Genomic DNA, 72,089 nt, shown 5'->3' on the forward strand with positions numbered 1-72,089 from the left:
GGCATAAAATGTGTCTCTAATATGGAAGATCAATTGCTTGTATGTGACAGACAACGGGTTCATGAAGCTGAAAGATTCACTCTTCAAGTTACCAAAGAAGCAGGAAGTACTAAAAGGAATGCCAAGAGGAAGCTTCAAGATGAAGAAATGCTGCAGGATGAAGACTAAGCTTCAGGAATGTCCTGAGGCACAGTTTAATTGGACTCATATCTTCATTCGCAATTTCCAACAAGCTGTATTTTTCAGAATTCAGGTACAAATAATTCCTAAAGTTTATAAAGCATTGCTCTAATTTTTTCTGTAACTTGCAATAGTCAATAATTATGTAGTAGATGTAAGCTTTATTACAAGATTAACTAAATTATAGAAAAATTAACGTTTTTATTAGGAAGAAATTTATAAAAATTAAAATCTAAGATGAGATATTTTTGTATCCTTGTAATAAACATAATAGGTGGAATTAAATAGGTCTAGTACCCCAGCCATCATGTCATGCATATCTGGTAAAAATTTGGTCTCCTTTGAATGTATAACATTGGATTAACAGGTACTTCAGTTTGAGGAAGCATTTTAGAAAAAAAGAAAAATTACATCAATTTCTTTGTAAATTTTTTTAATAACCCTAAGCAGGTTCAGAAATATTCAAAATACTTCTACTTGTTTAGAAAGTGTGCTGCATTACCTGTTATCAACAAAAAATCTGTAAAACATATACATTATAAACAGTTCCTGAAAGAGATAGGTGTTGATTTTTACGTAACATTGAGCCGGAAAAGTACCCTGTATCCTTAAAAATGACAATTGATATATGAACCCACAGTATATGGAATACCCCCATGTGAAATAAAAACTTACTTTTTTAACCAACTATTCCTCTGTAACTAATAATAATCTCAGCCACATTACATGAAATGTTTCATTCGAATTAATCTATACTGCCACCTTGTAAGGTAATACTTATTCCTCCTGTACCATCCTGTATTTGAATTGGTCTGTCCTAGCTGCCTTATCGTGTGCTCACTACTGCGGACCAACACAGTACGGATATGGTGATGATGTTCTAGCTGACCACAGTAAGTTAGCAAATACCTCACAATTGCTTTGCAGATCACAAGATAACCCTGCTGTGAGTACTGGAACAGAAGTAAGGAATTACGAACTGTAACATGACAAAGGACAGCATTCTGCGGGTTAATTGTTACTATATTTATTTTGTCGCCACAATCGTTATTTCGGCTTATTATGCGATTTTCCAGTGATAGCTGGAAATAAAATGGTTTAGCACATCGTTCCTTTTAAGAAAACATGTACTTGTGTCATCCGTCTATAAGTAGTCCATGTGTGTAAAGATCAAGAATCTTCGTCTGATAAAAGAAAAGTGAAACACCAAGATATCAGACATCAATTTAACATCGCAGTCGTACATATTAGTGGCGGGTATGTAAATGATTAAAGTAATAATTTGCTGTGGGATACAGAACAGTCATCAGAGTGCATTACAGATGTTCGTGTTTAGCATGGTTACCAAACCTTTTAGGGAACGTCAGATGTTGAGTGAGCACCATGAAGGACACTGACATGCCCCGTACTTGTTTGAGGCAACGTTATCAGCATCTAACGGAGTTTGACAGGTACCTCATTGTGTGTTTCCATTTGGCCTTATAGTGGTATCATATAATATTCAGATTTTTGGAGCATTCTTGTGTGATAGTGGCCCGATGTTGGAAGGGATGTGAAAGTGAGGGCAAGCACTCGTGCCGTCAATGATCTGGTGAACCACGTCTGACCAAAGAGGGTCACCTTACTACGCGTGAAACACGTCGTAACCCCTTCATATCTGCGAGAACAGATAATGGACTCCCGATAAAACTCTGTTCCAACCCTCACCATTGTTCAAAGACTAGCAACAGACGAACTAAGGAATGCCGTCTCATGCGTAGGATATCATTAACACCACAACAGAAACGGCTGTGTCTGGAATGATGCAGTGACTGGGAAGCAAAGACTTCTGATGAATGGAGCGTCATTGTGTTCAGCGATGTATTGCGGTTCTGAATTATTGTGGACGACTATTTCAGACGAGTATACCGCCGACCCGGGGCAAGATCCCGTTCTTCAAAGGCTTTGGGAAGGCAGAGCGTCATTGTGTGGAAAGCCATCAGGTATGACTTCTCTTCACGGCTGGCAGTGATTGACAGCTGTGGCGTGTCTGTGAACTGTCTGAGTGATGTTGAGGCACTCTGTGGCCAACAAGATCCCTTGACTGTCCCTACAAAACACGTGTGAGACAAGATCAAACGTCAGCTCCGTTCCATTGACAGGATACCAAGGTGCAGAACAGCTATGGGCTGGCTAGCCTGAGGAGAGGATGTTCTTCTTCGGTCTTCCCCATCAGGTTGGTTAGCAGCTGTTCCTACCCATTTCTGTCTTCAACCCCCCCTCTCGAAAGCGGTCTTGGTGGTGCATCTGGTATTTTACATGATATAGATGAAGTATTTTAATCTGAGTCTGCCTGTTACCTTCTTCGTCTCTACAGCTCTGGGGACACTATCATGTCTCAGCAGAAGAACGACTCCTTCTGTGTTTGATGAGTTTCCGGGGACAAGGCGTCTCTTCCTCCACTCTGTGGAGCACCACTTCGTTTAACATCTTGAGCATTCTGCGGTAGATCCAAATCTAGAAGGCTGTTATTTTATATTACCTTGCCTCTCCAAGTGTCCGTGTTTCACTTCTGTACAGCAGCAAATTTCAAACAACCATCTCTCTCAGGACTTTTCAGCTGTATTTCTCTATGTTTCTGGATGTGAAAAATTTTCTTATCTCATTAAAAGCATCTTTTTCTTGGTGGATTCGCTTGCAATATCCTTCCTTGATCTTCCGTCTGATGTAACTTTACTCCCTAGGTAGGCAAAGGATTCGACAGTTTCCAGTCGTCCACTGTTAAGTGACCACTGCGCGTTGGTGTTTTGTCTACTCACTGCTGAGGTTTTTGTTTTGCCTTTATTAACTTTCATATTAAAGGAACAGCTGAGGATTGATCCCAGCTGATCCAGCATCGCTTCTAATCGTTCTGTATCGTGACTTAGCTGGGCGATATCATCAGCAAATCTCAGCATGTCTGTTTTCTTACCGTGTATTTTCATTCTTGCTATAGCTCCTAGTTTCTCCATAGCTTCATCTATTGTCGTCAGAATGTATCCATTGAACAAAATAGGAGAGGCGAAACAGCTCTGCCGTGCGCCCTGCTAGAGGAGGATGGGACGGCTTTATGACACCCTTCCCAACCGAATCAGTCCGCACATGTGGGCTAAAGGTGCAGGGCAGTTTTAGCGTTAAGAGGGCTCCAACTCTCAAGTTCTTTGTAATTTTGAGTCGCGATTAGAATTACAGGCCTCTCAACCCGGGAACTTTCATTTTGTTTGCTCCCCGTCTTTTGGGTACTCCACTTTTTTTATCAATCGGAGTACATAATAAGACGATATTACTTGACATGCTACGTTGTTTTATGGAGAGTATTTCCGAAAGAGCGTGCAAAAGTTTAACATGACATAGAGGATGCTCCACTGAATAATTTAAGACAGGGAATCTGGCGTCGGAGAAATCAGCTGAAGAAGGTAATGGAATGAAATCACATTATTGTGTACTTTTTTACATACGTCAGTTACAGTTACCTGTAAATACCATCTCTGAAACAATAAACGTACGACTTGTACTGCATCTTACAGAACGTGCTGAAATTGACGGCCATTACCCTCAATGTAAGCATGACATCGGCGATCAATATTCTGGCGCACCCTGACAAATGTCCCTGGTGTGTTTCGAATCACATCGCAGGCAAATACATTTCTGACAACTAACTCCATCTCCGTATCCACTGGGGTCTCATATACAAGTGACTATAGCTATCCTAATAGGAGATAACCAAGGGGATTCACGTCAGCTGACTTCGCAGGCCAGGGAATAGGACATCCCCTTCCAATCCAGCGACCAGGAAATACAGCATTGAGATAGGTTTGGAGATCCACACTGAAGTGAGGCGGTGTACCGTCATACTGTGTCACGATTCCATCACGAAGAGCCAAGAATACGTTCTCTAGTTACTCAGGTAGAACTCTCTGAACCAACCTCAAGTACAGGTGGCCATTCAGTAGGTCAGGTATTAGATTTGGGCCAATGAGATTGTCGCCTACAATCCCAGCCATGATATTCACAGCAAAACGTACATTGTAGTGTGACACTATTGCACCGATAAGGTTTTCCTCATCCCTTCATGACTGTTCCTGCCATCGAGATGCCATCATGATCAAACGAGGCCTCGTTAGTGAACACCACGATTTGGAGGAAATCTGGTTGGCCAATACATTGTTGGAGCAACCACAGACACAATGCGACCCCTGATGCAAAATGAGTCACAAGCATTGCATGGACTCGTTGTGGGTGATATGACTGTAATTGTTGTTCGTGGAGTAGTCGCCATTCGCTACTATGTTCAGCGCTCATTTCACGTGCAATAACACGAGCACTTGCAGTGGGGTCCGCTGTAATATATTCCAGCACCTCATCTTCAAAATTGGGTGTGAGAATGGTCCTCATGTTACTCGTTTCTTCTTTCCTAAGTACAAGTCTCCCGTATTCGTCGATCGTGAGAAATAAATACTCCTCGTGACGGATGATGCCTGTTAGGGAACTGTTCCCCATAGAGCCTAACAGCAGCGAGAGCATTGCCCCATACACAAGGTGAAAGTCAGTTAGTTCTCCGAAACTGTGCTGTTAATGTTTCATTGTATTGCACTGTACATCTCTGAATAGCACTGAGTAATGAATGGGTGTGTCGTTGATTCATAGCACGTTCTGTCATAGGAGAAGTTTCTGAATAGCTCTGAGTAATGAATGGATCTGTCGTTAATTCATAGCACTTCCTGTCATGGAAAATGTAAATATGGTACAACAGGGCTATTTTACGGACATGTAAAGTAAATAAAACCTGCATCATGATTTATTTGTAATCAGGCGCGTTCTCCATGTTTCCTTGGAGGAAATGAAGAGTGTGCACATAAACAATACAATATTTTGGAACAAATGAGCCCTCTGTCACAATTTTTTTAGCCTTATTGAACAGGTTTCAACACATCTAAGAGTGCCTTCATCAGGATGTATACATTTAAAGTGGTCTAAAACATAATTACAAATTTATGGGAAGAAGAAATTTATTTATGTAAGAAAGTGTGCGTACTGACTAACAATACAAGATAGAGACAGTACTTACATGTCACGCATAAAATACATAACAGGCCAGACGGGCTTTAGTCACAAAATATTTAAAAGGAATGTGTGAAGGCGAGCCTCTGAGGGCTGCTCATACCTGTATAGCCACAGGATGCAACGGACTGAGGCGCCCGCGTTAACAAGTGCGGCAATGAACATGACATTCCAGCGAGAACGTCATCTAGTAGCCGCAGGTACAACTTGGCTACTTACCATTCAAATGCATACAGGCGAAAATTATAATGAATATTATTCAGTACATAATGTAAAAGGCAATATTTTCTTTAACGGTGACAGATAAAGTAACATTTTGTCTACATCAGATCTTAGAAGTACGGTTTGAAGCACAAAAACGTCATTATAAAAAATGTAGAAAGGGCTGTAGGAAACGATATAACATGAAAAACAGCCAATAAACCTTTTAATAAATGAAAAATTATGAGATGACTTAGATGAAAAAAAAAAACATTTTGGTGAACTCCATGAGGAGACCCGAAATTACACGTCAAGTAACGGCTTTATACCGTGGAAGATATTTTTGTTACACAACTACAGCTGCTCATTGAGAGTGAGGCTATCATTTCAAGAAATATGTTTAAAAATATCAAATTCTTGCAGAATATCTGATGTACCCCCTTTCTTCTCGGTGTCCAAGATGTTGATATCGGAAATAGCTTTAGGTGCGTGACCTGTAATCTGAAGATGGTCGGCAAAAGACGAATTTTGGGGACTAGTGCCATTTTTTCCCAAGAGGTGTTGTTTATATCTGATTGTAAAGGCACGTCCTGTTTGTCCTATGTAGTAAGAAGAGCAGGTATCGGAGAAAATCTTATAGACGCCAGAACTTTCTAAAGGGGAACGAATCGATTTTAAGTTATGAATGACTTCTTTTTGAAGTTGTTATTGGTAGAAAAGGCAATGTTGCAGTTGTACTTATTACCCAGAAGACGTTGCATCTGATAGGAGATTTGCTCCAAGAAAGGAATAGAAAAATATTTTTTTGGGTTAGATTCAATGTAGAGATGCCGAGGGTAGTAATTCTATTAACAGTTTTCTTTCTGAGCATGCTGGCTACTATGCCAGGTTTATACTCGTTATGAACTGCTATCGTTTTGAGTAAACCGATTTCGTCGTTGAACTTTTCTTTCGAAATTGGAATTGAAGTAGCTCGGTGAATAGCAGAGTGAAGGAAGGAATTTTTATGAAACTGTGGATGCATGGAAGACGCAGGAATGATCTGATCAGTATATGTTTTTTTACGAAAAGTATTGAATGAGATTTTATTTTCTTGTGTTGCAAGCTTCAAGCCAAGAAAGTTTAATTGGCGGGCCTCGTTTTCAAGAGTTCGATGGTAAAAGATACGAGGTGCGGCTAGAAAAAAACCGGACTGATGCTGGAAAAAACATTTATTTACAATTATTTACAATTTCATGTTATCTCCTTCAATGTACTCTCCTCCTCGGTCTCTACACCGCTCCATACGAATTTTCCACTGTTCATGGCAATGCTGCAGATCATTTTCGGTAAGTCCATACATTGCTTCCGTCGCTTTTTCTTTTACTGCTTCAACAGTCTCAAATCTAGTTCCTTTCAAAGCTGACTTGACTTTAGGGAAAAGAAAAAAGTCTCAGGGGGCCAAATCAGGTGAGTAGGGTGGATGATCTAAGATGGGAATGTTGTGTTTTGCCAAAAACGTCTTCACTGACAACGCACTGTGAGCTGGGGCATTGTCTTGGTGAAGGATCCATGACATTTTTCTCCACAAATCGTTCCGTTTTCTCGGTACTCGCTCACGTAGGGTAGCCAGGACGCTATTGTAGTAATGCTGATTCACTGTTTGTCCCTCTGGTACCCAATCAATGTGCACAATCCCTTTGATGTCAAAAAAAAAAAAACCAATCATCATTGCCTTGAATTTCGATTTTGACATTCGTGCTTTTTTTTTGTCGTGGAGATACAGGAGTTTTCCAATGCATCGATTGGCGTTTAGTTTCGGGATCGCAAGTAATAACATTTTGTAAGAAGGCGGGATCACTTTCAATGTTTTCCAGGATGTCAGAACAAATCATTCTTCGGCGTTCCTTCTGTTCAATTGTGAGACACTTTGGAACCATTTTTGAACACACTTTGTTCATGTTGAAACTTTCATGAAGAATCTGCCTAACACTTTCCTTGTCAACTCCTGTTAACTCAGGCACTGCTCTGATTGTTAAACGGCGATCTTGTCGAACAAGTTTACCGATTTTTTCAATGTTTGCATCAGTTTTTGCTGACAATGGTCTGCCAGTGCGAGTGTCATCACTGGTGTCTTCGCGGCCATCTTTAAATCGTTTAAACCACTCAAACACTCGTGTTCGCGATAAACAATCATCGCCGTACACTTGTTGTAACATTACAAACGTTTCACTTGCAGATTTTTCTAGTTTGAAATAAAATTTGATGTTAACACGCTGTTCTTTCTGTACAGTCAACATTTTCCGACGCACAGACAAAACGTCAACTACTTAAAACAGACGCCACGGGCAGACTGAGTGCAGGAGGCAGATGAAACTCGAGCAGTAGGCGGAGCGAGAGTCACGTGACAGGCCACGCGACTTTCAGCCTTATTGCATTCGTTTTATTGTTTCACCAGCACTAGTCCGGTTTTTTCTAGCCACACCTCGTATTTTCTCATGATGTTCCCTCTTGAAAAGATTATAAATAAGGTCAGTGCCATCAGCAGGTCCTTTGTAGATGACTAAAATATCATCAACGTATCTGAGATAGGAGAGAATGCCTAGTGATGTAGTTGAAAAACAGTTAAAACATTTTCTTGTAGAGAGATGATGAAAATATCGGCAAGAATACCAGCTAAGTGATTTCCCATAGCAGGACCGTCGGATTTTTGGTACAATTGTTCATTAAATTCAAAATAGTTGTACCTGACTACGACTATGATGAGATTCATGAAGTCAATGATTTGCTCGTCTGACAAATCGTTTTTGAAATGACGTAAATGTTTTTGTCCGATTGTAAGCGTTTCCTGTACAGGGACGTCAGTATAAAGACTTTTGATGTCTAATGAAAACAACTTAGTGTCTGAACTGTTTTCTAAATCTTTTATTTTATGGAGTATGGCGTGACTAATGGGACTGGAATAATTGTTCTAGAAAACAAATAATTTTTTCAGACTTTCATGTAGAAATTTGGCCAAATCACGATACGCGCTATTTATACTATTAGATATTACCCGTAACGGATGGTTAGGTTTATGAATTTTAAATTGAGACCAAAGTTTCGGGGGCTGAGGGTTCATGTTAATAAGCATTTTCTTCTGAAAAGGTTTGATTAGAAATGTTGCCTTATTGATACCCGACCTGACTTCTTTTTGTAATTCAGGAGTCGGATCCTCATGAAGTTCTGAAATATTATTGTCACTAAAAATCTAAGGTTTAGGAAATACATTCAGAATTGTGAGCAATAACTAAAGAGCAACCTTTGTCAGACTTAGTTATGAGAGCATCTGCTTCTTTAACTTTATTATTAATGGAAGTAACCAATTTTCTATGGTTATGCGTAACACTATGAAGAAAGGCTGCATTTTTGCGTAGTGTGTTAGCAGGCTTGTTATTTATTTATACGTGACATATAAGTACTGTCTCTGTCTTGTATTGTTAGTCAGTACTTACACTTTTTTTACGTAAAAAAAGTTTTTCTTCCCATAAATTTGTGATTTTATTATAGACCAATTTAAATGTCTAAATTCTGATGTAGGCACTCTTAGAAGTGTTGAAACCTGGTTAATAAAACCAAAAAATTATGACCGAGGGCTCATTTGTTTCAATTTAATTTTATAAACGGTCACTGAACAAAGCAGCCATGTTCAAAACTTTCCAATACAAAGTAAACTTGTACGCATATTAGTTCTACATATTGTGGAAAACAATGATGCTAGACAAAGCGGTAGACAAGTTTACTTCCATATCCTCTTCTGCTCCAGGTTCCCTGCCTAAGTTGTTTAGCGCCGCTTTATCTATGTCCTGTAACATTTTTGTCCGCTCTTATTGGAAAAACCTTAAATAATGAGGGCTCCTGTCTTGTTATACGGGTGCAATAATTCGACAATTGTGGCATACGAACAATGTCTTCTAAGTACTCGGACACGCTTCATAATTAGCTATCATTTGAAAATGAAATCATATGCCGAAATCACAATCACGGTGAAAAAACAAATTTATTAGCAATGCAGGCAGTAAATGTTGAACTTTCTAAAGTATTGGGTGGAGTTGGACTCAGGTAAACAGAATATAAGTACTGAAATTTTTTTGGCTTTTGGGATACGTTCTTGTACTCGCTGTTTCACGGGAACGGCGAAACGCCACTTGATTGTTCGTGGAAATGACTATACTGGGGTGAGAGAACACACCGAATGGCAGGCAGTGAGAGGCAGGCAGTTGAGCAACAAACTGAGACAGGAGACAACACACTCCAGGCAGAGAGAGAGGGAGAGAACACAGAGGGAGGGAGAGAGAGAGAGAGAGAGAGAGAGAGAGAGTGAGAGAAAGAGAGAGAGAGGAGAGAGGAGAGAGAGAGTGCAGGCCGAGACCCGGGTACCTCTTGATCTTGCGCAGCCGCGTGTAGAGCGCCATGACGGCGCGCACGTTCCGCCACTTCTGCTCGCCGACGCTCCTAGACCTATCTCGGCTGGGGAGCGACGGCGGCCGCCCGTGGCCCGAGCCGGAGGCGCGGTCCGCGTCGAAGCTGCAAAAACAACAACAGCGGCGGCGCGCCGCGTCAGCGCACCCTCCGTCGCCATGGCAACCGCTCGGGACGAAGGCCAGCTACCTACCGTCCGCAGGGGCGCTCCTCCCGACTGGCAGCGGAGAACGCCCTTCGGCTTGACAAGCAATATTCAACGCAGATTCTCGCACCCTGGAGAGCAACGTAGACCTTCGTATGAAAAGCACGTGGGAGACGCACTTGTGCATGGAATCGTCAGACTGTCATTTCAGATTCGGATTTGGAAGTGACAGTAGGACTTTTTAAATGTTAAGTTGCAACTGTTGAAATTTCAGAAAAAGGAGCTTTAAATTATAACGGGCGATCAAAAGGTTTCCGTTTGAAGACGTTACGGAAATGAAAATGCAACTTAGTGTGACTCAGGTGCGTGTATACAGGGTGGTCCACTGATCGTGACCGGGCCAAGTATCACACGAAATGAGCGTCAAGCGAAAAAACTACAAAGAACGAAACTTGCCCAGTTTGAAGGGGGAAGTGACAGTAGGACTTTTTAAATGTTAAGTTGCAACTGTTGAAATTTCAGAAAAAGGAGCTTTAAATTATAACGGGCGATCAAAAGGTTTCCGTTTGAAGACGTTACGGAAATGAAAATGCAACTTAGTGTGACTCAGGTGCGTGTATACAGGGTGGTCCACTGATCGTGACCGGGCCAAGTATCACACGAAATGAGCGTCAAGCGAAAAAACTACAAAGAACGAAACTTGCCCAGTTTGAAGGGGGAAACCAGATGATGCTATGGTTGGCCCGCTAGATGGCGCTGCCATAGGTCAAACGGATACCAACTGCCTTATTTAAAATAATATCCCCCATTTTTTATTACGTATTCGTGTAGTACGTAAAGAAATATGAATGTTTTAGTTGGACCACTTTTTTCGCTTTGTGACTGATGGCGCTGTAATAGTCAAAAACATATGGCTCACAATTTTATACGAACAGTCGGTAACAGGTAGGTTTTTTAAATTAAAATACAGAACGTAGGTACGTTTGAACATTTTATTTCGGTTGTTCCAATGTGATACATATACCTTTGTGAACTTATCATTTCTGAGAACGCATGCTCTTACAGCGTGATTACCTGTAAATACCACATTAATGCAATAAATGCTCAAAAGATGTCCGTCAACTTCAATGCATTTGGCAATACGTGTAACAATATTCTTCTCAACAGCGAGTAGATCGCCTTCCGTAATGTTCGCACATGCTTTGACAATGCGCTGACGCATGTTGTCAGGCGTTGTCGGTGGATCACGATAGCAAATACCTTTAACTTTCTCCACAGAAAGAAATCCGGGGACGTCAGGTCCGGTAAACGTGCAGCAGGTGCTTCGACGACCAATCCACCTGTCATGAAATATGCTATTCAATACCGCTTCAACCACACGCCAGCTATGCGCCGGACATCCATCAAGTTGGAAGTACAGCGCCATTCTGTCATGCAGTGAAACATCTTGTAGTAACATCGGTAGAACATTACGTAGGAGATCAGCATACATTGCACCATTTAGATTGCCATCGATTAAATGGGAGCCAATTATCCTTCATCCCATAATGCCGCACAATACATTAACCCGCCAAGGTCGCTGATGTTCCACTTGTGGCAGCAATCGTGGATTTTCCGTTGCCTAATAGTGCATATTATGCCGGTTTACGTTACCGCTGTTGGTGAATGACGCTTCGTCGCTAAAAAGAACGCGTGCAAAAAATCTGTCACCGTTCCCTAATTTCTCTTGTGCCCAGTGGCAGAACTGTACACGACGTTCAAAGTCGTCGCCATGCAATTCCTAGTACATAGAAATATTGTACGGGTGCAATCGATGTTGATGTAGCATTCTCAACACCGATGTTTTTGAGATTCCAGATTCTCGCGCAATTTGTCTGCTACTGATGTGCGGATTAGGCGTGACAGCAGCTAAAACACCTACTTGGACATCATCATATCTTGCAGGTCGTGGTTAACGTTTCACATGTGGCTGAACACTTCCTGTTTCCTTAAATAACGTAACTATCCGGCGAACGGTCCGGGCACTTGGATGATGTCGTCCCGGATACCGAGCAGGATACATAGCACACGCCCTTTCGGCATTTTGATCACAACACCCATACATCATCACGATATCGAACTTTTCCGCATTTGGTAAACGGTACATTTTAACACGGGTAATGTATCACGAAGCAAATACCTTCCACACTGGCGGAATGTTACGTGATACCACGTACTTATATGTTTGTGACTATTGGTTCAAATGGCTCTGAGCACTATGAGTCTCAACTTCTGAGGTCATTAGTCCCCTAGAACTTAGAACTAGTTAAACCTAACTAACCTAAGGACATCACACACATCCATGCCAGAGGCAGGTTTCGAACCTGCGACCGTAGCCGTCTCGCTGTTCCAGACTGCAGCGCCTAGAACCGCACGGCCACTACGGCCGGCTGTGACTATTACAGCGCTATTCATCACAGAGCGACAAAAGTGGTCCAACTGAAACAATCATATTTCTTTACATACTACACGAATATGTAATAAAAAATTAGTGTTCCTATTTTAAAAAAACGCAGTTGATGTCCGTTTGACCTATGGCAGCGCCACCTAGCGGGCCAACGTTAGCGCCATCTGGTTTCCCGCTTAAAGCTAGACGAAATGCGTTCTTTGTAGTTTTTCCGTTTGATGCTTATTTCATGTGATATTTGGCCCGGTCACAATCAATGGACCACCCCGTATCGGCACAGACATGTAGGCAACAGATTAGTGTTGCATTCGTGTCTTTCCCACATGACGAAACGTGAAGTAAGGCGACCAGACAGGAGCAACGTACTGCTGCTCTTTTCTAGGCTGCCGAAGGATGTACTCCAGAAGACATCCATTGGAGAATGTAGAATGTGGATGTGGCAGCATGTCTGTCGAAAACACCGTTGTGGAATGGTGCACCAATTGGTGCTGCTGTTTCCTGGTAACGCATGTCGCAAGATTTCTAATGTCGTGACGCAGAAGGTACGCCAACTCAAGTGGGAGACAGTCGAGCAGTCACTCTGTGTAAGTTCTGATCTCCCGCCATGGAATTACCCCTTCTTCGGTCCCTTAAAAAACGCTTTAAATGGTCAACGATTCCTGCCTGACGAGGATGTGCATTAGGTCATTACCGACTTCTTCACGCAGCAGGACACGATGTTCTACCAAAAGGGTATCTTCAGCCATGTGCTTTGGCGCGATGATTGCCACAATGCTTATGGCGATTTTGCTTCATTGTCATACAGATTCTGGACTTTAAGGCCTTCGAACTGAAATTTTTTGATCGCCCCCTATGCAACATAAATAAGGATTGCTGTATTCATAGAATTTTAATCCAGGTAAATTAAAATTTTGTAAGTATTATTTAGCTTATAATTATCGCGTGGATAAGAAAAATTCCGGATGTTGTAACTGCATGTTTACTTTGTATTTAACCAAACATGATTCGCTTGTGTTGCTTGAGGCTTTCCCGACGGACATGTTGTATGTATGGTTCTCGGGCGAGACGTCGGATGTCATAGTGAAAACTCCACAATATTTCGTCGGTGCAACTGGCCGACATCTTCAGGTGCGACGAACACACTGCTAAGGCAGCACCAGGGCCCCCTATTTATGCCAGTTTTAGGCAGGAAGTGCGCATGCGTGGAGGCGCCAAATTCGATGGCCAATAGCGCTTATTCACACTAGGCGTCATCACTTCCCTGTGTTGTGAAAAAAATTATGATTCATATTTTGTTAGGTGACCCGAAGTGTTTTTTGGCAGCATTTATGAACAAACAATTAACAAATATACATTTGTGATGTATCACTGCTTTTCATTTTACATTTGAAATGGTAATTAATGGACACCCTAGCTGCAAAGAGGCGTTGATATACTTCCTTGCGGACATGTTGAAAATGTGTCCCCCGACCGGGACTCGAACTCGTGATCTCCTGCTTACATGGCAGACGCGCCATCCACCTGAGCCACCGAGGGCACAGATGATAGTGCGCCTGCAGGGACTTGTGCCTTCCACGCTCGCCGTGAGACCCACATTCCCAACAAGTCCACACCACTACATTCGTGGTGCGCCTAATAGATGTTTGCCCATCATTACTCGTGGCAGATTAATCTACCAAGTCCCGTACGAGTTCAGGCATACCGCGTGCGTTCGCACAAGAAGGTCAATGGCCTGGAAGCCATATTTTAACTACAGGGTTATTACAAATGATTGAAGCTCTATAATAACTTTATTATTTGAGATATTTTCACAATGCTTTGCACACACATACAAAAACTAAAAAAGGTTTTTTAGGCATTCACAAATGTTCGATATGTGCCCCTTTAGTGATTCGGCAGACATCAAGCCGATAATCAAGTTCTTCCCACACTCGGCGCAGTGTCACCATCAATGAGTTCGAAAGCATCGTTGATGCGAGCTCGCAGTTCTGGCAGGTTTCTTGGTAGAGGAGGTTTAAACACTGAATCGTTCACATAACCCCACAGAAAGAAATCGCATGGGGTTAAGTCGGGAGAGCGTGGAGGCCATGACATGAATTGCTTATCATGATCTCCACCGCGACCGATCCATCGGTTTTCCAATCTCCTGTTTAAGAAATGCCGAACATCATGATGGAAGTGCGGTGGAGCACCATCCTGTTGAAAGATGAAGTCGGCGCTGTCGGTCTCCAGTTGTGGCATGAGCCAATTTTCCGCGGGCTACGCGTGAAACATGCCCGCACGCGTTCAACCGTTTCTTCGTTCACTGCAGGCCGTCCCGTTGATTTCCCCTTACAGAGGCATCCAGAAGCTTTAAACTGCGCATACCATCGCCGAATGGAGTTAGCAGTTGGTGGATCTTTGTTGAACTTCGTCCTGAAGTGTGGTTGCACTGTTATGACTGACTGATGTGAGTGCATTTCAAGCACGACATACGCTTTCTCGGCTCCTGTCGCCATTTTGTCTCACTGCGCTCTCGAGCGCTCTGACGGCAGAAACCTGAAGTGCGGCTTCAGCCGAACAAAACTTTATGAGTTTTTCTACGTATCTGTAGTGTGTCGTGACCATATGTCAATGAATGTAGCTACAGTGAATTTATGAAATCGCTTCAATCATTTGTAATAGTCCTGTATATATGATGGTAGTATCTGTTCCCGAAAGAACAGTTACCGCTGATGACCATGCAGCTTTGTTAGAAATGAAACAAAGCTGCATGGTCATCAACGGTAACTGTTCTTTCGGGAACAGATACCACCGTCATATATACATTTTACATTTCTTTCCATGCGTCCATCTGTTCTTTTGTAGGCAACAGTGGCACACAATATAGATTTCCTAGTAGTACTAGGGTACATTCATTACTGACCTTTACAGTGTGCACCTAATACCTACAGAAGAACCAAAGATTACATGAAAAGAGCAAAAAACTAAAAATAGGTAACACATCACAGCCATATGTTTCTAAATATTTCCAAAATCCAAATGTACTGCCAGGAAGTACAGTGGACTCTTTCAAGTGGGCACATGTACTCTTTGCATCTTTTGCCTACAGAAGAACTGATGAGTACATGAAAGTAACAACAAAATGAAAGTAAACGATAAATCACAACAATGTATTTGTAAGAAATTAGACAACTGAAATGTGCTGCTAGGAAGTACAAAACACACTATCAATTAGACACCTGTAATGTACGCTTATAGTGTCTACAGAAGAACCGATGTGTACCTGAAAAGAACAGCAAAATTAAAACGTGATCAATCACAATCATATATTTGCAAATAGTTTGATAATTTATCTGTGCTGTCAGTGGGCACCAACACTGATCTTCTAACAAAATATGCATAATTAGATAATTTCCTTTATATTATGGACTACTTGTAAAGGTTAGTATGGTTGGGTGAAATAAGTCTGGTTCATTAAAAAATAAACACTCACTTTACTCACTTTAAAAAAAAAATCGGAATTTGTCTTTACTGTATGACAAACTTAACTGAAGAAACAACTGAAGGAGACTGTTTGCAAATATTAAAAATTAAGGGTACGTGTTTGCAGCGTTAGTACACACATATGTAAATCCCAACACCACAGCACAGTATCACGCCGCTACAAGAGCTCACACTCCACTGTTCAGTGTGTTGCATCGTTCCTCTTTCGTTGCTCCAACCGCCCGCTGCAGTATAGTGGTGCCGGTATTTGTACTGATTGTTCGAAAATTCCAGTTACAAGCTGGTAGGACTTGTAGTGTTTCCACAAACACCTATCACTACAGGTGCATTCACTGTCTGCAAACTTAATGTGGTAGTTCAACATGAGGCATTTATGCATATCCTAGTGGCGTCTTTTGACTTGACGTGAGTGTGTGAGAAAACGTGACCCTCCTGCACTGTTCTTTAGTACGACACTTTCTGAGCACTCATAGGAACCGATGAAGTTTGTGTACGCGTTCACTGATTACTCACTGGCAACAGTTAAATTTGTTTCATCCGTAGGAGAAAACACCGGAAGTAATGTATAGTGGAACTAACACGCAAATGTACCTGCTGGGAAGTCACATAGAAGTGTGACACTTATACAAATGTGTAGTTAAAAGTGTTTGACTGACGAATGAAGTCGCTTACAGAATTCTCGTTAAATCCTCTGTCCACCGATACGGGACGTTTATCAGCTTATCTGAACTGAAGATATAGGGAAGATTCGAAGGGGAGAGAGATTCCACAGTATTTGCTTGACAGTCTAAGATTGTCACAGACGTGGGTCGCTGACTCTATGTACTTATTTCATTTATTTAGTTTTTTGTTTATTTAAAATGATCTGGTTGGGGCCATTACATCCTGTCTTCATATACTACTTCATATATTACTCCAAAGTACGTTGGTTAAGTGTACAGGTATGCCTGGAAATATTTTGTCATTTAAGACTTGCTGTTGTCGAATTGAATTTATAAAGGAAAAAGGAGTGCAGGAACGAAAATTAGAACGTACAGAATGGAGTGCAGACTTCGCATTTTTAGTGGACTTCACTGCACCCGCCCCACAGTAGGGCTTGCAGGTAACTTCTTTCTGATTTAATGAGGATGCATTTAAAAAAGAAGTCGCATTGTAGAAGGGACATATTCTGACAAAGACAACCCACTTCCCTAAGATTACTGGCGTGAAATAAAACGTGAGGTTTGAAAAATTAATTGTGGCCTTGAACGAATTACGAGGAGAGATTTATAAAGATTTTGGGGACAATCTGCTCACGTGCAGATGTAACTGATTGACCTGAAAGGGAATTCCTGTTTTAAAGACAAATCTATTTATGTTGAAACTGTACGGATCTTCAACATGGCTTTCTTCAGGCAGAGTCAAAAACTGTCCATAATGAGGTTGCCAAAGTGCAATAATATTTCTATCGACATATGTTTCTGAAAGACTTTTTTCGATAACAAACCTAAATAAGTCGCGATTACGTGACAACGTGAGTGCGATACTTTGGGAAATTGTCTGCATCTGTCCTTATATCGACAGTTTGTACCAGTTAAAAATTGTATTATGTCTTCAGCGCGTCAAAACTAATTAAATAATACTGAACCTTTTTTTCTTTGTGACCTACGTTGTTGAGGAATGTGAAATATATTACCAAGTAGTATGTAGTCCGACTGCCTTGTCTTATAAATACTGCACGTTCACAATTTTCCTTCCTTCCCTCTCCTCGTACTCAGACAGCGAAAGACAAGGCCTTGGCCGCCCTGCTGTAAAGCATAACAACCGTCACCTCAGGACCGTAATGGATAACATTAAACCTCCACAGTTGAAACAGGCTTTACGAATACAAAGTGCACTAAGCTCTCAACAGGTCTCTGTGCTGTATATTACATTGAAATATCTGAACTCTGCAGTCAACATCATTTGACCCCACCGCTTGCACCTGATTTTTTGGTATGGGTCCATATACTACTCGACTATTTAATCTGCTAATTAGGCACGTAACAGCGAAACTGCAGAGAGTTCCTTGAACAATCTTCTTCAAAATGATAGAACGCCATGTCCTCAAATTCTGTTGTTAGAACAAAACTTAGTCAAAAGCCTCGGTCACCTCTTTCTCCTACGATATTGCAGTGCCTTTGTTATCTGAGTTACGATGCTAAGTTCCTTTGGCATTTCCCCAGCCAGTAGAGTGATAGTAGACTATCATAACAGAATGTGCTGTCGGGAGTACAAATCCTCCCAGCGCGGATGACAGCGTTATGCCTTCAGCATCGTGCATTAATCCAGTGTGTCCACTCTCCAAAGATCGGTAGAATGTACGGCTATGTTTCTTTAACTAGGTGAAGCCACTGATCTATGAGCCATCAGATAGCCCTGATTGTTCTAGGATTTGAACTGGTTTCGTCACAGCGAATCTGCTCAATTGGTGCCATCGCCTGACACTTCATCGAGTCTCAGGATTGTGGTTTCGAAGCGAGGCCTGCACTGGTACAGCGTAACAGGCCACCGCAATATTCGACCGCCACCTGGCTAGGCCTTGGTACACCAGCCTGGCGCGGTGACTTGCACCAGCAAGACCACATCCCCACTGCCTGTCACTACTGTCTCAGCACAGCACACAGCTGAGGAACGGCACTCAATGCCTGTTACCCACGACTGGTACCCGCCCTGCTACTGCCACTGTGTTGTATGAATGCCACCAGTAATAAAAAATGATCCTACTAAGTAAGCATTCTCCTCTGCACACTCGCCACCGTACCGGAAGCCCGTCCCACAGTTTCCCACATACACAATTTCGCAAAGAAAAAATAGAGGAGAAAGTGTAAGAAGGGGTACTATTGTAAATATGGCCTTCTCTGACCAAGCGTGTATTGTGGGGGGAGGGGAGGGGGGGCGCTGCTGCTGATTGGCCAGGAATGCAAACGGTGTAGCTTGTTGCAGATAGCAGAGAGCAGTTTGAACCTTTCTTTCAAACAGCGTGGATGCTGCGTCGATCCCTGTAGGGCCCGGCTTTTGTTCTTGGCAGTAAACCGTTGTCAAATATGTGAAATAATTTTCTTTTCATGTCCATATGAGTAGTTTAAAGTACGTTCAGAGTGTTATCCGGAAAGCAGATCCTACGTTACTTCTAGAAACATTTCTTTAGTCACCCATGTCTTTAGATAACAGGGTACATCTTCCTTAGATTAGGTCAGTGTAAATAGGCCACGCATTTAGGTACCGCATTGTTTCTTAGGGACTTAAAATGCAGTTTCTCTGTTCGACGTACGTTCTGTCCCCAACATTAAGAAGGGAACCATCACTCGAAATCCCTTAGCAGCAAATGTTGCATAGCCTCATTACAGCAACGCCATACGAAAATCAGCAGTTGACCAAACAACTTGATGAAAGTGCTGTCGAGAAGGGACTGTTAGTGAGCAGGTGTGAGAAGACCAACGCTTTCATAAAAAGAAAATTCATGATTTGAAACAGCGATAACTGCTCGGATATCAGCGATAGGGATATACCAGACTTCAGTGATGTAACCTGCGTGTTTTGTAATGACAGTTCTGGAAAGATCCATGCGGAGAATTGTGGGTTGAATGTGTCCCTGCCAAACGTCGAAGCAGGGGCTTAAGCACCAATTTGAGCTTGCGATTTCTGGAAATAAATTTCGATTCATCGTCCATTTGAAATGCTTATGTACAAAAAGCTGCTCTCTGTAGACTAAACTACTGTTCTGTATTATTTTATCTCGTTTTATTAAAACATTTGAAAATATTTTTGTGAGCTATTTTGAGGATTCATACTTGCACGGCTACTTTTAGTGCTATTTTACAAACTTTTGCAGACTCTTGATTTTGGGATATAAATAACTGACAGTAGCTATAGTTTCGCCTCCCGTCATTATTTAACTTGTTATTAATGTTAATGAAAAAAAATAGATGTTTCCCAAAAGAAAGCAGTTTAAAGTCAGAAACAAAATAAGATACACATATTTACATCTTTTCGTCTAATCAGGGTCATCTACTGTCTGTATAATGTTGACCCCAAGGTTTTTGGACATACTGTATCAAAAACAATGAAAACGTGGTTCATTAGATTTGTGAACGAAGGCAAACAAATACGAATTTGAATCTAGGACGCTGATTCATTATTTATTCGCAATTTCCATGTAGGTCACACGCATCTCTGTTCAAATTCCATGTTTCAGCCATCAGCCATCATCATATGAGAGGATAACATTGTCTTGACTTACAGTTACGTTTCACGCTTCGTTTCCAACGTATATCTTCTGATTCCAAATATCTTATTCTAACCGAAGTATAGCGAAATACTCTTGAAGAAGAAAAAAATATAGGAAAACTGCATACTTCGACCTAAGCAATAAAATTACTTAAGCGAACGTACAAAACAATCCTAAACCAGCAGCGTAGTTCTAATGATAACGTTACAGGCTTAGGTCCGCGTTTTCTAAGAACTCTTATTTGTACGTTTTCATAGTCGAAACTTGTTGATGTATAGTTCGTTATTTAAGTGTGCGATTATTAATTAATAAAATTTAAATACCTACGGCATACTCTTATGACTCTCTACTGTTCTTCTGCAGTTCATCTACAAACTTTCTTTGGTGGATGATTCTTTTAGAAAACTTATAGGAATTGTGTACTCTAATAAATTTGTGTATGATCGTAGCAGGTATTATCCACAGCTAAGAAGAACGGGTGTTGCGATTATGCGTCTTTGAGTCGGTTGTGCAGTGTGATGTTCTATAGACTAGTATGAACCATTCTAAAAGCATTTTCGGTATTGTAATCATATCATCATTGTAATTATAACTGACTTAAAGGGGTTAAATCGTCTCACCTCTTCAGTGTACTGATATTTAAAAAATAAAATTGGTTAAATTATCTTTGCTTCTGTAAATGTCGTGTCAGTGTTTTTACTGCAACTCTGTATGGAACAACTCAGATCCGTATTTCGCCACCTTAAACGCTTCCTTATATTCAGTTAAATCAGCACCAATGGAAGTCTCCTCTTGTTCGTTTCTTGCTGATGCGAGCATCGCTGGAACTTGCTCCTTTGTCACTGATGCTGAACACAAAAAGTATTATCAGCTGGGACTCCGAAACAGAGAAGAATGAAACACAGCAAGGTCGACAATGACCTCTACTGCTAAGGCAATATTTTTCCGACGGCCAATAATACAGACCGTGGTCAGCGCCAGGGGGCGGGGGGGGGGGGGGGGAGGGCTAAGAGAGTGGGGTTTGCGAATGTTTCCCCACTCCTCGCTGGCAATCGTTCCAGCTGCCTCCTGTGCCGGTTTTCAGTCTGTTACATTTTCTGTTGCTCGAGGATTCATGTATTCATTGTCTGTCACCATGGGGTACCGTTGACAGGGTAACGTAATCTGCTAGCCTTTCAATTTTCAGTCATCTTCATGGGCTAGTTCTGGGGTTGTGGAGTATTTTTAATATTGTGGAGGACGAATAGCGACTTGTAAGAAGCCATAAAAAAATGTGCATTTCCGACCCTCTGGGATACCTGTGAAATGCCGATATTTAAATCATTTTTTTGAAAGAGAAACACCTAACTACACAGGCTTTTTCATTTCCCTTACAGCTAGGAGTGGGGGGGGGGGGGGGCGGTAGCGAGGGTGAGGGTATGACGCCCCTTTGCCCTCGGTATGGGCGCCCGTGCAAGCGTGTTTTATATCAGCTACCCTAACTCTCGGTTATGAAGCAGCTTGTGGCTGTTACAGGCGATTCCGTATAATACTGGCATTCTAAAGGCGTTTTTCATTTCTATAAACTTCTCTCACTTTACGGTTGACATGATCGCATGTATCCTGTGTCATTTATCATGACTAGAGGTACATGTACGACACAATATGGCCACCTATTTGCATACAAATGCCTACTCAGTATGGAAATCACTTGTATTGACTAGTGTCAAGACAACACTGCACGAAGTAAGGAAGGACTTAATATGTCAAGGCAAATTTCATGTTATATTTCAATGAGCGTTTTACGTTAATCAAAATTACATAGTAATGGATCTACATGTAGTTTATAGAAAGTATTGAGTTACACTACATTGTCATTGTGCAAGTCTACAAATTATGTAGACTGTTGTCCGTCTTTTTCCTCACAATATGTATCAAACTGGTTATAGTCATTTACCTCAGAAGTTTATTCAGCAACTGTACCTCTAAAATAGCAAAACAATCCCATCGAAACCTTTTTTACAATTAGTATAATAAAACTATCGACTGCGAGACCTTACTTTGGCTTGAATTGGTTATGAGTGCAAGACCCGTGAATAAACAGATATTAACGAAATCCGTCGAGACTGTTTCCATGATATTTATTTAAAAGTTTACCATCCCGCTAAATGAAAGAAGACCACATACCTAACACAGTATGCAACTAACTGCCGTCCTTGGAAATTAGTCATGCCATCCTTGATGTCGTTTATATGGCAGTTTTTATCTATGCTTGTATAATACTGCGCGCTCGCAAATGTGTGTGTGTGTGTGTGTGTGTGTGTGTGTGTGTGTGTGTGTGTGTGCGAGCGCGGGTGTGCACATATAGGTGTGTGTCTTTCTTTACTTAAAACTGAAATGCAAAGAGCGTCAATCGGTATTCGCTAAATATTTGTGATAAACAACAACAATTTCAAACCAACGAGAGTAATCATGAAACAAAATATAGAATTCCGGGAATAGTATAAGTTATTTCAGTGAGGGTAATAGCTACGAAAAAAGGTGTTAACGGAATCCCTAATCTGATAACCCGGATTGAAAGCGGTTGTCGTGGAGTAAATCACGAAACAAAATATAGAATTCCGGGAATAATGTAAGTTATTTCAGTGAGGGTATAGCTACGAAAAAGGCGTTAACGGAATCAATAATCTGATAACCTGGACCAAAAGCGGTTGTCATGGACTAAAAGCAAAGACGCAAAACACTAATCGCATCCTTGCCAAACACACAAATCAAGACAGGGAAGTCTTCGAGAGAAGGAGATCCTTATCGCTTCTGAAATCATGGAACTCTGGCGGTAAAAATCGCACAAGATGTAACACATAATTAATTAATTCATTCATACATCATGCTTTAAACGTCCCACTATGTTGGAGAAACTTGAGTGATATGGTATGACTCAGGATATAAGTTATGAAATAGACATAGCCATTTGTAATTAATTCTGTGTACTAACAATCATCTGTCACTACAGGCCTATCATCCCGCGATTAGCAATTGTGCTTGAAAGCACATCTGATAAAGAATGGATGGCAGCATATTTATCTGCCTTTGTTCACCAAGTCCTTGGTGATCAAAAGGAGGGGTCCAGTCCTGCCCACAGTTTTATTTCTACTGCGTATCGTGCTTCTCAACTCGTACAACATAGCTTTCCCAGATTTTTGAGTATTTTCGACCCCATTGAGCAACTTTCCTGATCGAGTACTTATGAGTCCAATGAACGAAGTGGCGAGATGCTTACAATAGAAGAGAGGATCCATTCGTCACGAGAATGAATTAACTTCTATCGCTTCACGAAGTGGGCATCCTCAGTATCTTTAAAGCGACCCTGAAATACTTCGCACGGTGGACAGTAAGGATGCAATAAAGATGACTGATAACAGAGTAAAGCCGTTCGTTTCGAGAGAGGCACCATCGACCGGGGCGTGATAAATACCGCAGCAGTTTCGGGATCGGGAGTAACTACATAATTTACTCTGGGTGTTTTACACGTCATCGTGTTATCGCGACAATTATTTGGAATGGATAAATGTAAGGAATGTAAGGAATAAATGTAAGGAATATGTCCGTTGCATTGATCATTGAACGGGAATAATGGCTAGTTGCTATTTGTGGCTTTAAAAAGTGCTTTGATTTTGTTGGAGATTCTACCAAGGTCTTTCGAAGTAAGAGTGATTTCAGGTGTGCCGTAGGGGAGTGTCGCACGACCGTTGCTATTCACAATATACATAAATGAGATTCTACCAAGTTCTTCCGAAGTAAGAGTGATTTCAGGTGTGCCGCAAGGGAGTGTCGTAGGACCGTTGCTATTCACAATATACATAAATGACCTTGTGAATGACATCAGAAGCTCACTGAGGCTTTTTGCGGATGATGCTGTGGTATATCGAGAGGTGGTAACAATGGAAAATTATACTGAAATGCAGGAGGATCTGCAGCGAATTGACGCATGGTGCAGGAATGGCAATTGAATCTCAATGTAGACAAGTGTAATGTACTGCGAATACATAGAAAGATAGATCCCTTATCATTTAGCTACAAAATAGCAGGTCAGCAACTGGAAGCAGTTAATTCCATAAATTATCTGGGAGTACGCATTAGGAGTGATTTAAAATGGAATGATCATATAAAGTTGATCGTCGGTAAAGCAGATGCCAGACTGAGATTCATTGGAAGAATCCTAAGGAAATGCAATCCGAAAACAAAGGAAGTAGGTTACAGTATGCTTGTTCGCCCACTGCTTGAATACTGCTCAGCAGTGTGGGGTCCATACCAGATAGGGTTGATAAAAGAGATAGAGAATATCCAACGGAGAGCAGCGCGCTTCCTTACAGGATCATTTAGTAATCGCGAAAGCGTTACGGAGATGATGAGATAAACTCCAGTGGAAGACTCTGCAGGAGAGACGCACAGTAGCTCTGTACGGGCTTTTGTTGAAGTTTCGAGAATATACCTTCACCGAAGAATCAAGCAGTATATAGCTCCCTCCTACGTATATTTCGCGAAGAAACCATGCGGATAAAATCAGAGATTAGAGCCCACACAGAAACATACCGACAATCCTTCTTTCCACCAGCAATACGAGACTGCAATAGAAGGGAGAACCGATAGAGGTACTCAAGGTACCCTCCGCCACACACCGTCAGGTGGCTTGCGGAGTATGGATGTAGACGTAGATGTGGGTATAAGATAGAGTGCTGGTATATTATTATCTGTGTCGACGATATTTCTCGAGTCAAACATCTCTCGATATTTATTCTGTTCTGCTTTGGTGCCTTACATTTGTAGCATAATTTTGTGATTATGTTGGGGCCAAAATCATTTCTATAGGCTTTATAACGAAGTACACTAAGTTCTTTTTGAATTGTTGGCTTTTATAATGGTAGGTTATTTACTCTATTAGTCATTGAATGGAAAAATGCTAGTTTATGAGCCACTGGATGACCGGAATTGGCCACACATTTGATAACTATAGAAAAATACCAATGCTGTCAGTGTTATAAATGCCAATTCCTGTCATCTAATGGCACTGAACTAACATTTTTCCATTCAGTGATTGATAGATTAAATAACCTATCATTAGAAAAGCCAGAAAATCAAAAAGAACTTAGCATACTTCGTTATATAGCCTATACAAATGTTTTTGACCCCAACATAATCACAAAATTATACTATAAATGTAAAACACCAAAGCAGTACACAAAACATAGCGAGATATGCCTAACTCGAGATGTATCACCGACACAGAAAATAAGACACGTACCAGCAGTCTACCTTGGTAGGATCTCCAAAAACATTTTGCACTTTTTAAAGCCATAACTATTCAACTAGCCTTCCGAACCAATAGCAAACTTTCTATAAAGTTACGTTCCGCCACCACTAGAACATGAATCCTTTCTGTCAATGAACAAACGCTACGCAATAGGGAGAAGTAGAGAGAGTTCACAGCTTTTTGCATCATTAGAAAACTACTGCTATAGCTTTAAAATGTCCACAACATGTTTCAGGGAATGACTGTTGTCGCTCTAAAGACGAATATAATTTAACGCACCTAAATAGGGAGCAAGATAGCTATTGACAAAAACGTTGCTAAGTATTCGTAACCGTTAAATAAATTTAGAGCAATTTGCAGTAGAATGACCACGTAAGCATTTTTTTTTTTAAACGAGGACAGAAAATTTTATTGGGCGAATGCTGAGAAAGTTTAATTCTTACAGAAGAGCTGTTATTTTCACAATTCTCGACCGACCGGCTCTTCATTACTCTTTATCACTCTTGGCCTTTACAAAATTGGATGACCGGAGCAGTTTTTAATTACCTGCTAGAGTAATTATGGATTTGTTTGATCCGCTTCTGTCATAGAAATGCTTAACTGTTACTGGTGAAAGATGAGACAGAAAGGACACCGTCAGGTACACAAGGATTAATTTTAAAATTTAGATATCATACAAATAAATGTTCATGCCATGAGTACCACAGTTGCTGGTTCTGCTCTCGAAAAGGATAGCCTGAGTGTGGTTCGCAGGCAGTTTTATACCTTACTCTCACAAAATTTTACCGATCCACAAATTCATGTATTTTAATGTTTCATGTCTTTCACTCGAAAAGGGACAGGGCATTAGTTCTCTCGCAGAACCAAGATTCAAACCACCGCTCGGTCATCCTTATTTACGATTTCGGTAGTTTACCTAAACTAATCAAGGCAGATGCCATGCCAGTTTCCCCGAAAAAAAAAAAAAATCCACGGACGTTTCCCTTACTTGTATCTCAGCTGGCACTATGTCTCTTCCTCTTTTCAGAATTATTTTAGAAGAAAATTAGTGTTACTGTTAGAGGAAACTGATAGTTAATTGCTTACTGTATCTTCCGAAATTCACGATCTTATTTCATGAAATTAGCTTAAAATCCGCAATTTGTTGTTTCATTCCTCATGCCACTTTAGGCACATCATTTCGCTCTACGTACTGTAGTCTTTGTGTCGCAAGTGTAACGGCAACATATCAATATTTTGGTGGCGCTGAATGGCACGACTGCTTTACTTCTATTCAGCTGAAGAAGGAATTCAGAAGTTATACGTATAAATGCTCTACTTCCTATGAAGGTGAATAACATTCAGGTCTCGACAGCTACGTATGAGTGAACAACGCAGAAGTATTTGTAATGAGTGTAACTTCGGTATTAAGCAATTGAATAATGTGTATTGAAAAGTGCGCAGTTTGCAGACTGACATTACAGTGGATTAGTCCGTCAGTTGGTGTGCATTTTATAGAATTATAAAAACAATTTTATTTTTGTATACACGTAAGTAATTGACCAGACGTTTTAAAAGTAAAGAGGCATTTGTGGTGACTAATCTCCGTTTGAAAATAAAGCATAAATACACTCCTGGAAATGGAAAAAAGAACACATTGACACCGGTGTGTCAGACCCACCATACTTGCTCCGGACACTGCGAGAGGGCTGTACAAGCAATGATCACACGCACGGCACAGCGGACACACCAGGAACCGCGGTGTTGGCCGTCGAATGGCGCTAGCTGCGCAGCATTTGTGCACCGCCGCCGTCAGTGTCAGCCAGTTTGCCGTGGCATACGGAGCTCCATCGCAGTCTTTAACACTGGTAGCATGCCGCGACAGCGTGGACGTGAACCGTATGTGCAGTTGACGGACTTTGAGCGAGGGCGTATAGTGGGCATGCGGGAGGTCGGGTGGACGTACCGCCGAATTGCTCAACACGTGGGGCGTAAGGTCTCCACAGTACATCGATGTTGTCGCCAGTGGTCGGCGGAAGGTGCACGTGCCCGTCGACCTGGGACCGGACCGCAGCGACGCACGGATGCACGCCAAGACCATAGGATCCTACGCAGTGCCGTAGGGGACTGCACCGCCACTTCCCAGCAAATTAGGGACACTGTTGCTCCTGGGGTATCGGCGAGGACCATTCGCAACCGTCTCCATGAAGCTGGGCTACGGTCCCGCACACCGTTAGGCCGTCTTCCGCTCACGCCCCAACATCGTGCAGCCCGCCTCCAGTGGTGTCGCGACAGGCGTGAATCGAGGGACGAATGGAGACGTGTCGTCTTCAGCGATGAGAGTCGCTTCTGCCTTGGTGCCAATGATGGTCGTATGCGTGTTTGGCGCCGTGCAGGTGAGCGCCACAATCAGGACTGCATACGACCGAGGCACACAGGGCCAACACCCGGCATCATGGTGTGGGGAGCGATCTCCTACACTGGCCGTACACCACTGGTGATCGTCGAGGGGACACTGAATAGTGCACGGTACATCCAAACCGTCATCGAACCCATCGTTCTACCATTCCTAGACCGGCAAGGGAACTTGCTGTTCCAACAGGACAATGCACGTCCGCATGTATCCCGTGCCACCCAACGTGCTCTAGAAGGTGTAAGTAAACCACCCTGGCCAGCAAGATCTCCGGATCTGTCCCCCATTGAGCATGTTTGGGACTGGATGAAGCGTCGTCTCACGCGGTCTGCACGTCCAGCACCAACGCTGGTCCAACTGAGGCGCCAGGTGGAAATGGCATGGCAAGCCGTTCCACAGTACTACATCCAGCATCTCTACGATCGTCTCCATGGGAGAATAGCAGCCTGCATTGCTGCGAAAGGTGGATATACACTGTACTAGTGCCGACATTGTGCATGCTCTGTTGCCTGTGTCTATGTGCCTGTGGTTCTGTCAGTGTGATCATGTGATGTATCTGACCCCAGGAATGTGTCAATAAAGTTTCCCCTTCCTGGGACAGTGAATTCACGGTGTTCTTATTTCAATTTCCAGGAGTGTAATAGCACTGACGATGCTGCATATCATTTAATACTTTCTAGTGGCACGCCGCCTGTCAATGTGTTTTTCGTACACAGTAAAAGCCTGATACAAGTACGGTAAATGTCTGCCGTAAGGGTGAAAGCAAAAAATAGTTCAACTGAAGTGTGTTTTTTTATAAAGGATTATACGAAAGTTGTACTATAAGAATGTACTCAACTTCGTCTATTCTCAGACAACTGCTCAGTTCAGCAGACTGACTGATTATGGGAGATTAAAAACATATCAACGTTAGTTTCCTGTGAGAGGACACTATTTTTTTATCCTCTCATAGGTATTTTGGCATTGTAAGAAAGGGTACTATGTTAAAAGGACAGATTGTTTAACATGCATGACGTCACAGAGGTAACTCTTAGAAGTTCGAAATCAGAGAAATTTCTTATTAGGGGGCTAGCTGCTATTGGAATACTATCCTTGAAGTTATGGTGGCAGGCGTTCTAGAGGAAGACAAGAATTTCTGAAGAAACTCTAAGTGTTGGAAGATAAGGGATGGTGACGCTCTCTTAGCTGCATTTTTCCACCTTTTGCTTCTGATAGCACAAGAAATCGTTCCAATGACTTGGAAAAACGCCAGTGTTATCTGCCACACCTACCCCTACTTCCCTATGAAGAAATTTTGAAGTGCCTGTAAAGAACAATACCCAAGCCAACGATTGAAGGTCTGTCAGATACTCATTATTGTTGGAGAATGGTGCATTAGCGTTGTCAAATGTAGACTTGTAAGTATTGTATTGTATACAATCAAGATAATGTTAAAGTGAATAAAAAGGTATTTTATATGTACTTTTTAAAAGACATCAGTTTACACCATTTAATAATTAATTACGATAACAAAATATAACATTACAGATTCAGTGTCTTGTCTGGCAATCACTTTGCATCATATAACATAGCAATACCAATAATGATGCCCATACAATGTTATTATACAGTTTAAACAGTTTTTCTCAATTTCGCACAAATGTGTGTCTGTTGGATTAAGCTGCATTAAAAATATACGATTACCAGTATTTCGGGTGTCGCTGATATGGTACGGTTATTTTACTTCTGTACAGCTGAAGAAGGAATGTGGATTTTTATTAGTAAATGGTGTTATTTCATTCATATATTCACAGTGGGAGCGAACAATGTAGTCGTATTTGAAATGGTTGTAACAACAGCGTTATCATTTGTTGGTGAAAGGGTATCCACACTATAGACAATGGACTCGAATTACTATTTCCAAGCGAGGAACGTAAAGAGCACAATCTCATTCAATTTCACTTATTTCAGTTTCGTCCAGTTCCCTAGATTACAATGCTATCGAAGTTAATAATTCGGTACTTGATTCCAAATTGTAATTTGGAAGTAATTGACCGTTCGCGCGTCGTGGACTTTTCGCACTGCAAATCCTCGCTAGTGGCAGAGCGCTTGAATGAAACGTGCAAAGGAGAACAAAATACGAAAACAACTATTAACTCTACTGTCTAGACAAGCGTAGTAATAAATTCTTAAGTTCGTCCTACTAACGTCATCTGCTATACGCTGGCATCCCGATTAGCGATCAATGGAAGCCGTTGGGTAATCAGCTGTTGTGTTTGACATCTGATGTCAAGACTGTTGTACCCTCAAACAGTCGGTAGCAGAAGGCAATAACACTCCTGAATAAGTAACCCAAAGAAACATCAAAACGATGTTCTAAAATCCTTAGGTGCCCACTGATACACTGATGGTCACGTATGTATGTACATGTTTCGTTTCATAATAAGGGAGCTGACGAAGTAATATGACGAAAGTCGTAACGATAAAACAGATAAGGAGAGATTATGTTACCAAATAATGAGACGAAGCTGCAGTTTTGGGGAAAACAACCCATTTCGACCTTCAAAAGTAGAGACTCTAAAATGTTACCTCTGCAGAAGTATTTGTCAAAGGACTCTGAAATATTTATATCATCAGTGGCGTTATATTCTTGTAGTAATGAGCGACCTACACTTACTTCATGGTGTTATAAAATTCACTAAACGTCACTATTTGTTTATTTTTCATTGTGTGCCTCAGAGGGTAAGGTGGGTTGAATGCGATACACTACTGAACAGGAAATGAGGTAGAGGTGCCTCCTAATGAGAATATTTTCGTGGGGTTTCTCAGTTCCGGCATTTTCCATACTGCCAAAAGAAACTTCTCGAATACCTTGACACAGAACCCACTAACCACGAAGCACTAAATACACAGAAAACAACGGCAGATTAATACCCATATTAATGAGAGGGTTTACTAATCAAAGGCATGAACCTCGACGAGCGGGAACTGGAAACGTTCTAAATGCCATTTTTTTTTTAAAAAACAGTTTTCAATGCTATTATGTTCTCGGCGGATACTCTGTTACATGTCGTTAGACTTATCCCAAGTCATAGAATGGAGAAAATGATTCAAACGTTCGTTACTAGAAGGTGCTAGATCTTCGTGCCAAGCAGTGCCTCATTCAGGAATTCCAAATGTCACATTCCGGAGTCTTTGTTGATTTAGGCACGATTGTAGACTCAGCTAATGCTGTCAACCAACTTATATTGTTCCAATGGGTATTACTGATTGCTTTAATTCTAAGGCTGCCCCTGGAACATTGTAATCAATACAGGCTTGTAAGATCTCGAAATTCAGTGTAATCAAAGTGTCTCACACTCATCTATTTCATACATCCATTAGCAGTTGTTACTCTGAATCAGAAGAAAAGAAAAATGTCGATGTACTCAAAAGAAGAATGACAATTACAGATCTGAAAGACCAGTTGTGTTTGTTAGTTGCAAAATAGAAATAGCTGTTCATGATGATACATTTTTTCCTCAAAAGCGCAGGGACTTTTCCAATAAACTTTGTAATCCCTCTTGTGAAGAAAGGAGTTGTGTAAGAAACAGATGTTTTTTGTCATGAATTTAATTTTGTTATTCTCTTTTTAAAAATACTAAAAAAATGAGAAATACGTTTTTGTTGGCTAAATGAAACGTGTTATTGTCTCTTGCCATGAAAATCGTCTTTTTGCTATTTAAAGCCACCAACCTGATGATGCGGTAAATATAACCGCCTTAATAGGTTATTAATTTTTTAATGTGCCTTATTACTTTTGCAGTTAAGAGATGGACAGCACAATTCTGTCGTATCAGTATACCTACTCAGTATTTCAGGTACACGTATGTTATATGCAAAAGAGATACATGTTTCATGCTTCTCCTGTCAAATGGGAGATTGGTACTTAAAACGTTTCCCACTTCCACTCTTCAGTATTCCGTTTCGGGTCACATCATTTCCACATCATGTCCAATGCTCGGAAGTTGATTAGAAACTTGCTAAACGGTCCAAGTATAGGATGTCCATGAAGTTCCACATCATTTCTAAAGATCTTAATGGGGGAAACTGTTATAGATAGAGAATTATGGTTTGTTGTGAAACGTTTATCAGCTCTTGAAGCTCTTTCCTTTGTTCTTTATTACAAATGTTACTTTAAATGCAACAAAATGCCGACAGACCAGTAGACGGAGCAATGTGTTGCCTGATAGGCAGAAACCAATTTTACGACAACTGTACAACAGAATTGTCGATGCTGTGTGAGAGAGCCTCCACCGCAGAACAACCATAATTTTGCGGTTCAAAATCTTTGAAGGAATTGGTAGTGTCAAAGAATTTCCTCGAAGAGGACGTTCCTCTGTATCTCAAGCAGGTACTGAGAGCATGCAAACTGCAGTTCAACGCAGCAGCTTGAAGTCATTTGTCAGGAGGATCACCTACAACGTATTAGGTAAGCGTTTAGGCAATTTTGCGTACAAAATGCAAATGATCCAGGCACTGCTACGAAACGATCTTGGGCATTTTCGTGTTATGTGCTACCCTGCATAGATGCTGATAACGACTATTTTTAGAAGTGCCTTTTTTCACACAAAGCAACGTTCCACATTTCTAGACATGTTAATAGCCTCATTGTGATTTGGGGCTCCGAAAACCCACACAATTGAAAACGAGTGTGTTAATCCGAAATTTAGTGTTTGGTGTGGCCTAATGTATAATAGGATCACTGGACCATTTTTCTTCGCAGAGAAAATCTTAAAGGGAAATATTTAACTGGACACGCTCGGACAGCTTCTTCTACCACAGATCTAAGTGCTGCCGCAGTCCATAACCTTCGAGAATGATAGTACGGCGCCTTATGGTGTTTTGGACGAGAGAGACGTGTTGTGTGACACATTTCCTGGGAGGCGTATAGTTCGTGATGGTCCCATCACACATTTCTCAGCTATCCCGATGTCATGCGCTCTTAGACTTTTTCCTGTGGGGTTACGTCAACGATTGTATGTACACAACACCAGTGTATGACATTGTTACCTTCGCACATGTGACAATGAAGGCAAGCAGAAGTGTTGATGCTGCAATGTTGACCCGTATGTGGGAAGAACTCGAGCATCACCTTGATGTTTAATGAGCGCTGAATAGGTCACACATTGAAATTCTGGCATAAAAAAAGGAGAAGCAAACTTCGAGTCCTGATAAACGTGTTACGAAATACTACGATGATCTACCCTTCATAGTTTCCTAGTTATTTTGTTTAAGAGATAAAGGGACCTTATAGACACTCTGTATTAGGATTAAGCTTCGTAAGTTTCTGACAGGCACCGGTGCTGGTTCAATGTCTCGGAAACTTCAGAAGAGCTACATAAGAATGTATAAGTTAATGGAAACTTTTATTCGTGCTATACATTTCAACTGCAAATGCAGGTACATCCACAGAGGACGAAATACTGATGTTGATCCTCATGGAGCGCGATAGACAGCACAAGCAGAACACAAATGCATCACTACCGATAATACTCTCGTATTAGAACTTAGGTGCATATCCTTAGAGGACAGGGTGGCCTGTTTGAGTTCCGGACCGTTATGGAACACTGTGTTCTTCAGTCAAATCACAGCGAACTGAAATGACGGGAATGAAGTCTGCAATAGGGACATTTTGGGATGGTATTTCCAGTTCAGGAACTTTCCTTACAACCCGCTGAATCTACTGAAAACCTTGGTTGTAACCGGGCATTGGTTCTATTTAAAAAATTGTTTCAAGCATAGTTTGCTTCAGACAAAAGTATGAAGACTTAGTGTGTGTATGTCAAAGTGTGTAATAGTGTGTCCTCGATATGTGAAGGCTACATGTGTGACCTGTCACATACGTATTAGTTACAATTTTATCCCGACATGCAGTTTTCCAACCTAGAGCACATTTATTTATTTATTTATTTATTTAAATAAATAAATAAAAACCTAGAGCACAGCACGATTAGATCCCACAGTTGTCTTCATACGCTAACTGTACATTATATGCCGAAAATGTCTGTAAAACGAATTCCTCACGCTGGCCATGGTGGCCGAGCGGTTCTAGGCGCTTCATTCCGGAACCATGCGGCTGCTGCGGTCGCAGGTTCGAATCCTGCCTCAGGCGTGGATGTGGGTGATGTGTTTAGATTAGTTAGGTTTAAGTAGTTCTAAGAATAGGGGACTGATGACCTCAGATGTTAAGTCCCATAGTGCTTAGAACCATTTTTTGATTTCCTCACTTATTGCACAAAGATCCGTCTCGCAAACGAAGTGAAAGAACACCTACAGCTAGTATCTAAAGAAATGTTACAAGTCGTGGTGGTTGGTAGATTGGTGCCACGAAAGCACATTATGGTCATAAACTCATATTCGAGAACGCTTCCTTTGCGTGCTAGTGTAAGTGAAATGACGAGGAGGATATAGGAAATTTGTATCACGCAAACTAGGCAAGGAGCAAAGGAGTCAATGTACATTACTGTCAGTAAATAGCAGGTTAATTTACTTACGGAAGGTGCTCAATATGACAGCCATCAACATCTATACATTTTTATTATCGCCTGATGATGTCTTGCTGAACTCTGGAAAGATTATCGATATGTCACAAATGACTGCAACTGCTACTTGAATTCACGCCACAAGATCTTGTCGTGATTCCACGAGTGTCTCATACACAAAGTTTTTCGTGTGCCTCAGTAATAAAAAACTGTTGGCGCCAGTTACGGTAAGCGAGGGGGCCATGGGTTCGGCAAGACATCATCAAGCGATACACAAGATGTACCGACGCTGGTGGTCACATTGAGCACCTCCTGTGAATCAATTAAGCTGGATTTTCCTGAGGTCATGCACGTTATCTCCTTCATTTTAACCCAATTTGATGAGGTTCAAACTGCCGACGTTCTCTTCTACTTTTCAGAGGCGTTAGCATGGAAAATAAGCGTTTTAGAACATACGTTCATTAGCAAAATATTTTCACATGGTACCCAACCACCGCACTTTCCCACATACCTTATGGTACACCACCCTGCATTCTTTAAGTTAGAAAAATTCTCGGGTAATAACCATTTCGCATATTTCAAACAAAAGCCATGTCAGTCCCCTAATTTGATGACCGTCTCTGACCTTGAACTAGGCACCTGTGTTTCCACAACGAAAGAAAAAGAAGAAACATTTTTACGCTCCTTCAGCAAGATGGTCATTGGCAACTGACGAAAATTACAGGTTGGGCCAGAATGTAGAAATAAATCAACAATATCCACTTCTAAGAACGAATTTCGTTTTGTTCCTTGTGTTAGGGCACAGAAAGAATTAGGAAGGAAAAAAATCTGTATACCAAGTCTGACGAGGCGAAACCGGCAGCCCAGTTAGTGCTTAGAACAGCTGTCGCTTCTGTACTTCTTGTTCCCTAGTGGTACATCACACATTCGTGCAACAACCTAAGGCGTTGAAAACGAAAATCTTTATTATGACTGTCAGAGGGGAATTTTCATAACAAGAGTCTGTCTTAACGTTCGTCTTTTGACAAAAATGTACACATTTTCATGAATTTCAACTAAATGTCATCACAATGTTACGACACGACGCGCGATGTGCGAAACTAATGCCTACTTAAAGGGAGTTACAACAGAAATTTCTTTTGCGCATTTTGGAATTTTTATCCCATTATAAAATCTGCATTTTTCCGAATATGAGAAGTATTTTTTTTTAAGTACAATGTACACAGGTTGAAAATGTTAACATTTTTACGTGCATTGCTTCAAAGTCTAATAAAATAAGTAATTTTTTATATAGAAGGCTGTGGAGTGCTGTGTTATAAAGGTTAAATTACGTGTTTGTGTTGGTAGCACTGTGAAAAACAGTATCTTATCGTTTCATAGTATAAACACGCATTGTATGTCGAAGTGCTAACATTTTTTTCTCGGAAAAAAGTAAAGCAATTAGAAATAATACTGAGAATTTATTGAAAATGAAGCAGGCAGTATGGGACACCTTCTTCCACAGACTGTCAACTGGTGAAAAACCAATACACAACCTTTGGCCTCCTGGACCTGATTCATGGTGCAATTACCACAACTCCCAGTACTCAAACAGTTCATACAGCCATAAACATTTCAACCCAGCAGCAGTCATAGATATCATAAAACCTATTTACAGAGACCTGGAAAATCCTGAATTACTGAAGAAGTGTCTGCATGGTCAGAATCAAAATCCCAATGAGTCGTTCAACAATCTTATGTGGACTCACTTACCGAAAAATGTTTTTGTAGGAATGAAAGCACTAAAGTGGGGGATCAGTGATGCTGTTATTGCTTTTAATGATGGAAACATTGGTAGGGTCAAAGTGCTACATGATATGGGAATTAACCCTGGAGCAAACTGCATCACAGTACTTGAACGGATGGACAAGTTTCGCATTGACAAAGCATAATATGCATCACTGTTGGCCACTAAGAGTCCAGAAAGAAGAAAAGAAGAAAAAACTTGGAAGACGATCAAATGGATGATATACCGTATGCTGCAGGGTGCTTCTGAGTGACAAAAATAAAAACTTAAGCATATATTAAGTGAGTTACAGTCTTCTGAAACTTTGGTAGCCGTTCCTGAAAATTTACATTTTCTCTTGTATTTTTCCCTAAATCTCAGAAACCACTTCTGGTAGAGTATTCAAATTTTCTGGGGGCTATAACAAACATATCCTGAGTCTACTGAACTAAACGAAGAACATAAAGCTATGTATGATTAAAATTATTTAGGATAATGTACAGGAAATGTACACAAAATTTTAACCGTGTAATTAAAAAATTGTATTTCCGAAAGTAGTGGCTGATATGCAATTATTGTAGTTCAGCAGACTCAGAACATACAGTTTAATGTCCTGTAAAAGTTTCATGTCAATGGCTAGAGTGGTTCTTGAAATACAGGGAAGCCAAGTCACTAAATTTGACATTGTCAGGGTAGGGCGTTATTACTTCCCTACTACGCGACTGGCAGCACGACGGTAAGGAATTAATCGTAGTGACATATTTGTGAAAAACCATTTTCTACATTTTACAGTGTTTTATGCTGTGACGAATTTCGTCAGCACTTACAGCGTTGGAGTACCTATTTACTACAGGTACCTTCTACGGCTTCGCCGGAAGGTACATCTGTCCGAGATCCTGTAGAAACGTTTCAAGTAGTGGAAGGCGAGGTTAAAAACGTGTGCGGACGTAAATGGGTCCTCCATGAAGGTGACCACCATTAATGGAACGTATTACCTGATGACAATAAAACGTCTGTTTTAAAATGCTGGTCCGTTGTCACAGAACTCGTCAATCTCGATAAAAGTTGTCGCTGTATAAGACACAGTTCAAGAAGGTAAAATAATTTTCTACTCTCTCTTCTCTCTCTGTCACTCTCTCTCTCTCTCTCTCTCTCTCTCTCTCTCTCTCTCTCTCTTTCTCTCTCTCTCACACACACACACACACACACACACACACACACACACACACACATACACACCCAAACACACACACACACACACACACACACACACACACACAAGAACACACGTCCACACAAGAAACTTGTTTATTTTGGGACAATGTACAACACTGTCCCAGAAATAAACTGAAAACTGTTCCAATGCCCCGCTTTTAACCAAGGTTTTATTGAGATTTCCCTTGGATGTAAGGCAAATACCGTAACGGGAAATCACTTCTAATTTGTTTCCAAAAAGAGATGTATGTCTTTGTCTCACCACTAGCAGTTCGCCTGGTTGTTGCCCGAAAGAACTGAATCTGTGTCATGGGTCGGATCTAAAAGGAGCCTCCTTGGGACAGAGAATGAAAAACGAAGTAGCGACATATAGTTACTTGTCAAAGCTGGAAATGCCGCCATCGTAATATCAACGTAGTATAACCCAAGTTGAGGTGTAAGATATCTTTATACCTCTTTTTTGATATTGTGGTGCACTCCTTGAATCAAAGGCCCACAGGCAGCATGTAGGAGTATGTTCCTCATGTTTAGGCAAATGAATTGTGAAAGATTACTGAACATTTAGAGAATTACCTGTAACGTCTTCGTCAGGCGTCCAATACTTAACAGTGAGCCATCCCCCCATGTTTATAGGATATATATAAGCACATAAAGTAAAAACTTCAGTTTTTTGTCACGAAATGAGCAGACAATCACTGGTTGGTAAGGACTGGAGGGGCTAAAGTCATTTTCGCTCTCTTTAGAATCTTTATTCAGTAGTAGTAAGTTTAGTTAATGTTCATCCGAAATGATTTAGTTTGTGTTGAAGTTCCACGTCGGCACAAAAGGTAAGAGTTAAATTTGAGGTTGTATGCCTATCACAAATCCAATGTCCCTGATTCAAGCTTCTACAACCGTGTAAATGAGTACTTATTTCAACTTAATATATTATATGATGTTCTTGGTTATACTTAATAACTAACACTAAGCTCTTGTAATTAATGTCACTGTTTTTAAGCCAACAAGTTCAACCTAACAAAATTCCAATCCCATCCCACTCTCGTCATTTTAACAAAAGTAGTTTTACTTTGCTGAATGTCATTCTGGAATATTTCTCCCGAAAATATCTGAATTTTAAACTGAACACAGTGACAGATAATTAACATTTCTCGCCACGCTAGCGCGACTGATAAAAAACCTGAGGCTCTTGAACTCGACGAAAAGTTCCTCTTAACTTGTTATTGCATTAACTAAGCGTGAATTCATTACCCTAATGAAAATACTTATTTCATCTCATTTTCACTTCTTATCTCCCTTTCACATTTACCCCACTTCAAAAATCTCAGTATTCGATAGAACTTAGTTTCACTCAAAATTCTCTCTACGTCCAGCGATGACACGGTTATATAGTCGACACTCTGGCGCTATCAACTCGCGGCTCCTCGCTGCAGTGTACATAGTCTACTGTGTACGTGAAAATTTGTTTCATGACGGAATCTGTCCTTTGTTAAGAATTTGTAACTTCACACAAGGGTTCAGCTTAAAGTAATGTATGCCCTCAGTTGCGTGTGGAAAAAAAAACTGTAATATAGTATTTCCAATATTTAGATGACTCTATGGGCACGTTTAGAAATCCAATAAATAACTAAAAGTTTAAAGAAACAACAACAAAGAAGCCAGCTGCTCGTATTAACTATTGAAAACGCCAAGCGCTTCGATCTAATACCTAAATTATCAACTGGGCAATGCCCAAGAACTGATCGTCTCCCAGAGAACTAGGAATCCTGTGGTAGCCTTACACGCCATCTGATGCACATTAAAAGCTGTGGGAGACCATGATTCTTAGGTGCTTTACTAAAGAGTCTTCTTCCATCTAATAAAAATAGTAGTAATGCAGGAAAATCCAGTTTACGTGACCTGAATCTAATTCTAAGTGGTGGGTACCCATGACTCATCTTTGCAGTTTCAGACTTTAATAAATTTAAACTAAACCACAAAAAATTGGTCTTCAGTGCGTGACGGACTTTTCTTTTAGTTTTACATGTGCAACAGGTATGGTAAATATTCTACAGAAAGCTTAGTGTGCATCCTACCCAAATAAAACGAAATTTTCGGACATAGTATGGGAGGGAACCATCGTCCCGACCAACTACTTTGGTTTGACATAATTAATTTGTCGAAAAATTTAGTATCTGCTACGGCTAACTGACGCCTGTGTTACAGGAGGGCTTTTTCTGACTCCACAGTAGTTCGCATGGGAAGCTATGAGATGGACTTAGCAGCGCCGTGGCGAGTACGAAGTCAAGAATGCTTGCTCAGCAAAAATATTTTTTATTACGCGACGGTACCCTGTAGCAGATATAGATTCAGATCACAGATCACATTGTAGTAATGATGAAGAGTACGCTGAACTTCAAGAGATTGGCAGGAAGAATCAATACACAAAGAAGTGGGACACGGAAATACTAAGAAATGACGAGATACGCTTGAATATCTCTGAAGCAGTAGATACAACAATAAGGAACAGCTTGGTATGCAGTATAGTTGAAGAGGAATGCAAAAATCCGAAAGGGCAGTCACAGGAGCTGTAAAGAAAGGCATAGGTACAAAGAAGGTAAATGCGAAGAAACCACCAGTCGATGGTGGAAAGAAGAAAGCACAAAAATGTTCAGGGAAATTCAAGAACACGGAAATACCGTCGCTGAGGAATGAAATGAATAGGAAGTGCAGGGAAGCTAAAACGAAATGTGGCATAAAAATGTGAAGAAATAGAAAAAGAAATGAACGTCGGAAGGACTGACTCAGCACATAGAAAAGAGAAAACAATCTCCGGTAAAATTAAAAGCAAGGGTGGTAACATTACGAGTGCAACGGGAATTCCACTGTTAAATGCGAAAGGTAGAGCGGATACGTGCAAAGAGTACACTGAAAGCCTTTATGAGGGTGGGTGGGATGGGGGGGGGGGGGAAGATTTGTCTGATGTGACAGAAGAAACGGGAGTCGATTTAGAAGAGATGGGGATCCACTTTTAGAATTTAAGAGAGCTTTGGATGACGTAAGATCAAATAAGGAAGAAGGGATGGATAACATTCCATTAGAATTTCTAAAAACATTTGGGGAATTGGCAACAAAACGACTATTCACGTTGGTGTGTAGAATGCGAGTCTGACTTTCGGAAAAGTATCATCCACACAATATCAAAGACTGCAAGAGCTGACAAGTGCGAGAATTATCGTACAATCAGCTTAACAGCGGATGCATCCAAGTTGCTGACAAGAATAATATACAGAAGAATGGAAAAAAAGGGGACGTGCTAGATGACGATCAGGTTGACTTTTGTAAAGGAAAAGCTGCCAGTAAGGCAATTCTGACGTTGCGGTTGATAATGAAAGCAGGACTAAACAAAAATCAAGATAAGCCCATAAGATTTGTTAACCTGGAAAAAGCGTTCGACAAAGTGAAATGGAAAGTAGGGGGATGTTATACGGAGAGAAGGGTAATATACACCATGTACAAGATTAAAGAGGAAGTAATAAGAGTGGACGACCAAGAACGACTCGCGGATGACATTGCTACCCTGAGTGAAAGTGAAGAAGGCTTATAGGATCTACTGAGTGGAATGACCAGCCTAATGAGTACAGAATCTGGACTGAGAGTAAATCGAAGAACGATGAAAGTATTGAGAAGTAGCAGAAATGAGAATAGCGACAGACTTAACATCAGGATCGATGTACACGAAGCAAATGAAGTTATGGAATTCTGCTACCTAGGCAACAGAATACCCAATGACAGACGGAGCAAGGTGGACATCAAAAGCAGACTAACACTGGAACAAATAGCGTTACTAAGAGAAAACTACTGGTATCAAACACAGGCCTTGATTTGAGGAAGAAATTTCTGAGAATATACTTTTGGAGTACAGCATTGTTTGGATGTGAAACATTGATTGTGGAAAAGCCAAAGCACAAGAGAATCGAAGCATTTGAGATGTAATGCTACAGACGAATGTTGAAAATGAGGTGGACTGTAAGGAACGAGGAGGTTCTGCGCAGAATCGGAGAGGAAAAGAATATGTGGAAAACACTGACAAGGAAAAGGGGCTGGATGATAGGACATCTGTTAAGGTACCAGGGATTGACTCCCATGGTAATAGAGGGAGCTGTAGAGGGCAAAAACTTTAGAAGAAGACAGAGACTGGAATACATCCAGTAAATAATTGAGGACATTGGTTTGCAAGTGCTAATCCGAGATGAAGAGGTTGGCACAGGAGAGGAATTCGTGGCGGACCACGCCAAACCAATCAGAACTCTGATGCCTCAATAAAAAAAAAGAAAGCAAATTATTCGACGCTACGCATACAGGACGTCCACAGCTGTGACCAAACTGGGAGCATCGTTTGCCACCTTACGCGTCTGGCAAGAACGTGTAGATTCTCCAAGTTGAGCGCACGCCATGGTCTCGCCTCGATGAATTAAATTCGAAGCCCGAATATATCAGGATTAGCTCTTACAGGAACAGCTATCCCTAGCAGGTGGAGCTGCACGATGACTGGCGCAGACTCCACCGGTCGAGTGCGCGGCACCGAGTAAGTGGTTGTACCAGCTTTCCTGAAGCATTTACACTCGCTGGGTGTGTCATGCCAGGCAATAGGCTCCCATCACGTATTTGGCTGAAGAAGTGCTGGATTCTGCTACAGCAATCTATTTATCGCCGACGGTAGAACGCCGCGTCTCAGGATGCTGAACGAGCACTGTTGCAACGTCCAGTTCCAGAAATACATCGATGGCTGTTTCGTACATCCCTTGTCTTGTTCTAAAGACCTTTCTCCTACAAAAAAGCAGTAGGTGTTCCATGTATTTCAGATGATAAGATGCATAAGGTACGGCAGGTGTTGGCAAGGGCTCTGAGAAGCTGAATGCGCACATTGGCCAGACAGTTGTAAATACTGTGATCAGCATTGCACAAAGTCTTGCATCAGAGGTTATGGTTTATGCCTGCAAGGCACAGCGGTTTCGGCTAACAAAGCCGACAGACAAACCTCATTCTCGACGGTTTTCAGTCGGTATGCTAGCAAAGATTGACGCAAACAAAGACCTTTCGGAACATATTTTTTCTCCGATGACTCGGCTTTTCATCTAACACAAAAACGATACCGTCACAACGTCCGTAAATGTGGAGCAAAAAGTCCTGATGTTATTTGTGAAGTAAGACGAGTTCCTATATCAGTGTGTTGTATGGACACATGCACAATTACCTTTTTTCAGTGAGTCTATTGTGAACTGTGACGTTTTCCTGGACATATGTCAAGAGCTCTCTGTGTCACAACTGGAACATCTGTCATCTCATATCATACTCCAGCATGATAGGTCACCACTTCACTATTTATTAAATACTGCACATTTATTGTCACGACCTCAGTCTTCTGAAAGTCTTGATGCGGCCCGCCACTAATTTTTCTCTGGTCCAACTTTTCATCTCATACGTTCTCAATTATTTCTTGGATGTATCCCAATAGCTGCCATCCTCTACAGTTTTTACCCTCTGCAGCTCATTTGAGTGCAATAGAAGTTAACCCCTTATGTCTTCATGGATGTACTATCATCCTGTCCCATTTTCTTGTTAGTGATTTTCAAACATTCCTTTGGTTGTCGATTCTGCAGAGAACATCCTCATTATTCACCCTATAAGTCCACCTAATTGTCGACATTCTTCTGTAGCACCACAACTAAGATGCTTCTGTTCTCTTGTGTCACGGATATTCCACACTGGCACACAATGCTGAGATCCGAACGTACAATCTCAGAAATTTCCTTCTCAAATTAAGGACTACGTTAGATTCTAGTAGGCTTCTCTTGGTCAGGAATGTCCTGTTGCCAGTGATAGTATGCTTTTTATTTTCCTTGCTCCATCCGTCATGTGTTTTTTGTTGCATAGGTGGCGGCATTCCGTAATATGTACTTCGTAATCACCAATCCTGATGTTAATTTTCTCGCTGTTCTCACTTCTGCTATTTCTCGTCAGTTTCGTCTACTCATTACACTGTTCATCCAGTTCAACGGATACTGTAATTCTTCTTGACTTCCACTGACGATAGCAGTGTCATCAGCGAATCTTAACACTGATATGCTTACACCTTGAATTTTTATTCCAATCTTCAAGCTTTCTTTTATTTCCATAATTGTTTCTTCGATGTATAGATTGAACAGTAGAGTCGAAGGACTATACCCGTTTCATACACACTTTTTAATTTGAGCACTTCGTCCTTGGTCTTCCACTCTTATTATTCCCACTTGGCTCTTGCGCATGTTGCATATTACCTATCTTTCCATATGTCTTACTCCTAATTTCTCAGGATTTCAGACATCTTACACCACTTTACACTCTAGAACGCTTTTTCAAGATCGAAAAATCCTATGACTTGTTTGATTTTCCTTTAGCTTTCATTATCAATCGCATCGTCCGAACTGCCTCTTTGGTGGTTTTACCTTAATTAAACCTAAACTGGTCGTGATCTAACACATCCCCAGTATTCTTTTCCATTCTTCTGTATATTATTCTTGTCAGCAACTTGGATGCGTGAGCTGCTGTTGATAAAGGAAGGAAGACCAAAGAAAAAGAAGACAAGATCATAGGATATCCATAATGAGATTTTCACTCTGCAGCGGAGTGTGCGCTGATATGAAACTTCCTGGCAGATTAAAACTGTGTGCCCGACCGAGACTCGAACTCGGGACCTTTGCCTTTCGCGGGCAAGTGCTCTACCATCTGAGCTACCGAAGTACGACTCACGCCCGGTACTCACAGCTTTACTTCCGCCAGTATCTCTCGCAGGAGAGCTTCTGTAAAGTTTGGAAGGTAGGAGACTAGATACTGTCAGAAGTAAAGCTGTGTGTACCGGGCGTGAGTCGTACTTCGGTGGCTCGGGTGGTAGAGCACTTGCCCGCGAAAGGCAAAGGTCCCGAGTTCGAGTCTCGGTCGGGCACACAGTTTTAATCTGCCAGGAAGTTTCATCATAGGATTTGTCGACGTGGAAGAAACGTTCTACAATGTAAAATAGTGCAAGACGTTCGAAATCCTGAGAAACATGGGGGTAAGATGTATGGAACGACGGATAATGTACAATATGTACAGGAGCCAAGAGAAAACAATAAGAGCGGAAGTCCCAGGAACGGAGTGCACGGATTAAAAAGTGTATAACGCGAAGATCTAGTTTGTTACCCCTGCTGTTCAGTCTATATATCGAACCAGCTATGATGGAAATAAAGGAAGGGCTCAAGAGTGAAATTAAAACGCAAGGTGAAACTATATCGCCGATATGATTCGCTGATGACATTGCTATGCTCAGCGAAACTGCAGAAGAATTACGGGACCTGTTGAACGGAATGAATAGTCTCATCAGCCTTGAGAGTAAATCGAGAAAAGGCGAAAGTAGTGAGAAGTAGCAGAAGAGAGAACAGCGAGAGACTTAACATAGGGATTGATGGTCGTGAAGTACATGAAGTTAAGGAATTCTGATACCTACACAGCAAAATAACACATGACTAAGGGGGTAAGGAGGACATCAAAACCAGACTAGCACTGGGAAAAAGAGAATTCCTGGCCAAGAGAAGTCTATTGGAATAAAAAAAAATCTTAATTTGAAGTGGAAATTTCTGAGAATGTACGTTTGGAGCACAGCATTGCATGGTAGTGAAACATGGACTATCCGAAAAGCGAAACACAATAGAAGGATTTGAGTTGTGGCCATACAGAAGTGTGTTGAAAATTAGGTTGACTAGTAAGGGAAGGAATGAGGAGCTTTTCCCCAGAATTGGCGAAGAAAGGGATGTGATGATAGGACAGCTGTTACGTCACCAAGTAATATCTTCCATGGTACCAGAGGGAGCCGTAGAGAGTAAAAAATGTAGAGGAAGACAGAGGTTGGAATATGTCCATCGAATAATTAAGAACATAGGTTGCAAGTGCTACTCTGATAAGAAAAGATTGCTACAAGAGAAGAATTTGTGATGGGTAGCATCGTACCAGCCACAAGCCTGATGACTAAGAGAAGAAAAAGAAAAGAAATACATGTTCGTTGTTGCGGCGTTTTGATGTCGGCGGTCCAAATCTTTAGTGGTCGTGTTGTGTACCATTGCATTTATCACTGAGCAGTCTCACAATGGCGTGGCTGTGTCTCCCCAGACCTTTTCTAGGTAAGTTAACATTACACACAGAAAAATGTGAGAAAAATATGGTATTACTGAAGCGTGTGTGTAGGCATCAACTACCTATTGAATCAGAACGATATCCACTAAGTTAACAGATGGACAGTCGCTTGTTTTATACCAGGATGTCTTAAATGTATTGGACTAGAGGTGTCTTATCGCTAGAAACGATTTACAGTTTTCAGAATTACTTCTCTCATTTAGAATTTTATATAAATTTTTGTATTATGTATGAATATGTACATTTCTTCCATGATATCCATCTTTACACTTTCTCAGTTTTATGTGAGACATCCTGGTTGTCTTCGATTTTTAACGTGTCCTCTGTGTCTTTAATATGTGTTGCTACTACTGATGTGTCAAAACAATTTGTACCAGACCATATTTCTTGCAGAGCGTCTACACCTGGCCACCTTGGCCACGCTGAGCCATTTATTATTATGTAGTGCAGTTTTAAAGTTATTGAAGTGAAAGTTTAAAAATAACACATGTCTTCATGACATTAGATGATTCAAAATAACTACGCGTTCATCACTAAATTTTCCTGGTGACTTTAAAACTTTTCTTAGTTTTATTCTGTGATAAGCAGTTTCCTCCTAACAGAATAAAGCTTAACTAATTTATTGATATTTTAATTTTCTTAGGACAGCAATTTAGTCACACGAAAATGCCCTGCTTTTCATGTGAGTGGCGAATCTGGGCAAAGCTATAGCTTTGTAGTGTACGGTTTTGTCAAATCACATGGGATTAAAAATATTCCTCATGAACCGCATGCAGAAAATATTGCTTCCACTACCTCATGTCTAATTGTACTCGATGAAGCTCCTTGTAAAGGCTTTCCATGTAATGGATGCTGCTCTAGGGATATTTCCATGAAAGACCACTTTATCAGCTAAGAAAATTTGAAATCTGGAATTTTTGTTGGTCCTCAGATTCCAAAATTAATGAAAGACCATCAGTTTGAGCATGCATTGAATACTAGAGGAAAAGGCGCATGGATTCCTGTCAGGTGTGTTACTTAAATGTTTCTGGAAAATGAAACAATAAAAATTACAATAACATTGTCAAAATCATTTTGGAAAAATTCAAGAAGTTCAGTTGTGAGATACACTCACATATTTACCACTTCCCTGAAGAGCTGGGCATTAAGGTGAAGAGCAAAGAACACGATTTCACCTAAACATTAAGAGGATGGAGAGAAGGTACCAGGAAACATGGAATGAAAGCATGGTAGCCGACAATCGATCGATGCTGAAAACTAACAGTACATATGAAATTTCAAGGAAGAAAGGAAAACAATGGGAAAGTTTGAGACATAAATGTTTTAAAGTCAAGTGCTTGTAGTATTTTTAGCATATGCCTAAAGAGGAAATCCATGAGTATGAAAATGTAGATCTTGATTAATATTTCATTTTAACGTTCGCGCTCTAGTTACTTAAGCTTTAAAACATGAGGTGTTATTTTGTGAAAAATCCTGAAGTTACAGAACAAAAAGAAAGTAAATTTCAGAATCTGCTTTATAAATTTATTGTAGAATGGAAATGTTGAAATAAATTCTAAATCTTTCTTTAGTGCTTTGTGTGATTCAGCTGCTTATAAAATGGCCTGTACCGCGTGTCTAGATTGTTACACAAGACAGACCGGAAGAACCATCAGTACTGATTAGGAATAAAGGGCGCTAATATGCATAATTCGCCATTTACGCGTCATTTTCTTGTTACAGGCTACAAATCACAGAGAATCGATCAAGTTTCTGTCTACCAAAAAGAAAAGAATGATTATACTCTTGACCTTTTAGAGTAACTGAAGTTTTAAGCGTATATCTCTCAATGATGGGCTCATTCTCTACGAACAACTACAATTAAGAAATGGAAATTTCCTTGACGCCTTTAGAATGCTGTTCGCAAATATTTGGCACACTGTCCTTCCTTAGCTGAAGGTCTTTACACACACTTCTCAAACTTCGTTTGCCTCCTCATTTAAATGTTTTTATTTTAGTCCATAGCTGTCATTCCCACTATGTTAATTCTACTGATTTGAAGCGTGTTAATTCTATCTGCAATAGGCAGATGGCACGTACAACTGATGTTTCATCTTTCATACATTACATATCTTTATACTAATCTTACTAAGCTTATCTCTTTATGTAACTTTTTTCATTTAAAACGTAAGTTTTCTTAATTCGTGTCGCTCTAAGCTGTTCGTGACACACAGGTTGTGCGCAGTGCGACGTTTCCACGTTGCGGCGAAATCAGTGGACAATCAGTCTGACACCAGTCCTAGTGGTTTGCTATACTCGTGGTTTTACTGTTGGCTTTGTAAGACAACTTTTACTCATCTGAGTTTAGCATTTTAGCTCATATATTTTTACTACTTCTCCACGCAATGTGGATCTACGAAACCTTTTCTGTATTTATACTTTTACTGCCATTTAAGGCTTTAGATGCGGGTGTGATTCTCCTATGTTAATTATGGAATTTGTGCAAGTAACTGTAAGTTATTCTGATGAATATATGCTTAAGTGACATCGAAACCGGGTAAGTGCAATAACTTTTGTGCAATCTATTGGCATTTTCATCCTTCATTAAAAATTAAATACGGTTCTAGAACGTCAACAATGTTCAAGACTGTACGATAGTAGAATATCTATTTTTTAGACTTAACTTGACAAAAGTCATTCAAATTGCAGCTCAGTGTAATTTACGAACACGTTGTATGTCGAAGTATACAGGGAGTTACTCATAAGAGCCTTCAGGGTTCAGAAGACGAACGTGCAGTAACTTCAGCCTTTAAAATTTTTTTCCTGTTGGTGACTTCAATAAAGTAATGAAAGGAAACAAGTTTATTGCTTACTAAATTTTCCCCATTGATACAGACATTAGGGACAGCATCAATTTCATGCTTGTCGTTCACTGAACTGCCGAATCCATACGTGTTATGAAAATGGATATAGAGCAGGTGTGAATGTATGAATGTAATAATATGTTCCACATCTCCTACTAAACCAATGGGCCGATTTCAACCAAATTTCGTCCACATACCACTTACTGTCTGGAAATCATCGGTGTGGGGGTGACCTATGAAAGGGGCTGGAGGCGAAAAAGCAGAGTAGCTGACGATGTGCGGATTCTCATACCTCTGTCATCGGGTATTTGAGAATGAGAGCACTTACAGACTTACACCAAACTTTACACATTATTTCAGCCTTTAAAATTTATTTCCTGTTGGTGACTTCAATAAAGTAATGAAAGGAAACAAGTTTATTGCTTACTTAATTTTCCCCATTGATACAGCATAACTGAGGATTAAAGCATGATGATTTAATTTATTACTTCTTTATCATCAACTGTAATAGCGATGCATTTAGCAGACGGTATTCAGCTATACCGCTGACTGTAACAAAAAGAATTATATTTTTGAACGACACATATTTCAGGGGACATAACATCATAAACACCGAGACAAGTGGAAAATTGCCGCATCGTGAATGACGTCTTAATTTATTACTTCCTTACTTCCAACTATTCACAAGAAATTTTGCAGGAAGTAGCCATATATACCACCGGATGTACCTGCAGACTTACTATACAGCACGTAGTTCAGGAGATACGGTGTCATAAACGACAAGTTGCGTGAAAATGAAAATGCAGTGAAAAATTCGCTAGAAATACAGATGAAATATGTGCGTAAATACGTGTAAGATATATTGCATATATGGGAAATACATTTGAAAGTGGTGTATACGAGCAAAGCCACAGGTAAGAAGCTCACCCTAAATACCTGAAACGGTTACAATAAAATTTGGTACATATACTAGTTACAAACAGCAAAGAAATGCTGTGGTTATAAGAATCATCAGCCTCCTATTGGGGCGAGAGTGGAAATGAGCGTTTGGCGTCACTGACCGAGAGGTCCCTTACTGGGCAGATCGGGCCGCCTTGTTGCAGCTCTTATTACATTAGACGCCACATTGGGCGACCTGCGCGCCGGATGGGGATGAAATGACGATAAAGACAACACTACACCCAGTCCCTAAACGGAAAAAAATCCCCGACGCAGCCGGGAATCGAACCAGGGCCCCTTAGGACGGCAGTCCGTACGCAAACTTTTTTTTTTTTTTTTTGTAATCTCATTTTGCTCGTTTTCATTCGTTGCATCTGCTCGGGGCGGATGTCACAAGACACCCGTTTCCGCTCGTCGTTGATCCATTAACTCAGTTTTTCTTTTATTACAGAGGGCAGCTAACCCTCTGACCGATCACGCTGAACTACCGTGCCGGCGCCTTACCATTCAGCTACCGGGGTGGATGGGGTGAGAGTGACAACATGGGTGGGAAGGGGGGAGGCGGAGAGACAGCAAGAAGGCAGGGAGAGATGGGCACACTAAGGGGGGAGAGGGGTGATATTGACAGGCAGTGGGAGAAATGGAGTGGACAGAGGAGGATGTGGACAGAGAAAGGAAAGAGGAGAAGATGGACGAGAAAGGAAAGAGGAGGAGATTGACAGAGATTGAAGCTGAGATATGGAGAGGATGCAGTGAGAAAGAGATGAACAGACGGAGGGGAAGGTGGGAAAGGACAGCCATTGGGAAGAGAAGGATATGGACAGAGAAAGGAAGGAGAAGGAGATGAGCAGGATGCGTGTAAAGGATGAGATATAAAGAGAAAGGTGGAGGAGGTGATGGAAAGAGGGGGAAGCAAGGAGGAGAGAGACTAAGACTGGAATAAATCCATAACCGGGCCATTCCGGGTCTTAAGCTAGTTACCTACACGGACTGCACAGCACCCCTTTTAGGCTATCAGTTCGCTGTGCGCAAATAATTGGATGCCCCTAGTTCAACTTTTTCACAACATGTATTAGGAATCCAAACTTGGAAGGATGTTCTTGGGTTGTTTGGGGAAGGAGACCAGACAGTGAGGGCATCGATCTCATCGGATTAGGGAAGGACGGGGTAGGAAGTCGGCCGTGTCCTTTGAAAGAAACCATCCCGGCACTTGCCTGGAGCGATTTAGGGAAATCACGGAAAACCTAAATCAGGATGGCCGGACGCGGGATTGAGGAAGGATGTTCTATCCACTGATATGTGTCATTTTTTCTGTATATCTAGTAGTTTTAAAGTAGTCGTCTTCTGATACGCTGGAGGTGCTTACGAGTAACTCTGCGTAAAATGTTGTCAAATATGTAACGAATAAGATACAGTCTGAAGCTAACACTGTCAAGCCAAGAACGTCGCAGTGAAGATCGAGCAGGAGAAACGTGCCCAGCTGTGTGAGTGAGGCAGTCACACCGTCCTATCGCGTGGCCATCACAGGACTAGAGCTACCACTAGCACTACCGCCGGCCTGGTCGCCAGTCCCAGCGAGTCACGACGGCAGCTCGGCGACTACCGTGGGGCAGGGAGGGGGCGGGGCTGGCCAGCCTGGACTTACGGAGTGCCTTCGCCGTCGTAGCTGCCGGTGGTCTGGCGGGTGGGCGCCGAGGAGGCGGAGGGCGTGACGGCGGCGCCGTTCTTCTCGGGCAGGCTGCTCGTGGACAGGCTGTGCGGCCTCTCGGGCCGCGCCAGCGGCAGCGGCTGCAGACTATTGAACCTTAGGAAGCTGCAACATCCCGGCCGCTCTGCACGCGCCGCACTCCACCCTGCTCTGGCTCGCCACTAGCGCTACCGGGGCCGCTGCTGCAGCTGCTGCGGGGGCGGGGGCAGTCTACAGGCGCTGCGGCTAGCTCTCTCTTCTACGCCAGCGACTGTCTACGTCTCGTCGTCGACAAAGCAATTGAACTGGTAAATCTCCAACTACGTGTCAGCAAAAGGATTATGGTGGAGACCAGAAAAGGCTCGCACGCTTTACAGAAAGTGTGGTACAGTGGTATCGACGTGATCCTCTTCAACCAAAGTCGGTGCGTCGTGCACGCTGGGCAAACTCACTCTTCCATGGCTCTCAGGATAACGGTGCCACGCACACACACCACCAGATGACGTGGAACTGACGTAATCGCGCTGCTTGCGACTCTAACTGGCCGACGCGTCTTTCTAGGCAGCCACTATTTAGAGCATCACCCACATGCAATACAGGAACAGACTTATCTACGTTAGCACAGAAGACCATAGTGAGACCATTACACTGACGTAGCATGATTCTGTTGAAACATTAGTACGATTCAGAGGCTATCACAGTGAATCAACATTCAATTCTATTCATTTCTGTCAAGAACACCATAGAAATTTATTTTTCTTTGAGTCATCAGTCTTGTAACTGCTAAAACCTTAGTACGATTCAGAGACTACCAGACTGAATCAGCATTCAAAACTATTCATTTCTGTCAAGAACACCACAGAAGTTTTTCTTTGAGTCATCAGTCTTGTAACTGTATTGATGTGGTCCGCCACGAATTCCCCCCCTGAACCAATTATTCTGAAATTTCTGTTGGGTGTATTCTAGTCTCTGTATTGCCACACACTTTTTGCCCTCTAGTATTAGGAAGCTCCCTAATGTTTAACACATATCCCATCATCTTGTTGTTCCTTCTAGTCACTGTTCTTAATATGTTCATTTCTTCACCGACTCTGCGAAGGCCTTTTTCATTCCTTACAATAACAAACCATCTGATTTTCAACATTCCTCTGTAGCATAACATCTCAAAAGCGTTCATTCTTTTTTTTTACGGCTTTCCCACTGCCCATACAATGATGTGCTCCAGACGCACATTCAGAGAAATTTCTACCTCCAATTAAGGCGTATATTTGATACCAGTAGAATTCCCTTGCCCAAAAATGCCTCCTTCGCATCTACTAGTCTGCTTTATATATCCTCTTTGGTTCGTATGTCACGGATTACTTTGCTTCGAACGCAACAGATTTTCTTTCTGCTTTATATATCCTCTTTGGTTCGTATGTCACGGATTACTTTGCTTCGAAGGCAACAGATTTTCTTAACTTCGTCTACTTCATGATAACCAATTTTAATACTAAATTGCTCGCTTCTCTCTTTTCCGTTGCTTCAGCTATTCAAAACTTAGGAGAGCATAGTACAAGTTTCATCTTTTTCTAGATGTATCATTGTGTGTATTTGCCACCTCCAGTACCCAAACTTCAGGAAGTAAATACATGGAAGGCTCAAAACATTACGAACACTGGTTGAACAGCGAATTTATCTACCAATGAAACGCAATATAGCAGTGAGTCCGCGTAACATGGATCCGAAAACCCATTTCTAGGATTCCACAGGAGTGTGTCACAAGATGTCTATTCACAGGTCACTTAATTCCCGTAAATTATTGGCCGTTGGTTTGTGGGCGAGACGCTGGCGCGAGACAGTGTTCCCGTTATGTTTCCTCCCGTTTACGTCAGGTACATTTGGTGGTCTAGACATGTTGTGTTTCCTCCGGTTTACGTCAGGTACATTTGGTGGTCTAGACATGAATTTGAGTTCACAATAATGCTCCTCAAAGTACGGTAGCACGATCCTGGTCTTAGGACAAGGAACGTACCCTGCTGGAAGATGCCCGTTCCGTAAGGGAATACCTCAAACGCGGTCCACAGTTATGTACACGTAATCTGCAGCTGTTCATGGTGTCTTTACCACCTCAGGTCCAAAGGTAACCCACTGGAATATTCCTAACAGCATAATATTGCGCACCCAGCCTGTATCCGTGACGCGGTGCACATATCGAGCAGCGGTTCGTCTGAATAACAGCGTATCTGGTCTCCACCATCAATATGGCGTAATAAGGAACGTGTTTCATCCGACCAAGTGACACGTTTAAATTAATCAGTAGCCCAGTCTCGAAGACCGCGTGCTTACTCCAATCGTACTGGACAAAGTCTTTGAATCAATGTAGGTAGATGAAGGTGTCCTCTTCCTTAGTGCCCCAACAATGTACGCTTAACAATGTGCTGCGAAACACTTGTGCCTGCAACAGCATTGTACTCTTTCGTCAGAAGCAGCATGCACACAGCTAACCACATCCGCTGTTTCCACGATGCGCGTTCTCTGGCACCAGGTCATAACACTCTGCCCCTACTACTTCCCCAATTGTGGTGTGTACTGGAGTTATAATGATCTCCAAACCCGTCTCAGTTCCACTTACGTACTCTTCTTACCTCGTCAGGTGTCATTCGATCCCTCGGTTTGAAGTGATCATCAGCGAGTGCATTTTGGGGTGGCAGTATCAAACAATGGCCTTAATTTGAGGAAGAAATTTCTGAGAATGTACGTCTGGAGTGTAGCATTGTATGGATGTAGACATGGACTGTAGGAAAACCGGAACAGAAGAGAATCGAATCATTCGAGATGTGGTGCTACAGACGAATGTTGAAAATTAGATGAAGTGATACGGTAAGGAATCAGGCGGTTCAGCGGAGAATCGGAGAGGAAATGAATATGTGGAAAACAGTGATAAGGAGAAGGGACATGATGATAGGACATCTGTTAAGACATCAGCGAATGACTTCCATGGTACTAGAGGGAGCTATAGAGGGCAAAGCTGTAGAGGAAGACAGAGACTGGACTACATCCAGCAAATAATTGAGGACTTAGGTTGCAAGTGGTACTCTGAGATGAAGAGGAATTCGTGGTGGGCCGCATCAAACCAGTCAGAAGACTAATGACCAAACAAACAAACAAAAAAAAAAACATTAGTACTGGACGTGGTTTCCGTTTCTGATGCAAGTCTTCCGACTCTGACAACGATGCTGCTTTTGCAGTGCTTACTTCCACTGCCAGTGAGTCATTCTGGTAGGCAGCCTCATTCTTTTCAACGCTGATTCCATTGGTCCTGCAATTTGCAATTCCGCTCCATGCATGATTTCACTCCATTCCATCGTATGCTTATTTGAATTTCCTTCTTGCCCCGCTTCTGATTCAGAAATGCCATTCTGTCTGTCATCTGATGCTCCATCTTTATGTCAGAGTGTGGATTCAATGACTACCTGGGCGCCCGGAACGCCTAACACAGGTACCTGAAATGTGAGGAAGCCCAGCCAAGTAGCGTCGGCTGAGGGATAAGTGTCTTAAACCGTTTTACTCGCAGAAAAAGATGGATGCGTTGAACTGGTAACATCTTCTAATCATTACGCCACGCACCGAAAGCCCACACAGGTTCAACCGGGACCGTGTCCCGTATTGAGAAAGAATAGGTAGTCTCTGTTGCCAAATGGTTTACTATTTATTTAATTTGTGACACGTTTCACTCTCAGAGAGCCATCGTCAGTCAACTGGGGAGAAAACAAGTCGCTTCAGTACAAATTTATGAGCCAGGATTCAGCTACAATGCTACATTCTCAGTTAAATAAAGCAACTGGGATACCACGACCTGAGTTGTGAAAATAACGTAACCAAAGACAAACTCGCCGGTTAAAAACACTAGAGTACTACTGGCAAGAGTACAGAACGATCTGTAATCACCAAAAATGGCACGTCGTTCAGTATAACATAAAGGACACATCCACCTACGGATATAAATAAGAATATGTTTCAAGGCGAATGGCGGTAACCGGAGCAAACATAAGAAACCAGGTAAGTAAGGTGGGAGATAAAGGAACAAGTACTGAGAGCTAAGAGACCTTGGCTCACAGAGCGTATGAGTAATGTAAAGAATTAAATCTTACGAGAGTCAAATTTTACCTGTATTGCGCGTATTCGCTCTTAACACAACGCAGGTCATGTTTACAACACAGACCAGATGTACAAAGCGTCCTTATGGCACCCAGTTGAGGTGTCATGTAAATTTTGCTGTCGTGCCATTTTTGGTGATTGCAGAACTTTCTTTACACTTCCTAGTGCTCCTACAGTGTTTTTACCTGGTGAGTCTTTAGTTGCGCTCTTTTCACAACTCAGGTCGTGGTTTCCCAGTTCCTTAATTTAACTTTATAGCTGAATCCTGGCTCATAAATTTGTGCTGAGGAAACCTGTTTTTTCTGCAGATATCTGACGATGCTCCTGTGAGAGTGGAGCGCGACACAAATTAAATAAATAGATCTCAAGAGGCTGCTGTAACAAGAGCCGAAAGATCGAGTGGTGTGATTTTCAAAAACTGTAATTTAATTGTTCCAGCAAAACTGAGCAAAATAACTAAAGGGTTACTTTCTTAAAACCATGTGATTTTTTCCCATTGTGACGCAATAGTTTGATATTTGGTTCCAAGGTGCCTACATACTTCCTCTGTAATGGTCTAAAAGTCACCCCTGGACTTGGCAACGCTTCAAGCAGCAAAGTGTCGATGCATGCGAATTAACGTTAGAATTCAGTAGTACGCGTGAGTTGTAAAATATGTTGGTGTCACATTGGCACCAAATTTCACCACTATTCGGCCCGATGCCACCTTAGATGTGTTACAGGGGAAGGTGTCACTTGCACACCCCTTCTTAGCCACAACTTATGTCTCTATGTTGAGGGTCAGATCCGCGACCCCTAGCACTGAAGTCAATTGGTTTTCTTATCGGAGGACGAGGAAAAGGTTCCACACACACAGTCTGACCCATGGCGAGGTTGTTTGCGGCGCCTTTCGAATTCCTGGTGCCACTCGCTCGATCTGTCGTGTGATGTCCCTCTGCGTTAAGGCCACGAAGATATTTTTTCGAGGTTGTCGATAGGGATGGGGCGTGTGTTGGCATGGATAATTGGTGATTGATAACGGGGCGAGGAGGTCGGGGTGAGAGGTCCGCCCGACGAGTAACGCGGGCACATGCGCAGTCGTCTTGCTCACGTAGTCCGGCGAATGGCTGCTGAGCATATTTGTGGGCCGATTTGAATCCGTGACTGACTTCGAGTGCCGTCTTCGTGTGTAGCCTGGCCAGCCTGCTGTGGCGGGTTTCACACCGGTGAGAAAGTTTGAAGCCAGTTTTGCTTTGCTGAATTCTGGAACCAGCAAGCTTCAGCTTCGATTCGTGAACTTTAGTAAAGTTTTGGATTTTGAGGTCTTAACTGTATTTTTTTTTATTGGCATCTATATATCTGTTGCGATCACTGTGATTTCTTACATGATCTATTTTACCACCAGTTGGTTCGTTGAATTGTGGCTGTTGTTTGTTTTCCCTAAGTCGATACTGGCCTCGGTTGTTTGTTAACAGGATATCTAAAACTGTGTGAGCCGAATGTGTTTCCTGGGCCGGAGCGAAAACATGTTTCTTCTATGCTGTGGCCGAACAACTCCCCTTCCCCCTTCCGTCATAAGGCAGTACCTAGATAAGTACCATTCTCTTGTAATACGGCAGGGTGCTGGTTTCGAGTTACATTCAGGCATTGCAGACGTCATCGCTCTGGGTCTCAAAATTCGCAATTTTAAGGCAATGTAATTAGGTTTGGCAGCCTAACTTCCTTTCGGAGATTTCGTCGTCCTTGTTGAGGCGGTATCTTGCAGTGATGCAGGTGTTTCTTTCACGTAATTAACCTTGCTGTGTTAGTATTTTTTTCTGGGCCTTAATCTTTCGCCTTACGTCCCTTTATCCATAACTTATCCATAGTAGCTCTGAATCGACACGAAAAGTTCTCAGAGGCTGCATAAAGGGTGTGAATCACACAAATCTTTTCGTCGTCCTCACCCATTTTGCGTACGAAAACGACAGTTTGCAGTGCGATGTGCAACACAACGAACAACCGACAGTGCTGCCAGAACCCCTTCCAAGACGACTGAATCTTCCTCTATGTACATTATTTCTCTGCTACCTTATCGAACATGACCTGACCCTCATGAGCATAGCGTGAACAGAATTTTTACTTTGGTACACCAGAACCAGTAAGGTCCGTTGAAAACCGTTCGACGAAATTTGAACCTCATCCTAAGCATAAAACGGTTTATGAGCTTTTTCTGGTCTCATGTGCCCATTGCCGAGGGCGACACCGACATGTGCGTGAATACTAAGTACCCCACGTTTCGGCACCAACTGCGAACCTTTAATGAGCAGGAAAAACACTTGACATATTCCTGGGCACCTGGGGACTGATAATCTCTTCGACAACCTTCAGATTCCGCAAGCCCACAAGCAGGCGCTAGAGCTACAGCATAGCGAAACTAAAATGCAACCTAAGAAACGGTCAAGCGTTGCCTCTGCACAGATATATTTTTAAAGTGCTCAACAAAAATGCTCTGGTGGCCACGAGGGTATTGACGAACTGGGAGGTACTATAGGTCTTAGGTGTTTTATTTATGTATATTTCAATGTCGCCCCCACACGCGTGAACACGGCACAGAAGCATGAATATATTATACTACTTCTGACCAGGTTAAAATTTCGACGAATGGTCCCAACGATCCATACTGAATCTTACAGACCAGGGCTCATATTTGTTCCAGTGTACCAGAGTAAAAACTACGGTCTCATTATGCTCCAAATTGGTCATATAATGTTCAATTTGGTGGCAACTCCACGACGTCTATAGAGAAGGGTTCAGCGATCGAGGATGGTGGGGTTCAAATGGCTCTGAGCACTATGGGACTTAACATCTGAGGTCATCAGTCCCCTAGAACATAGAACTACTGAAACCTAACTAACTTAAGGACATGACACACATCCATGCCCGAAGCAGGACTCGAACCTGCGACCGTAGCGGTCGCACGGTTCCAGACTGAAGCGCCTAGAACCGCTCGACCACATCGGCCGGCCGAGGATGGTGGGGGCTGCCAGCGGTGTCAGAAGCTGTTAAGAATGTCTTTCTGTTGCACATCGCACTTCAAACTGTGGTTTTCGACCTAGAAATGTGTGAGAATGATTGACGCCCTACATACCACGTCCTGAGGCATGTTCCTGTCGATTCTGAGAGACGGCGTGACCGAAAATTTTTCCTCGTCCACCTGTAATAAAATAACGTGAATGATGGTGGTAGCCGTTCTAACGTCCATCACAGAACTGTCAAGAGAATGTGGAATCTGTGGGTAAGAAAGAGGGTGTGTGAGACGGCCTTCTCATCGTGTCAGACGTCCACGACGGCGTTGGGAAAAATAGTGGTGAAAAGTGGTGACGTCATTAAGCCACTTTACACCTGACATGAACTTCTGAACTCAGGCCTCATTTTACCATGTGACGACGCTTTGCGTCCGAAGCGTCAACCAGCCGAAGAGTGAGGTCGCAGGACCCCATGCTCTCGCGCCATTACAGAGGACGGCTGTAGCATCTTAGAACTAAGTTTCAAACTTCTGCGTTGCAATGGGGGTAAATGACGTGATTTCAAAAAAGTGAGCTTTAAAATCTTTTGCTCAGTGGAAAGAACGATGTATCAAATGTAGTCAGTTACAATGGAGCCGAACGTCGCTAGAAGTGTTAATAACCATCCGTGGGTCCTTAATTGCCGACAACTAACTCTCTTTAGTTGAGGTAGGTTGTAAAGCGTATACATGCTTCTTCGCTCTGTGAAACCATTCTACAACCGCCCAAAATAAGATCCGTCACCAGCAGTGTATGTGAATAAACCAAATTGGTTCATAGCGTCCCAAAATAGTGGTAGGCTGGTTGCAGGAGTGTCCATTTGATTTCTATGGGACCATGTATTACCATTTTGAACAGACGTATGCTTTGTAAGGTAGTGCATGGGAAAAGTTTCATATTGATTGCCAATAGCACACTGTACGATACGCTTCCAATGAGAGGTAGCTACTGATTATACACTGGGGACCATTTACTCGTTTTTGCAAGTCTCTACACATTAATGATCGCCACGTTCGGCCATGATGGCATCAATTTCAAGTGAATGAATGTTATCATCGTATGCCATTGTCGCAAAACTTCGTGATACACCCAGAATGTAAACGATTTTGAGGGATGAAGACGTGAACAAATGTGACGCCTTCCGCATTTTGCTCATTTTATATGCCCTACATGGAGTCAAATAGCCCCTGAAAGGCGTGACGACATCAGTGACATATACGAGGACAGCATATGACTGCTGTGAGAAGATAGAAACAGTATTTTTCCATCGTGACAGCCATTGTTAATTCAGTCTCTCATCAGTCTGCCATACTGCTGAGTAGAAATTTGCATCGTCAAAATACTCAAAATTGGAATACTGCCTACCCTAATTATCTCACGCAAAATGGTATGCGAGCCCGCAGGACGAAATGTACCTCTCTAATGCAACAAATGATACAATAACAGAGTAATAGATAGTTAGAACAACGAGTATAAAACTGAATTTGAAGTTTAATTATAGGGACAGAATGTCTGGCTGTCCATTGTCCGTCAAAGAATTTCAGCGTGGAAGACGGAATAATTGTGATAATCTCCTCAAGTGACTCAGAGATAGACGTCCTATGTTTCCAATGTAAATTTTTCTCTGTCCGCTAGGCTTACATCAGTGTACAAAGCGTATACTGTCTCTAACTTTCCATAATTGAATTCTGCTAAGCAACTTGTGGACTTGATACTCTCATATGTTGTCCACAATCGTTTGAGACGCTTCTTCATTGTGGCCGTGGCACAGACACATACAAGCTAGTGCATTATAACTCTCCCCCTCATCATCACACAATACTGACAAAGGATATATCAGCAAACAATAATATTAAGGTGAATGTGTGACTGACAATAGTCTTTCGTTCATCGAACATAAAAGAAAAAAAATCTTTCACAAGACGTGAAATTTAAGCCTTTACGTCGTTAATTTTAGAATGATTTCGTTTTGTTTTCTTCGCATTCAGTTTGATGTTAGAAATGATTCAGTTAGTGGTGTTAATTTTACAGAATGAAAGTTAGTTCATATTATAAATTTTGTTTTGTTAGCTAATGGTGCTAAGGTACTTTGTAGGATCGTAAAATCTGGAAATCTCTGCTCTCTGTAAATGTGCAAAAACTTATGTGGCACATTTTATGATAACTCCTGGATACAACTAATGATCAGACATCGACATTTCCAAGTTCTCAGTTTTACTGAAACGAATGACGTGACTAAAGAAATATTCCTCAAAATATAATATGAAATCAGTTATCCACCTTTTGCTTCGCACACTTAACATGATGTTTAAGAAAAACATTTTACTAATGATGAATTCACTTACTACTGCTGTAGGTACATGTCCTTACCACTGACCTCATCATGCCAGCCTAACAAGGTGTCTTAGGTGTGATATACATATCCTTCATAACGTCAGGATAAAACATGGATACAGTAACTAAATACAGACTAATAAATAAGCTGCGTAACAAAGGAAAAAGCGATATAAGGGGACTACTTTGACGTACTACTGTGCAATAAAGCCACTTCCAAGCCGTACTGGAGGCAAAATTCGTGTTAAGTTACAGAATCACAACTACGGGAAACAATTAATTACAGCGTGTCTGACGCTAAGGACAGGGAAAGAAGATAAAGAAACGAACAGAGACAGAAAAGAAGAAGAACAGCAACAGAAGATCGTTGCACATGACTTACATCATTCTAAGGCATTTGCTGAGCATGGAAATGGTCGTACAACGTCACAAATCTGCCAGAAGATGTATAGTTGTACCCCTGTCAGCCGTCTATAGAAAGTATGGTTCTTAATACAAAAATACATTTCAAATATTTGAGACGTGACACATTATGACCTTCTTCCCATTATGATGAAATACATACGGATGTCACTTTACTCGCCACAGCAATGTTAACAATGTATGAACAGTACCTTCTCTCGTAGTAGCTTCTCTATGATAACAATCATGTTTCGTTGTCGTAAACAATTTTTAAGCTGTTTGCTACTAGACGTATTACAGAAACAAATAAAAGTGTAAATTTGGAAGTAAGCTGGAAAGCATGAGTATATAACAGAAATTGATCTAAAAGAAGTAAATAAAGACAGAGGAAAGAAGGAAAAAGTGTGAAAGAAACAGCACATAGAAGTTTAAAGTGAAAATATCTAACAAATTCCATTCAGAATACTACTAAACATATTTGCATACAAGAAAATTTAAAATAAATCAATAAATGACATTTAATTGTAATTCAAAGCCATGCCAATAAAAGAAAAATTAATGAATGTTCTACGTTATTCTGTCAAGAGGTAATAATAACAAAGAAGTTATTTAATCAGCAAAAACCGGCTTGTTTACAGTATAACAGACATTATTAAGACTTAGTTATAATAACATATTGCTTATACTTATAAGAATGATATATTTCTTATCTTTGTAAGAATGATATGTTACTTACACAAATGTGTTGGATGATTAAATAATATGACATTTATTCAGTTTTGTAAGTAGGACATGGGAAGGAATATTAGGAAAAAACAAAATAAAAATAAAAAAATGTTTATTACACAGGGAAGCCCAGGGAACAAAGTCCTATTCACATGACGAAATGAAATGAATTTTTTTGTGCTGGACAGGTGTCTACGTGAACCTTACTTAGACGAATACTGAGATCAGTAAAGTATAAAAGCTGGGAGGAAAGAAAGAGAGTATATATATATATATATATATATATATATATATATATATATATATATATATATATATATCGTCTACTTCCACGTGACATTTTTAAAAATTTTAGCCCACCTTAACTCACAGCCATTACGATGTATGTATTTTTAAATTTTGACTGAACGCTGCTGAAAAACTACAACTATGTAGGACACAATGGTTCGGGAAATGCTATTTACCTAACGAACATTCTTAAGTCGCAAATTGTTTAGCAGCCTTGACAGCTCTTCCGATAGGTTTTACTTATTTAATTTTAGATTTCTGCAGCAATTTGAAAGAGGCCCATTTAGTGCCTAATGCCCTGTCGCTGATTGGAAATTCGTTGTAGAAAATTGCCTGCCAACGTTTTAGCAAATAGGACTGAAACTGCCATCTGAAAAGGGATACTTTTAAGTCTGAAACAGGTCATATTGTTCCATTGCTTAAAGATGATTAAAAAATTTAGTGCTTCAGATGGTACACCACAACAGCACCAGACACACAACGTTACTGGTAGTTGGTGGTCGGATATCCTCTCTGTCTCAACTCCGTACCCTTATCCCCCAACCCCATCACCACCACCAGAATGTTATCTGTATACCCCATGTGTATGTATCTAGACTTATCTCAAAGAAAAGTGTGAAAACGTTTTCGAAATGTGTGTGATTCGTTTAACTGATGGACTTGGGAAACCATCCAAAACCATTTCCGGGCTAGCTGGAGCACCGACCCTCTTCTTTAATCTGCAGGGGGAATTCAGTGTACAGGCCCCACTACTCCTCGAATCTCGGGAGCGGTGCGCTGTGGCGCGGAGCTATCCAGAGGGGTCACGAGGAGCAAGCATGGTTTAAATAAATGAAGTTATAGGAGCTAATACGAGTCGTAGCTGTTGCCATTCTAATACACTGTGTATTTCTGCACAGTTGCGAAATGACACAGTTCTCCGAAAATACAATATCAGAGTTAATGATATTAGTTGCTTCTGATATTCTTATGCATTCTGTTAGAGTCATTGATTTTAAACGTCATTATAGCACCACTGACAAAACAGTTATTGATGGCAGCAAACTTTTTCCCATATTTCAGAATGGCAGAAGATATCAATGAAGGAGTAGTTAATGCGACATACGCAAAACAGCGGGGAGGATGTTGTAGAGAAACTAGTTCAGTTTAAAAGAACGTGAAGAATTAGAAACTTCTGCAGTGACATGGTAGGAAAAAAGATCACTAACGAATTTTATAGGAGTCCACTGTGAAAACTTTTATCTCGGTGAAATTTTTGTAAGAAGACGGGGATAAACAGAATGCCGAGTAATGAAACGAAATTTCTTAGGAAGTGAAAAAAAAAAGAACAAGGGTATATCACAAATGACTCAGAATCCAACGAACATATGAATCTATTTCTTGAATGACAAAGACAATGGTACACACGGAGAATCCAAAGTCAGCCGAAAACTTTCGGAGGTTAGCACAGCCGTTTGCAGTTCTGGTGGAATATACAGAATATACAGTTGGTCTTTAGTGTCTAGCTAGTGAATAATTCAAGCGACTTGTTACCCCAGTTACCATGGCGGACATACTCTTATGAGTTAGCGAAATTGTCTTTTCTTTCTGAAATACTGTGAACACTGACGCATTTGGATAGAGTAATTCCTAGAGGATACCAATAGACTTCTTCTGGGGTTATGGCTTATTTTAATGGCGTTTATTTGGCACCGGAAAAAAATCAAACGCACGCACAAACACAGTCACACAACCTTCTCCTCCCTTGCCTTCTAATCTTAAATATCTACATCCTTGTTTACTACACGTTGAACATACGATAATTCCACTCTTACTTACATGATCACATACCAGAAGGTAAGAAGTACAATCTAACACACACTCACACACACACACACACACACACACACACACACACACACACACACACACACACAGAAGATGTACCACGAAGGAATTATCCGAATAGGACGGAAATCGATAGCCCTGATGTACTTGTACAATCACATACAATTACAAATTCAGAAGAATTGGATGATTTATTCAAGAGAAAAAGCTTGACGAACTGAGCAAGTCCATGATGCGTTGGTCCGCCTGTGGTCCTTATGTTAGCTGTCATTTGGCTTGACAAAGACTAATATAGTTGTTTCATGTATTGTTGAGGAATATCGTGATGAATTCTGTGTAACTGGAGTGTTAGATCATTAAAATCCCTAGTTGGCTGGAGGGCTCTGCCTATAATGCTTCAAAATTTCTCAACCTGGAAGAGATCCGGCGATCTTACTGGCCGAGGTAGGATTTGGAAAGCACGAAAACAAGTTGTAGACAAGTTGTAGAAATTTTCCCGCTTGCGGGGCGAAATGTAAGCTCAGGATGGCTTCCCACGAAGGGAGCAAACCTTGGGGTAGAGTATCGTGAAACAGAAAAGCAGATCATCACGCGTCTGCTGCTCAACTGCTTCCTTAAAAACATTAAACAAATAACTAAAGTGCATGCTAGAATCTCCGTGTTGCTACACTCGGTACGATGACAGGTACCAAGCAGCAGCCGATATGCTGTAAGCGTGTATGTCCTTATACTCAGCACATCGGCTCTCCGCGGTCCTAGTAATTTGACCATCATATGAGAGGCCAGAACTACAAGGAATACGATAGACATCTGCCTCATGCAAATCAAGGTTATCCTTAATCGAATCTAAAAGGACCCTAATCTTAGATGGTGGTCGGAGAACACATTACATATAAAATTTCCGTTAAATACGAACAGTTTTGTTGGAGATGCTAACAGCGTAAGGCAGAAAGGCCGTGGATCTTGATACCAACTCGGTATAATGATCATTGACCCGATGCATCGTTGGTTCATAGTGTAACGCAAGTCCGATCAGTCTTTTACTGTATGCATCCTGACGAAAGGTAACCTCAGGCTAGGTTAATTCAGCTGACAGACGCTCAGGATCTGAACTGACGTAGGACCTGTGAACCAAGGTACGAAGCACTCCTTCACGCGGAGCTGAATGTTGACAACTTCTAATCCTCCACAAACAAGTCAGTATAAGCAGGCTTCCTATAAACAGCATATCCCAACGTACCATCAACCTTCCTCTTGACCAACACATCAAAGAAGGATGGCAGCCATACTTTGCCACTTCCGTCGTGAAACAAATATTCGGGTGGTTTGAATTCAGATGTTCTAAAATGTTCAAATTGTCACTGCCATGACGGCAGACAACGAAAGTGTCGTCTACTTTCTAGGTTCCGGTAGTTGTGGTATCTCATGTGTTGGTCAGACTGTCAAGGTAGAGGTTTTAAATTCCATTCCACAGCGCTTCATTATTGCAATTTTGTCTCGAAATTCACAGGATATACTCTATTCGAAATATAGGTGGTCGTCGACGATGTCACCTGACTGCATTCCCATAAGTTATTTTTACACTGTACGCGCCGAATGAAACTGAGGGCTCATAATCTTCGTATATGATTTGTCAACATGTTCTGAGACCAATTTCAGCTAGCCCACTTACTCCACGCTCGGTGGAGAGGTGCGTCATCTACTGATACGTCCCACTTTTCTGTATGTCTTGTAGTTTTTGCGCAGTCTTCTTCTGAAAGTTCGGGGGTACTTACGAATAACCTTGTACATACAGCGATATGATGCCGTAGTTGATGGAAGACATCTCACTAATAAGACTCTCCATACGGTACCAACAACATGTATATCCCGCATACTCTGCACTGATAATTACAGCCATCTTAACATAACGTTTGGTAACCGTTGGATTATTCCTTTGAGAAGCGGAAAATGGCCCGCATACTCTCCAGACATAACATTTGATATATTTTTACTGTTCGAACATGTTCCACACTACTTACGTCACTGAACTCCTCTTCGAACGCACATTTCAATGACCAAGAAAATATTATTTATTTTCATTGTAAGATGGCAAGAACTATGCCTCTTACATGAAGTCATTAAAGATCACGTAACTCACGTTGAGCGAACAGTAGGGCTGAACAAAAATGACAGAGAAGGCACAGTGCATCTTGTAGAGGGTATAGCATAGACGTAGTGGAATAATTAATGTCGGGTGATGGTTTTAAAGTAATTCACATGACATGAAAACTTGGTGGAAACGAGTCGCTTTACTGGACGCTAGTTTACCCCAGGGAAGTATTTGACCGTGGCCGGCTGGGGGGAGCGGCTAAGGGAAGCGACAATAGGCAGCTTAGCGTGGCTCACGCTCTGAGAAAGCGGTAACGGTGCGCTGCCTCCAGCCGCCTTAAGATGAGTGACAGTGAGTGGGTTGTTGACCCTGACTCCATGCTGGTGTACCGGGAAACAGACGGAGAACTTGTACGCCTGTTGATAAATATCCATCATCCCGTTTTCTGTGAAACATGCGACAAAGCCACGCAAGCTACGGTGGAGCGGTCAACAGAGGTCAAAATATGCGTGTTCGTGACTATAGCAACCTCACGCTGAGTTCACGGTCTGCAGAGCCTGAAGTAAATCAGGTGAAGAGCGACAGCATGAAATACGCCGGCCTCCGATGGGAACGTAGGACCAAGGAATTTGAAGTAGAGTCAGAATTCCGGAAAACTTGGTGTTTGTGCAGATGCTTACCTTGATGGGTGGCCTGGGGGGAGCTAAATAGAAGAAGTTGAGAGGAAGGGAAATTTTGTGGGAATTTGTTCACTTCCTAGAACAGGCATTGGTCGGCGCTGGGAAGCGACGCATAATTAACGCGACTTGTGCTGCAATTGGCGTAAGTGATTTTGCTGGAGGGGAAACCGAGGCGAAGAGCGGAAGTCTCAGTAGAAATCTTCCGTTCCCAGCTTGCCTACAGTGCGGACGTGGCGTTCTTTACTCAGCTTGCCTGAGAAAGAGTGAGCATCTCTGCAGTTTAGGACTTAGCAAATGGAACAATTGAGCTTGGAGATAGAAAGTTTTGGTTCAGCTACATACTGAGCAAGGTAGATAGGAGTGAATAGACGAGTGCACCCTTGCAGCACCACGAGGTCGGCCGACGTCCACACAACGACGGCGCTCCGCCACGCTGTAGTCGGTGATATTGCGCCCGCTCCGGCCACTGATTAATTTGTTGGATCACGTCGGCAAAGTTTCCACGAGGGTTTCATGGGCCGTGTACTGTAGAATTCTTCTCGCACTTCGCGTTACGCCTGTGTCAGTCGATAGGAATTACTTTTGAGTTATCGAGCTTTACTCCACGCAAACGCAATATATTACCACTGCCTGGTAGGAGAGTCATGTAATGTGATGATTGAAGGTCGTGAGTTAAAATAAATTTGTGACAATCGACTGCATCTGTTTTCAATCAAGTAGTTGAAATCCCAAGTCACTTTCTTAATTAATTTTATGTTCAACATTTGCATCTGGTGTTCAATAGCTGCATATAACATCAATGTGCACCCCTTTTTAATTAAAAGTGATCAATTCTGAATCAATTAATGTCAACACTGCCACCGCAGTTCAATCAGGAGTCACAGGGCGTTATTACTTTCTTTGCGTTATCCGATGTTGCGGCAGTTTTGCACTCTCTGTTGATCTGTTAGTCAATTAGCTGGGGTGAACCCACGCCAAAACCAGATAAGTGACGGGTGGGGTGTTACATCATAAAAAAGCCTGTTTGGTAAACACGCAACTTTGGACGTCAAAATTACTCTAGTATGTCAAAGAATTTGTCTCATGGTCTGCTATAACTTAAAGAAAACTACTGCTCTTTATATTTAACCGATCTTGATATCTTTGGCGCGACCTGTCTTAGCTGCTTCAGCCTGTATATCGAAAAGAATCGAAATCATAAATTCTTTGATTTCTGGAAAAGCTGCCGGTAAGATACGCATAGTTAAAACTTTATTTGGAAACCCGAAACGGAATCTCCATCAGGACCTCTGTTTTTAAACACTGTGTTCGTGACGTAAACTCTATCATTTGGTTTACTTTACAGAGGCCCAACTAGAGTGGTATGCAAGTGAGTAGGTGAGTGTGTTATTCTTCCCCGAGAAGGACTGAGAGTACTTCGCGGTGCGGCCATTGCGCTCTGTCTGTCTCAAGTCACACACTCGAGCTATTTCCTTCCATGGCCACTGTTTCCGTTTCGCCAGTCCCTAGAAAAATTTGTATGCTCACAAATATATCGTTGTCCCTTTTAATCGCAATAATTGTCGTATTCGCTTTATTCCCTCTCCCCGTCCTTATAATAAACAACGGGGAGACTAAATATGATTACAACACCTACCCTAACACGAAAATCGACGCTGTATGTTCCACGCGCATCCTGAATCACACGCTATGGCGTGACACTATTGGCTTGGGCGAATATGCAGAGTATAGATGTAGATGTACAGTGAGTACTGTAGGGTGTCCTTATCTCGATCACGCCCAATAGTTTTTTGTTAAGAAGCAGTACAAAATATTATAATGTATTTAGATACCTGTGAGTCGTTAACCAACATGATTGTCTTTCTTCTAACATTATTCCTTACGAAGATGTGAACAGAAGTCAGTCTTTTTTAAACAACACATTTTTTTATTCGCATTCCACTCCCTCTTCTCATAACCATTTCAAGAACGTATCACACTGTACCATTTACGTAAGCATGCCATTATTAAAAACCTAACTCAAAATTTACTTAGGGTCACCTCTACTAGCACACACTGGACATGCAAGATGAAAATTATTGAACTACATAAAAAAGTAAATTAATTACAAACTACAGCGTGCACACATTTTATTCAGCATGTAAACCTTACTACAGTACTTTAGAGCCAGAATGAGGTCCCGAAAGTGATCCTCCAGGACATCAAACACTCTCATGCTTCTATGGGGTCGAGCTCTGCCTTGCATGAACCACATGTTGTCCAAATCAGGTTCACTTTGGCTAATGGGGATAAAATAATCTTCCAAAACCTTCTTGTGCCGTTCGGTAGTCACGTGCCATCAAATAAGATGGCACCGATTATTCCGTGACTGGACATTGCACACCACACAGTCACCCGTTGACGGTGAAGAGATTTATCGATCGCGAAATGCGGATTCTCAGTGCCTCAACTGCGGCAATTTACGAACCCATCCAAATGAAATTGGACTTCTTCACTAAAACCGGTCAGAAGGTATGACGATTTTATTTACAGTTCAATAGTTGTCACTCTGTACCTCGCTAGATATACATGTTGGGGTTGACCATAAACAAACGGAGACACGAGGAAAATGAAGACTTGCATATCCCATACGGAGCAGCATTCCTACCTTATGTTCACTGCTGTACGCTCTACTCACACAAAACTGTAAGGGAAGATCGTTAACTGAATGACGAATGTGCACTTTCGTTGTGTTTGTATTTATTACTGTCAACTCGAGCAAGTGGACGAGCTGCCACGGGTACTGCACGTTTGCTAGTACAGACCTTCAAAGCGAATTTTGTTTGGTTTTTTAGAAATTAATGTTTGCTTGAATGCTACACATTGTGACACACTTTTGAATGGCCTTGAGGAGAGGAAGTGGAGCACCAAATAAAAAATATAGTGTGCTATTTAAAAAAGACGCCACGCTGTTTAATGCCCTCCTTGTAGATAAACAACATTTTCTTGACACCTTTTTTTTTACTTTGCATCTGGTTAAACGTTATCGGTCGTCAAGATAAATGGGAAAACCCGCAATATAACCCATACATCTATAATTATACTCTACAAGCCACTGTGAAGTCCATAGCACAGAGCACTTCTCATTACACAAGGGGCGTTCAATAAGTTATACTACACATATTTTTCTGAAAGCAGGTTTGTCTTATTCAAGATTCCAATGCCCCATAATATTACCCACTCTTTTGTCTACAAAACCCAAATTTTCAACACAATCTCGACGACCCAGCACCTTAATGAGAAGGCCTGTATGCCCGCATGGTACCATTATACTGGTCGACGGTGGAGCCAACCTCTTACTATTATCCACGTACTGCTTCCCGCAGAGTGTGTCCTTCATTGGGCCAAACATATGGAAGTCGGAGGATACCAGATCCAGGCTGTAGGGTGAATAAGGAAGAACAGTTCTGTGCAGTTTTGTGAGCTCTTCTCGGGTGCGCAGACTTAAGTGAGGCTGCGCGTTGTCGTGGAGAAATAGAAGTTTGTTTGTGTTTTTGTGACAACGAACACGCTTAAGTCATTTATTTAATTTTCTGAAGGTACGCGATACATTTCCAAGTCGATAGTTGCACTACGAGGGAGAACGAAAAACAGAATAACCCCTGGAGATTCCCGCAGGATCATCGCTATATCTTTACTGGCTTCGAGTGCGTCTTTAAACAATTTCTGCAAAGAAGAGGTGATGTTGAGCTGCTCCGTGAGTTGTCATTTTGTTTGTGGTTCGAAGTGACGAACCCATGTTTCTTCGGCTGTGACGATGTTCGACAAAAATTGTCACTACCAGCCTCGTAACGTGCAAGCAATTCCGCAGAGATGATCCTTCGTTGCTCTTCTTTTACGTTGCGAGGAACCCAGGTGGTACTCTGACGACCACAACTGGTCGACGAATGTGTCACCACTACCAACAGAGACGTCCAGTTCAGCAGCGAGGTGTCTGACAGTGAGTGTGTCCTCACGTTCCAACATTACAGTAATCATATGTGCGGCTGGCCTGCACTCAAGAGATCAAACAGGTTGCGCGATATTGTTGCGATGATGTTAGACGCCTAGCCCATCAACTCACCCTGCTCTTGTTCACAGCCGTGTCTCCGTAGACATTCTTCGTTTCATTCTGAATTTCCGCCAAAAAGGAAGTCAATGACAGCTCTCTGCTTGGAACACATCTCCATTACTGACGCCATTATGAAGGCTACATACAGTATAGCGTCGTCAGCAATAGAAATTTCGTGAAACTATGGGGGCTGAAGTGGGAATATTCGCATTGTTCCACAACAAATTCCGTGTTTTTTAAATCGAAGTCGGCTGAGAAAAAAATGTGATGCATAACTTGTTGAACGCCGCTCGTAAGACTTACCTGGGCTTCCTGCCCTTAGATTCACTTATGAAGCGCACTATGAATGTTTCAGTGCGTTTATGAGGGCTATAACTAGTCTCAGTTCGTGATACCTACGGGGACAATGCACGTGTGTGTGTATGTGTGTGTTAAGCTCTCTGTAATGCATGAGTCGAAGGCTCTGATCTGTTCTTGTGTGATTCAGTGATGAGATAGAAAATGGGTAGCTTTGGGTGTAGTGTGTGAGACACATAAGCTAAGTCCCTGGGCTCGGGTAGAAGGGTGTGGAGTGGAGTGTGGGGCCCTGGTGCGGAGCGAGGGCTCACCTCTGTCCGGGGCTACGGTCCGAGGAGGCGGCGCTGTCGCGCTTGGAGTCGTCGCCGTCGGCCTCGCCGTCCTCCTCGCGGGACGTGGCCAGCGACGGCGCCGTGGCTGGCGAGCTGCCGGAGGCGGAGGAGCCGCCGCCCCCGCCGTCGCTGCCGGCAGCCGCCGCCGCCGCCCCCGCACCCGTGCCGCTGCTGTCCACCATGGCCGCCCCCTCGTGCTGCGACGCCGGCTGGTGCTGCTGCTGATGCTGCTGCTGCGGGCTCGTCGACGCGGCACCCTCCACCTCCTCCACCTGTCAGAGAGAGAAACGCACCTGTATTAATGTATAGTTTCCTAATCACTGCAGTACTTAATATACCTTCAACGCTAATATTATTTACTCCAACAACGTTCGAAAGAAGGCGAACTTTAGTCAGTGAGAAGAAATCTTGAAAAGAGTCCCACAGGGTTCAATATTTGTCCCTCTCATATTCCATAAGAAAAGGGACTTTTCGATGTGCACAGAATGTCGGTTAAAGAAAGTGCACAAAATTCATCATGCATTTTATCATTGTTTCTGGCCGATGATCTAGTCAATAATGAAAGTCAAAGCTTTTTATTACGATATATTGATAATTTTTACTTATGGACCGTCTGACAGTAACTGAATAAAATACCATTTTAGTGCCATACGCGTTTCTCCTTTATTTTCTGCACGGCCTGGAATATGTGCGTATGTTTGCTATTTAATTTACATTTTGGTCACTGTACCTATAGGTTATAAACAGTTCTGGTGGTTGGTATTTCCTATTAAGTAGTAATGTTGTGAACTGCAGTTACAGGTTGTGCGGA

This window comes from Schistocerca piceifrons, chromosome 8 (assembly GCF_021461385.2).
Source record: "Schistocerca piceifrons isolate TAMUIC-IGC-003096 chromosome 8, iqSchPice1.1, whole genome shotgun sequence".
Classification (NCBI taxonomy): domain Eukaryota; kingdom Metazoa; phylum Arthropoda; class Insecta; order Orthoptera; family Acrididae; genus Schistocerca; species Schistocerca piceifrons.